Source organism: Metopolophium dirhodum, chromosome 7, assembly GCF_019925205.1.
Source record: "Metopolophium dirhodum isolate CAU chromosome 7, ASM1992520v1, whole genome shotgun sequence".
Classification (NCBI taxonomy): Eukaryota; Metazoa; Arthropoda; class Insecta; order Hemiptera; family Aphididae; genus Metopolophium; species Metopolophium dirhodum.
In genome coordinates, this window is record NC_083566.1 from 14,971,219 (window position 1) to 15,043,307 (window position 72,089).

Below are 72,089 nucleotides of genomic sequence, written 5' to 3' on the forward strand. Positions count from 1 at the left end.
AAAAATAACTCGTTTTTTATTAAGTTTATATCAATTAAATTAAGTTTAGTAAAAAATTAAGTTAATGAAAATTAAATTTAAAAAATTTAAAATGAACTTAACTTTAACTTTTCAACTTGTTTATGCCCAGGCTTGAGTTTTTTTTTATTAAATTATTCAATATCATATATCTATGGTCAAGTAAAACTTCGGTTATCTATAAAAAAATAAAAATAATCGGAAAAACTAAAAAGTAAATACAATATAAGAAACAATCAGTTATCATTAAAGTCTACAATAATTTCTATATTAAAATAATAATATTATGTTTCGGATTTCTAATACCGGAAAGTTTCCGGTTGGCCGATCCTCATATTAAAACTCTGGCCCGATGTACTTTTGCCCTTTTGGATTACAAATTTTTTGATAATATTTAACTGTGTGTCTACGTTGTTTGTTGTCGTATACTCGTATCATGATTTCGAATGCCATTTTGGCTGTAGTTATAGATGAATTAATTTATATTTTATTTTAAACCGTCAACATCCCAATCGGAAATTTATAACTTACGCCGACACTCACAAAGGGCGTAGTAATGCACCTGTACTGGCTACCCAACAGTTGGCTAGCCCTTATGGCAGTGGTTCTCAAATCCCAACTGGTGGTTCTCATTTTTATTATGTACTTATAAAAAAAAAATATGGTATAGACTATAGACTATAAAAGTATAGTGGGAGGGGGCAAAATTTAAGTCGTGGTCCGTGACGATGTAAAATTTACAAAAGTGGTCTGTGCCTAGTATTGATTTGGGTACCACTGCCTTACGGACACAGTACTGGCCAAAATTGTATCTAGTACTATAGTTACAGGAAAACTATTTCGTAAGTCTTGCATACTACGAGTGCCGAATGAAAAGTGAACAATTCAGCCAGTAAATATGTGCTAAGCGTTGCAGGCTGACTGCTAAGTACATAGACTTATATAAAGTATAAACTAATAGACGGCGCATTGAGAGAGAAATCACCAGAAGGGATTGTTGAAAGAGAAAAGAATGGTTTTGGCCTTTGGGCCGTTACAGTGTGTTAAAACATATAGCCCAAAACATGTTTTTTCTCTCTCATATGCTCATATGTTATGTTTTCTCTCTCAGTTATGTCGTGTTTTCTCTCTCAGTTATGTCGTCTGGAATAATCAACGGCAGGGCGGTATGGGAAGTGCTGTCCATTAGTTAATAGGTCTGAGTACTGGCATATTACGGGCTCGATAACATAATTATTAATTAATCTGTGCACCAATCAGACCTAGGTATTGTATAATTATAATATAATACTACTGTGGATCTATGTTATTAATAAAAAATAATATTCATAGCAGGACGTTACAGCCGCATATTATATTGTTATTCGTTCTACAAACGTAGAAAATACCTAATATTAGAAAATAATTTGATAAAATTTGTTTCAATATTTTATATTCTGAGCGGAGTGATCAGCGATAAATGTATTGATTTTGTCATCACTTATTGAGGCAGTAAAAATGAATTTATTTTCTATTTCTACATATTTTCTGGTAGGAAAGTGAATCTATAGTTGACAATTTGGGTGATCATAAAAAAAAGTTATGTACGCACATGTTTAACGTTCCTTTATTATATTTAATTTAATTTTAAATAAGAAAATTCCAAAAAAAAAAAAAATGTTTATGGAAAATTATTATTAATACTTTCGGTGAGCCAGTCACATGGTAATTTCTCGAGCCAAAATGTTTAACCAATCCACCACTGTAGTGTACTTAAATTATAATGTAATAATTTATATAATAATATTTTATACTACAATAGACATATAATTATATTCAACGTACTATCCAGTCAACAGGGACTCAAGATCGAGAAACGTGGCACTAAGGTTTGCTGTTATTATGGTGTTATAAATGTTAAAGAAAATCTCATGATCAGTTATAATTTTTAATTTTTTATTCTGTTTTAAGGTGAAATAGTATACATATTATATTGATTGTTTAGGTTTATTTTTTGTACCTATGTTTGGGATAGAAATTTAAGAACGTGGCGGCGATTCGATAATCAGATTGTCGACGACGGTAGAAAAAAGATTGTACACGCGCCGATACTGTCGGCCGGCAGGAAAATTAAATAAGTAATAACGTCCGTTCTCCGCCGACGTGGTACACCGCCTTCCCCCCACCACAACCCTTCAAGGCATCACCACTTTCGAACCAACGACACCAACCCGGCGGACACCGGTGGGAACGCGCAATGTTGGCACTCTTGACACGTGTCAAACCAACACTGATATACGTGTATCGGAAATCCAGTGTGTTTACAATTTGATTTTTTTTCTCTCCACTTTACGGCTCACCGCTGCGTCCGACGAACCCGTGACCCACACGCGCTGCGGCTTCACGACGGTTTTGTGCTTGTTCAACGTTACACGACTGCAATAACGGTAACCGTGCGTTTTGCACCGGCCACAGTCATAGTCAAATAATACTACAGCTCAGGCACGTAAACAGACGTATCTACACGTATCGCACGCGAGTCTACAACCACCTACCCACAACGAAAAAAAATGACCGTGGTCAACATTAAGGACAGGGTGAAAAACAACAAGCTGAACTTGAGCGGTCTCAACCTGACGGAGATACCCGCCAAGGAAATCGTAAGTGTTGGCTTTGCAAACGGGTTCGTCCGGCTAGATGTGTATTGAGCATCTCGACAATATGCCAACACCGCCGTCTCACATTAACCTACAAACGAACTTTTGGCCAACAAGGCAAACCCATGTACGTCCTAATCGTTGTGTAATCTTTTTCTAGGCTCCGCTGAAAGTCTCTCATCTGGACCTGTCCAACAACAAAATCACTTCGACAGATGTAAGTGCTCGTTGCCATTGATAATACTTTGTCAGTAATGGTTTTATTTATATGTCATAATTCACATATCTATAATATTATATACCTTTGGAATTGAATGTTTGCAGAATGTTTTTTCATTATTGCCCAGTCTGGTAAAGCTTGATCTATCCGGCAATCAGATTAAGAGTGTGGCTGGTGATATTGGTTCATTGCAAAAACTTGCTTTCCTGTCGTTAGCCAACAACAAAATCAAAGATCTACCCAAGGGTTTAAGTAAACTCAAACAGTTGAAACACTTGAACTTGAGCAACAATCCGTTGAAACCAGAACTGGTCGAAGCAGTTGGACCATCACAAAACAATGCACAATGTCAGTCAGCAGCTGCCAACGCTATACAGTATTTGAAGGGCGATTCCAAAAAGCAAGGTAATGGTTTTCAATATTATACTCTGGTAGTCTAGTAAGTTTTACACACGTGCAGGTTTGAAAACTTTCCTTTTATTTAGATGACAAACAAAATAAAAAGAAGGATAAGAAAAATAGCAAAGCTTCGCCGAATGGTGTACAAAATGATAAGTCAAAAAATAAAACCAAACCCAAAAAGAAACCAGCTGGTTTTGTATCTAAAGGTATTTTTTTATTACATAATTTAATATATCTTCATGTACTAAGTATAATTTTATTTATTTAGTGTTTGGATTTTTCGGCATGCTCATTTCGTACACACTTTTGTTTGCGGTTTTGATTGGTTTATCTTTGTATGCCTTGTCATACTATGACAAGAAAGCATATGGTAATGTCAAAGCTAAACTTTTGCCTGTTTGGGGATCAGCTACATCAAATCTAGACCCAAAAGTAGCTTCTAAAGTCAACTATTATCTGCTACAAGCTGGGAATTCTTTTGATCAGGCAGTCCATACCAGTATTGAAGCATCTATTAAATCATACAAATGGGTTAAAGCAAATCCAACTGTACAGCAATATGCTAAAAATGTGCAAGACACATGGAAATCGTTTTGGGATAGTGTATTCAAGAAAGTAAAATCTACGTGATCCGTGAGATAGATTTTAAAAAAAACACAATAATATACTAATGTGTTTTTTTTTTTTATATTCCATGTATCAATTATTTGATAAATTTTCTCGAAAACCCCATCTTTCGTCTCCTAAACATCATCTGCTGTATACAACTAACAATTTATTTGTATGTATGTATTAATTTTTTTTCATAGAAAATCATTTTTGTCCAACTGAATTACATGTATAATTTTTTCTTATTTTTTATAGGTACCTAAATTTATTATGTATTTTTTTTAAATTATACTTAAATTTCATTTTTAATTAAAACTATATTTAAAAAAAAAAATGTTGTATTATTTTTTGTTTTTAACTGTTGAATTTAAGTCCAACAACAGTTGTTAAATTTTAAATTGGTACTAAAAACTGTGCACTTTTATTAAAAAAAAATAATAATAATATTTTAATTTACCAAATTATTTGTTATAAAAAAACATTTAAACTAATATTTGTGAAAAATACTTAATTTATATGATTTCCAGTGAAAATTATTTATGAATGTTGGAGGGCAATAATAGTTTTTTACATAAGCATTTAACAATATTCATAAATCACAAATTAATATGTCTAAATCAAGAAAATTTGTTGTAAATCTAATATAAAAATATTTCCTACTATAATGAATATAACGTTGATACATGGTATGTAGGTTTACTATACAATGTGATAAGACGTGTTCATAATGGTTGAACTCTTCTATTATTATTTACTTTATTGTATCTTACAAAATGGTTCTTATCATGCAAAAGGTACTTAATATGTGTAGTATACAAATTATTTAATATTTATTACTGTATTACTAATTGTAACTACATTATAGTTAATCGTTGAGTGTTAGTGTACATTTTTTTTGATGTCTTAAAATATTCATACACAATAGTGCTTAAATCATTTATGTTTTCACAACTATTTTTGTTTTTGTTGTGCTTTGTCTGATATAGTGAACAATTTTGTTTTGTCAGTTAGTATTGTTTATTATACATTACTAAGTTTATCATGTTTAAGTCTCATATTAAATCTATAAGATATTCACAAAGCAAACATGAATATACAATTGATTGTGTTATTTACATAAAACATTTATTTATTGCAATATTTTATGTTAATTTCACACCTTAGATGTAAATAATTGTGTTGTACTTATTTTATTATACACAAAATAATTTATAATTCAAACTATTACAATAAAAATAAATGATACAACTTATTTTTAGATTTTGAGCGTAGTGAATGGATATATTGTATTCGCAATAATGTGTGTTTTTTTTCTGAAATCAACATTTGTGGTAGTAAAAAATCTCCAATTTCCAACATCAGCATCTTTTCTGATGGAAACATGAAGATGGTTGTGCATTCGGGAGGTCAAAGTTAAAAATTCCCAGTAATCTTAAAAAGAATCGGGTAAAAAAAATTATTGTGCGTACAACTTATAAGGAAATACATTATTTCAGTTGAATGACCATATATTTTTTTCGGGATTTTTTCATTATTCTTACTGTTAAATACATATTATAGTATAATCTGTATTCAATATATATATCTACATATATGGACAGTAAAAAAATAATTTATTAAATATGAGCCTGGATTTGGATTGCACTATTTTTTTCAGAAATTTTGATTTACAGCTGTACAGTAGGTTACAAGTGGGTCACTGTAATGGATGGTGTTAAATTTGAATTCAATGATATAATATCAGATTGTATACGAAAAACGATTCTAAGCGAAAACGGTCAGTCAGCCTATGCTATTACTAAGTATAGTTGATGATATTATTGTGAATAAAGTAATTTATATATAACCTATTTACGTGGATTCTTGTTTTAAATGTTCAATCCTTAGCTATAAAAATTAAACATTTTATACATTTTTACTACAAAATAATTTTTAAATTTTAAATTTGATAAATATTGTCAAAGTTTGAACATAAATGCTTATAAAAAAATGTGTGCTTATGTATTTTTAATATTTTTCAACTGATATTGTAACAATATATCAGGAGCCTTGTTCACGCTTTTTTATATATAAAATTGAATTGACATTTATAGAAAAAACAACTAATAAAATCGGAAACTGAAAATGTTCGTATAGGAAATGCAAATATAAACAACCATATATATATACGATATATTCACTTGTTTTAGAGTTACCTACACCAAAAACCAAAATCGATTTTGTGGAAAACCGATTTTACGTAAAAATTTCCGTTTTCCATAATTGTATGCTGTTTTTCCCGGCGCTTTTGAAAACTATTGAGAATTTTAAAATTGACCTCCTGACATAGGCGCAACTAGAAGCCAAACACTGGGGGTGCTAAAATTATGCAGATGAAACAGACCCGTGGGGGCTACGCCCCCACACCCCCAAGTACCATACTTAAATTTTATTATTACTATAACCAATCTTAAATGCACTGTAAACACATAACCACACTAATATTTAAGTATCTACAGTAGTACAGTCTACACAGTAATATACATTAGGTATATGTTACCTATATTATTAGGTAATTCAAATAATAACCAAGTACAAACAGGTAAAAAAATATTAGTAACTGATGTCAAAATAACTATACAATGGGGCATATTTTATAATTAAATCTATAATTCAACATAATAATATGTTTACATAAAATATTATTTCATACTAATATTATTTTTCTATTACTAGTGGAATACTTTTCCAATATTTCTGAAGAAGTAATTTTATTAACAATATCTCTTTCAATATTTAATATTGCTAAATCTGTAAAACGCTGTTGCTCCATACTTGCCCTTAGCCAGTTTTTTAGACGACGCATTGACGAAAAGCTTCTCTCACACGTAGCAGAACTCACCGGAATTGTAAGAGCCACTTGTAACATTTTATACACGTTTGGAAATGTGGGCTCCTTGCAAATATCTTTAAGAATATCATGATTATAATTGGAAGGTAAGCAGTTCTTTAAAATAAGCATTTCTGATTTCAACAAATTCAAATTGATATTCATAACAACCTTAAATTAAATAATATATTATTAAAATGAATTTTAACATTTTTTTCAATAAAAATAAAAATGTATTCCCTCTAATGTTTTTATGAAATAGGCCTTTATTGTGCAGAGCGCCTCAATTATTTTACTATATTATAGGTACCTGGAAGCGCTGCTGTAATAATTAATTCACAAGATGAACTTTGACAAGAGGTTCCCGGGTCATCAATATTTTCATCTTCTGTAGAGTGATTATTTTTTTGGGGTTTCTTTTTATTCATATTAAAAATATTAAACATTTTAAAATTTATAATACTTAACACACTTCACAGTTCACATTAACATAAGGGAACGAAATATTTATTAAAATCATAGAAATGCGTATACACTATAATATGAGTTTGATAAACAAAATATGGCGTTTGTGTGTATCAATCGAACAATAACATTTGGCGGCTGATTGAATAAACTACTAAGTGACAATATTCTATAAATAAACTACTGGGTTTATCGTCTTATCACTTATCTGTTATCTAAAACCTTTATATTTTTAAATGATATCAAAATTACAGACGGCTGACTGAATAATTTGTTATCTAATCTATGACTGAAACGATTTTCGATTCACGGCTATAGATACTGTCTAGTATATAATATCTATTGCCGTGTCCGTGTGTCGATTACATACCTACCTAATATTTATTTTCATATAACCAATTATAATTATAATCATCATAAACAATTTGTGTTTCCGTTAAAAACGTCAAATAAAAAAAACGTTATGTTGTTTTACAACATATCCAACTTTTTTTCATACGATTTTTCCAATTTTGGTGTTTTTGATCTGGGGGTGCTAAATTAAAGGCTGGGGGTGCTGAAGCACCCCCAAGCACCCCCCTAGTTGCGCCTATGCGGCTCCTGAACGCACCAACTAGATTTATTTTCCCAGGAAGTAATTTTGTCGCGTAGGTATCTAACATTATATTCGATAATAACGTAAAATTGAATAAATTTTGTTTGTTTCACAGGAATGGTTTTTATTGGTACCTATGATAATTTATTCATTATAATAAAGTTAGGTACTATGGATATTAGGTAAATCGTAAACATATAATATAATTTAATGTATATAAGGATAATGGATACACTATTATACACTCGTGATATAGGTACGTGCCTATGCATTAATATAATATCAATAACTCGTTCAAATCGTGACACGAAATCAGTATAGTGGTTCTATAATTTTATTAGAATTTAACTTTTGAAGAGGCAAAAACTTTGTCTTGCTTAGATATAGATGCGAATCCCTCAAATACTCATCCATGTTATTTAAAATATATCATTTTTTCTTTCAAAATCTGTCTATGAGGACTAGATAATTGTTTTGAATTTTAAACTGAAACTATAAACCAATTACACTCCGTAATTAAAATAATATTAACTACGTATTTTTTTTTTACTTTAAAAAGAGTGAGGTGCCACATTTTTGCTTCTCCAGGAATTACACCACTGCACGATATGAGATTAGTCATATACATGGTTGATTAATGATCATAATATAATTAATGTTGATTATATTAAATTGTATGTGTTGGTACCTACTTGGTTGTTACGTAAACAAAACAGAAAACTGTGATAACCAAACGTCCCGCATGTCCCACCACGGTCGATCCCCGCGGACCAGTTCGTTGACAACAGCTCGCCACACGACGCGCTTTTTGTTTTGGACAGTTTTTATCCGCCGTGTTTTGTTGTGAGTTTTTTTTCCTACCGTAAATCCGTCACCGTCTCCAGTCACCATCGAAGCCACAACGTATACGTCTTATTTGTCTTGAATCATTATTCTAAGTTATATTTTGTGTTGTTTATTAAATTCGACAATCCCGACGAATCCCCTAGACTGGACAGTCCCCGTGTATCCTTTTTTTACCCTTAATTGTATTTATTTGAATTATTTGAAACAGTAGTCCACCGTTTACGTCAAAATTAAAATACCGTTGTCAAAATCTATTAAAGTTACCAATACAGCCCACTATAACCATAACTAAAGCAAAAACAGTATATATAAAAACAAAATACGTTATACGAAATAACAATTAATATTATATCACAATGACGGTTTTGAACAAATACAATAAAACAATTTTATTTCAGATGAAAAATACAATAAAATCACGAGCGGACGTTCGTGGTTTGCGCAGATATCCCCTCAAGCCTTAATCTTGTCAACATGGGCCTGTAAATATCCGGGGTGAATGGCAACACCATGCCCTTTGCTTGTATTTCTCCTGTAATGACAATTTTGAAAGATTAGTGTATATCATCTAAAACATTTATAATCAGTGTCCAGCGAATACCCAATGTATAGGGCATTTGCGAATTCGAACTATCTAAATAATTATTGTGATATAGGCTGCGGTGCTAAAGTAGTATAGTGGAATAAAATAATAAATTACTATAGGTATAATATTAATATACACTATATAGGCATTCGTATTCCAATGAATCTATTTATATTATATACTGCAGTGTCCTTGCGCCATCTCATCGTCTACGTCTCAATTCATATTTTTAATTTGATTTCTAAAATATATGTACGTGTTATTGGCTGTAGCCTGTATGGCCTGTATTATAGCCTGTAATGGATGGCCACATTTGTTTTCATTTTTTTTTCATGCCAAAAAAAAATACCTAACTCGTCTTATTGAGATATATTTTATATTATGGATCTATATTCTATATATTCATTTAGTATAAAAAAATATACTTAAGTCTTAAATTACTGTTTGCTAGCAGTCACTGAATAAAGAAGTTTATTGTAATACATTAGTTTGTAGATCATAACTAAATTTAAATTCTGAACACATAACGGACATTAAACAGCTTATTATATTTAAAATTTTAAACTTGTTTATAGAAACTTAGTCAACAGATTTCGACGGTCCCATAAAACAAATACAGTACAATTTTTTTTTGAGATCAATTACCTAATTTTCAAAAACCATGAATAAAAAAAATAAAAATCTAAGTAAAACAAGTTATTGTCGAAGGACTTGGACAAACTAGGTAGGTCACTCGTCTTGTCTCGTTTAAGCCTTAAGGACTAAGGTTAGTACCAGCCACCAACTATAATATGATTGATCTAAGATCATCACTGCCACTGAGTAGGTATAGGTACAAGTGTACAACTGATAACTTTGATTATTATTTACCTTGGAGGACCATAGTAGCTGCTATTGCTGTCGGTACCCCGACTGTCTTCGCCATTGCTGTGTATCCGTTGGTTTCACCGTAAGACACAAGCGTTACTAATTTCTTTTCATACCGATTGCCAGGCCACAATACTCCGATGTCGTGGTACAACACCACCAGGTCCCTTTCGTTCTTATCTGCGTGAAAAAAAAATTATTGCACGTTTCCGGTGCGCTATATAATATAACAATAACTACACCCGTCCATTATGCAATGTAGCAATACTTGAGTTAGAAAAATTGTTACGAAGGGACGCAAAAGTGTATTAATAATTTGCATTTCTATTGAAGAACAATATGAATAAATATATTAAGCTAACACTTTTTTAAATTGAAATTATGTTCTGCAGTTCACATATTGACTACCTATATAATGATAATATTATAGGTATGTGCAATATAAATATATACCTAATACTATAGCTATATAGGCTAAAACAATATTAACATATACGCACTTAAAGACAATTTTGAAGCGATAAATTGTGAAAACGTGTCCAATGGCGAGCCGAGTTTTAATACTGGTTCCTCAGTTAACAGTCCTAGATCCATGACTTTATCCAGGACTGATGGTCCGATCTTATCTGCTACTTTCGACAACATATTCTCGTAGAACATATCGATGTCATTGATCTCCAGTAGCGTACAAATCAACTGACACTGTTCCAAAACGAACGTATTTATAATATCAAATAAACTTACTATACAAATACAATACAGTAAGCCGATAATCGAGGCGTATAATTATAATATTATGTAACTGCAGGAGCTGGGTTGACATTACTTTTTTCCAATATCCGATAAACCAATGTATATAATATAGGTATTTCGTCGATACAAAACAGATAAAACTATAATATAGACTATTATATTTTCTTAATAAGTAGAAAAAATGCAAAATAAATAGTATAACTATATTGTTTTTTATTCACAAAAAATATTAAAACCAAATTAATTTATATACACGGCGTAGTTTTTGTTTGGATTTTAATACCATTATAATTCATAAAATTGTCCGGTATCAGAAAAACTGATAGTGCCAACATATTATGTCGATACTATAGGTATCTAGCTAATACCGGTTATTGGTTTCAGTATAATTTTAATTTTAAGTTATAAGTTTACAACCACGCTATCATAATATTATTATTAGCTATATCCGCTTACCCACGTGATGTCAGGTCCATTTGGGTGGAGAGCAGCGTGGTCTTTAGACTCGATAAGGCGTAGTTTTTGTAGTATCATCATCATCTCAGAAAAACCTATTTGTGATATTTATATAATTTACGTCAGAAAATATTGGTCGTATACAATTGTTGGATAATATAAATATATTATATATTTCAGAAGTAGATCATACCTTTATATCGTATCGTACCCCTGAGCATGGTCTGTACTTCAGCTGCTATGCCGTAAAGTTTGGCGTATCGGGTGCTGTCCCGGTTCGGGAAGCCTTCAAACGAAAACCCTGGTAAGAAATCCAGGTCCGTCGTGCTATTCATTAGAGCACCGCCGGCAGGGATATCGACTATCTAAAACATTCGGTTTAATTATGGAAAAAAAAGTGTAAAATAATGAAGCGATACGCTAAAAATATTTTGTATACTTGCCTCGTGATCTCGTAGGTATTTGGCTTCGGCTACGGTGTTCACAAGCGCCCCACGAGGAAACCATGAGAACTTATATCTCAGTGGATTGTTGGAGTATTCGGGAGCTGGCAATCCCCCACAATACGATACGAACGAGTCGATTTTACCACCCTCTTCATGTATCTGATCGATGCATTCCATGGCCAATAGATGGTCGATGCCCGGGTCCAAGCCAACTTCGTTGACAATGGTTATACCGGCTTCGACGGCTCTATATATGCGGATAGAAATTTAAAATAAATAGTTCGGCCCCACGTTATCTGGTGGTACCTGTCGTGCAGCTGCGACATTTTATCCGAACAGTATGAAGCCGTCACCATGTTCTTTTTCAATTCTATGCACTGTTCAGCCACCAAGTGGTGGAATTGACTAGGAAGGAGTGACACAACCAAATCTGATTGTCCCACAAGCTCTTTTAAGTAACTCAAATCCTCCAAAATATTTAATTGAGTTGGCTGAACTCTGTTGAACTTGTTTGCCAAGCTGTTGGATCCACTCATGTCCATTGAACCTGTACAAATAAACACATTAAATACGAGTGTAGAACGACGTCCTATTATAGTAATGACTAATCATTAATAAAAACTGATGATTATCATTAATAAAGTGTTACCGAGTACAATTATTAACGATTCATCTTTTAAGAGATATTCGATTAACGGTCCACACACATGGCCTGAGCCAAGCACCAATACTCTTTTGCCGGTGTGATCAATGTTGGAGGAAGCGAATTTATTGGCTAGCCGCAACTCTTTGATGTATTCAAACCGTTCGGTTAGCGATCCATTGCTGGCAATGATAGCCTACGGACGACGAATATTTATCAATATAATATAATAAATAATATACTGTTATGAGTGTGACGGACGCACTCCTAGAACTGCTGGCGAAAAATCATGATCTTCCAGTGGCTTAGTGGCGTCCGATTGAAGTATATTCATGGCGTACGGAAGTACTAAGTTTCCAAATAAGTCTGTGGATTCCATTGGCAGCTGTGTCGGCATATTATCTATCGAGCACACCAATACTCCAGATCCTCTGAAACTGTTAGATATACCGGACGTGCGTACAATTAATTACAATTTATCGCATTCCTGACTTGTCAGTTTTCTACATGCACGTCACATACCTTTTGGTGTCTTTGTGTAAATGTGCGTCGTATAGGCAAAACGGATTGTCAATAGTCGTGCACTCGTTCATGAACTCGATAGAACCGCCTGGGTCTGCAGATATATCACAGATGCCCAGTAGCCTGTGTGGAAGTCCAGGTGCGCCTTCGGATATCGGTATCCACGGGAGCTGAGAAGGAGTCAGCAGCGACTTTGCATCCGGCACCGTCAACAGCTTGGAGCAATCTGGAGCCCAGTATATGCCGTTGATGATGACTGAAGCATACGGAGCGATCTGCGTTGAATGGATAGTGTAGGTGTAATGTATATAATATTATCATGTCTTATTATTGTTATTTTTATAACTATTGTTGTTATTATATTATCATTACAATTATTGTTATAAATTGTTATTATTAATATTTTTGAACTTAAAAACTTGTGTAAAATGTTTAATTAATTTTTGCAATATACTGCCTACCTCCACCAAAAGCTACTGCTTATTATACGGAGTAAGTAAAACGTAAATATTACCTAAATGTTATAGAGTTAAAAATAATAAATCATTTCAAAAATAAATAAATATTAATCATATTATACATTCAAGCCTGGATTAAGGATCAATTGGGCCCCGGGACACCATACACTTAGTGGGCCCCCTTTCAACTTTAACTTCAAAATTATTGTATCATTACATATTAACGACTTTATATTATTATTTATTGCATAATTTTTACTTTCTTGATTTTTAATCAAGTAAATATGGTAATTGAAATGAAAAAGTCTGAATTTTGAAAACTTCAAGAATTTGTGTTAAATAGGAAAATAATAAAAATGTAACTCAGTAATGATGAGTAGGTGGGTAATTTAGTTAGCTTTAATATAAAATATTAATGAGAGAGATTTAATATCACACTCAAGTGGTTATACCACTTGAATCCATAAAAACGTCGGCGTGAACAGTCCCAAAATTTCTATTTTTTTTAACTTTTTTCTTAAACTATAATAGCTAAAAAGTTGGTTGATAACTCATTAAAAAGGGATTATCAAGTAGATACTAAATTTGGAATTAAAATTTTTTTTTTAAAATTATTTAATTTTTCACAGATAAAAAAAGACTTATTTTTTAATAGAGTTTCATTTAGCGAGGTAGATTTCCGTAACTGGAGAACGAATTTCGTTGTTTAGGGTCTTGTTAGATTCACATTGGCTTGGATAAGTGCAGTGAAGATTTTTAGAACTTTATCTCCAATCGTTAATTCACTACAAAGTTGTAAAGCTGAAAAACATCAAAAATGCCCAATAAAATTTGTTTTAATTTTTTTTATTGATCTGTTGTGAATTAACTATTAAAGATAAAGTGCTGAAAACCTTTACTGCACTTTTCCTAACCAATGTGAATCTAACAAGATCCCAAACAACGAAATCTGCTCTCCGGTTCAGAGATCTATCTCATAAAATGAAAATGATTTTTTGTGGGGCTGTTCACACCGACATTTTTCTGGATTCAAATTGTTATACTGCTTGGGTGTAATATCAGTTAATAAATTTCTAAAAATTAAAAATCTAGAAAGTTTACATGCCAATCCCTGACTTAACAAGCGTTTTACTATACAAAAAATATACAGGAAGTATCTTATGTTATTGTACGCGGCTTTTTCTTAACAATTATATATGACTCGATAATATGGAATTTCGTTAAATCAAAAAAAGACTTGTTTCTCTATTTTTAACAGGCAATTTTTTTATAATATTCTCAAAATTTTTAAACACGCAGTTGTACCAATAATAAAATCGACTTTATTTTTTCAAATGGTAACCACCATATTTTTTGCTTGATTCGGGTAAAGCTTTTTATCTGAACATTTTGACAGTAAAATGATCAATTTTGGTTCACTAACTTTTTAGGTTATTAACTATGGTCCTCTAGATTTTAGTATAATATGCATTAATACTTTTAACTGAAATACCAAATTTACAAGAGCTAAATATTATTTTCTTATAACTACCTTTTTATATACTTAATAATTAAATAGGTAATCTAATATGCTCAAAAAAAAAAAAAAAACGAAATTGTTGGCAAACATAGTTCATTATTTATTGTAAATTTTCGTGAAATAAAATTGAGAACAATTTTATTTTATAATTATTAATAATAATTTACCTACATATCTACCTACTTACATAGATTTTTTTTTTTAAATATTGGACTGGTTAAAAAAATATATATTGGGGATAATTATGGGCCCTCAAAATCAATGGACCCCGGGACCGTCCCCCCTTGCCCCCCCTTAATCCGGGCTTGTATACATCATACGCAACCAGTAAATAAATATGTTTTTAGATTTTAAGCTTAGAGCATTGCGACAAATCAAACCTTTTTGTTGAACGTCGATCTGTATTTGGAGGGATATTGTTCATATTCTTCTTGGTCATACCCTCCGCCATCAATTCTTTCCAAATAATCTTTACGCGTGACCACGCACGCGTAAAACTTTGTGCTGCCTAAGATATTAACAACAATTATTCATTATTCGTATATAATTTTAATTGTATGATAATACATGTATAATATAATATGTTTAATTTTTTTTGTGTATATTTCTTCTTATTTTGTACTGTACTATACCTCCATGCTCTGCAACTTTTTGGAGCATAGACGGCGGAACGTACTCGTGTGGTAGCTCTTGGAATATTTCTTGTGCTCCTTGCGACACGTTTCCCGACCTACGAAGTTAGGTGTGTTAAAAATAATAACAGTTTTTCTAATATTAATTTTTTTTAGTAATAAAAACCCTTATAGTGTACCCCGTAAAGACAAACGTAACCGGGCCAATCGATTTAGGCATCATGCCCAACGCTATCTCGTACCCGGCGTCCCTTAGTGCTTGTCTGGCCATCATTGAATTCCTGTAATTGTGGGCAGGGCCGATGTGCTATGAATTCAATACAGATTTATGATCCATGAATACTTTTTGAACGGCCACCAGATTGCACAACTTACCATTAGTGGTGTATGGTGTCCAAGAGCCAGCAATCGCAATCCCAAACCGTGTAAAATATTTATGATACCTGCAATCCCGGCATATTTCCCAAAAGCCACTACTCTATTCCCGGAAGAATCCATCAGCTTTTCATAATCTATTAGCCGTATGTTCTTTGAAGCGCACAAACACAAAACACGTGTGTCGTTATACAAAGTTTGTTATGGACGTTATAGAAGTAGGTATACAAGTATACGAGTTTTAAAATATTAAGGATGTACTTTTTCTAAAATGGCGTCCAGCAGGGCCATATTGGCGTCTTGTGCTTTGATTGTGTGCGAGAACATGCAGTAGGTTTTGTTCGGTAGCAACAAATCAATAGGGACTTGTTTCACGCCGAATACCACCGACGCCTCGGATATGTCTTCTTGTATCACTGCTCCGGCGTTTACATATGCCTATTTGTGTATGGGGCAATCTTTTATTAGTAAATTAGAACCAGGTTCTGTGTTTTTAGTATAATAATATTGAGGTCAAGGCCGGTCGTCGCCTTTAACGTGTATTAAGATACGCTTGTACATAAAAAGCAAAAGTCGACAACTTTCAGACCGTACACAATAACATTCTGGTTATACACAGTTACCGAAGTCACGTTATTATTATTAGGAAAGTACAGTGTATCTATATTATTATATATGACGAGTTATCATATTATCATTTGTAAGGTTAATGAAGGGTTTAAATTGTGAAATTTAAACAATCGATTATGTACATAAGTAATCCAAACCTCGAATATTATGCGTTTTCGTAAATTTCATTAACACAAGCTGATGTAAATGTTTTTTTTCTCGGACGGTTAAATGTACAATATCACGGATCGTTCGCATAATCACATAATTCATAACATAATTATATAAACAACATGCGTCGTGAAATAGCAAATTTTCCGTTTCATTTATATTTTATATTAAAACATTATATAATTTATACTTGAACGGGATAAGCTCTTCTATTTGCCGGTTGGACGATTACTTTGACGCCGTTCTTGGTTAATTCGGCCACATTGGCTGGCGCGAACGGGGCTCTTCTTTCCCATACGGATTGATCTTCTCTTCGTATGGCTATCACTTTCCCGGTCTAGTAAAACGTTTTAAACACAATGTTTTAGAAAAATATTGAATATAATATGTAATATTTCAATATGATGCATTCAATAGACATATTCAGAGGATATATTTTTCCTTACGTGTTTTTTTCGGGCTACCGTAAACCCGCTATAATACTTGAAACTCCGTAACATAATTTAATAAAATAAAAAAATTAATAAATTTTACGTAAGAATACACTTTTACACAACACTACAATGTTCGTATTTGCAGTAATGTAAAACATTATGTTCTTAATTGCATCATTATCAAATTATAATTAAAAAATGGTTGTTTATTTTCTGATAATATTCTCCTACAAATTAGAAGATAATTAATGAAATCATAACGTAAAAATACGATAACAAAAAAAAAATAAACTATAATCTACAGGTTTTATAGAACGCTAACAGTTGTATAATAAAACTGGTCAGTCGAGGAGCAAAGTCCTCTAATTAAATATGTTATTCTATAATCTATTAGATGCTGGGTAGAGCAATAAATGTATCGTTTTTATAATAATGTGCTGTTTTTATTTGTACATACCTGATTTACAGTATAAAAAATGCTTTGATTTTAAACTTCGATGTCTTTTCTGGCAGGAAAGTGAATCTATATGGTACTTTTGGAAGGTCAAAATTAAAAATTCTTAATAACTATTAAAATAATGGGGAAAAACATAAAAATAACTAGCAAACAACAGGATTTTTATGCAAAACTGATTTTCGACAAAATCGATTTTCTTATAATTCATTTTCTATACAACATTTTCATTCTTTTTAAGTTGCTTAGAGTTATTTGAAAATGTCGATATTTTTATAATAAATGTTAAAAATGAATTATTGACTCGGTCGAAAAATCTGAACATGTACAATAATACAAGGTTCCTCATAAATTGTCATTAGAAGTATTAAGAAAAAAGTTGAGCGTAAATCCACAATCATTTTTTATGAAGTTCGAAATTTTAATTTTAATTAAAATAATAAATGTAATGTTTTGGCAAAAATTAAATCAATCTACCGTATTATAAATTGGAAAATAAATTACTGTAATAGAAATTTAAATATAATAAATAGGTATAATATATATCATACCTATTACTTATAAGTTATAACTTATAACATACATAGTGATATAGACTGACAGACCGTTTTTGCTATGAATCGTTTTTCGTATGCAATGATTTATCATTGAATTCAAATTTAACATTACATTACAGTGATTTACTGAATGACGATGACACGATGTACAGTCATCGCTTATGTCCTACTATATAGCAGAGTAATTATTACCTACTTCCCCATTTTATTATTGGAATAAAGTGATTAAATTAACGATAAGACTACTAACGTACGTAACTACCAAAGTACTTTTGAAATATTGTTATACTATATTATATAACCAAAACAGTATTGTTTGACAAATTTAGATTAAAATAGTGTTAACAGAGGTGCGTTCTACAAAACTATACCTTAGAAATTAGTATTATTTTATAACACTTAATAACTTTTTAGTTTTTAACTACAAAATAATTTAAACATTTGGGACATTTTGTCAACATTTGAACTTTAAATACTTTTTAAAAAAAATAGTGCATACGGATATTTAATATTTATCGACTGCTGTTATAACAACTTATAAGAACCTTGTATTACATTTTCAAGATTTTTGACCCAACGAATAACATTTTATTGACATTTATAGAATAAACAATTTAAATACTGAAAATATTAAAATGTTATCATGTATAGATAATGATAATAAATATTTGATGAAAATTTAAAGTACCTACGCCCACTGTGCATTTTAGGTTACAGAACATAGTTGCGATGTATGATATAAAATTCAATGCTAACATCGCACTTTGACGTTACCAAAACATCGCGTTAACGGTTTAGTTTTACAAATATTTTAAGTTTACATAAAAACATCCCAGAAATGTTGACGTTTCAACATCTCTGAAACAAGTTGCTGTAACAGTACAACAACAACGTAGGTAGTGATGTGATGGAAAACGATTTATATTTTTAATAATAATAAATATTATATTATAATAACAAATTAATTCAATTATTATTTATAAATAGACAAATATAGTGGTATTTTTATATATTTTTTATCTATAACCCACGTTTGCCGCTAAAGAGCGGCTAGCTAACCCACCCACCGGCCATCAGTAACCACACATAATATTTTTAACACTGCGTTATTGCCAAGGCTTGGCATTAACGAGTTAAAAAGTTAAAGTTAAGTTAAAAAGTTAATTTTATTTTAAGTTTTTAACTTAACTAGTCACCTTTGGCTTTTCATTAACTTAACTGTTAACTAACTAAATTTCTTTCTTAATTAACGTGAAATTAACGAGTTAATTTTTCATTTTAAGAAGTAAGTTAAGTTAATTTATTCTGTTTTTAATTTTATAATATTTCACTATTTCAGTCTATATTGTTTTCATGTCAAAAAATATGTATCGTTTAAAATATTTATTGTTTAAAGTTAAAAATGTATATCATTCGAATCTAACTTATATGGAATTACTGTATGAAGTATTAACACTATATCCTATAATTTAGTTTTGGGTTGGAAAAAAATTAAGTACGCTAGCGTTGTATAAACAAATTAACTTTTTTTTAACTTAATAAAACGTTAACAAAATGTGTGTATTAACTTTTAACTTAACTGAGTTAACCTATAGTTAAATTAACTTTTAACTTTTTGTTATTGCTACATATTAACTTAACTTAACTGAGTTAAAAAAAATCATGAACTTGCCCAGCCTTGCTAATTTGAATTCAAATAGTTAATATAAATTCAATTCACTGACTTCCCCATTAATCTTCTTTAATTTAAATAAATTATAAAATGTACACCTCCAAAAATGATACGTAAAAACGATGTGATAACTGATAATAATATACCTACTTACAATGAATATGTTATTGTTATTAAATTGATTTATATAATTTATTAACAAAAAAATATTAATATGTGATACAAATTATACATACGTATGAATGTACCTAAATATAATTTAAAAATATTATAAAACTAATAAACTAACAACATTATCAAACTAGATGTGCAACGTGAAACTTGACGATTTCCATATGACTTATTCGGTAATTCCACGTTACTAATAATAGTCATAATAAACCAGAATTCTTTTTTATTATTATTCTTCTTTTATACCACTATTTCATAACCATAAGTTCTGGTTTCACTTTTATTTCGTCTATTTAATGTATTTCAGTGATTTTATATTTTTACTCATTATTCATATATACTAATATATGTATTGTGAATGATAAATGAAATGAGTTTTTTTTTAATTAAAAGGGTAATTAATATAAGGTATGATTTTAATTATTTATTATTAAAAACAAACATGTACCTACCTGCCTATAAAGAATAAATTATCACTTACCTTATTAATGTGACATATGTGCGTTCTGTTGCTGATATAGGTTCTTTAAATTGGTCTTTTTCGTAATCCTACTCTTAATTTTACTTACCAAGCAGAAGTCAACAATTTCAATTGACATTCTTAAAAGTTTTAAAAAACGGTCTGGAAACCTATAAAGTATAAACCAACTTATATTTGGTTTGATAAAATACTTAACATCGCTATAGCGAATCGCCAGTGTATGTGAATACCTTTGTCCCTCATCGCTCATTGTCGCTCATCGTCCGTCGCTGCAGGCACGCCGCCGCATTAGCAGATCTCCTGAGGTTGATGTCGTCGTCAAACAAGTTTCGCGATGGTTCGTTCGCCCTGCATTTGCAGTTACTGGCAGTTCTGCGTCCTGCAACCGTTCTCTCGTCCTGACGCCAGGAGGTCGAAAAAATACAATTAATAGTATCATTGATCACTGTTTTTGTCTTCGTTGGCTATTAATATGGATAAATTAAAACACTGAATTTATAGATATTGTAGATTCTCAATATTATCATCCATTATTCAGTATTTCAGTTATTATAATTTTATATTACGCATCCAAGAATAGCAAAGCCAGGACACCTACGCACCTTTACTCTTAAGGTATTTCACGCATCACGACTTTATATAGTATGTGGCGTGTGCCTGGCCTAACACAATACGGCTACCTATATACCTACATAAACACCGTGGCCATATTAACACGACGGGCATATACGATATACAACAAAAAGTGGTCAGGTCGTCAGGCCATGGGCTTCGTCGATCATAGAACCCGGAACCACTGTATGCAATTGCCGTTTGTCATAGGCGGAAATCCATTAAAACTTTTGTGAGGGGAGGGGGGCAGCTAACATTTTAACATCAATGTGCAGAGCGGAATGGCTGCTTCGATCCCACACAAACAGTGTCGGACTGGCTCGAAAAGGCCCAGTCCACGATTTGGAAAAAATGGCCCCAAACAGGCAAATGGAAAATATTTTGATTAGCCCAGAAAACTCATTTATAAACCGTGGTATACCTACTTATCTGTGACACAGGAGTGTACCTCGTCATTATAAGGGCGTCGGAACAGGTGCATTTTAATTACGAAAAGTCGAAAATATGTCTTACAGGAAAAATCAGGGGCGCCATTTGGGGTATCGCAGGGTATACATTGGCGGCCCTATTTTTCGCCGTACCATATTTGACTGCCTTAATTTCATGCTGTCGTCGATGCCCGATGTATCAGTTAAATTGAATTGAAATAATTAATATAAGTAAAAATATTTTATAAATAAAGGGATATACATTATAGATATACTTAGATATTAAAGAAAGAATATAAATATTTTAGAAATAAAATGTAAATAAATGAATCCATTATTCATATTACCCAATTTTAAAACTGAAATGGCGCCCCTGGGAAAAACTCTTACCCTCTGTAAAGTAGATAGTCGGATTTCGTTAATTTTTTTTTTTTTAATAAAAGTACATTTTTGATGGTCGGATTAAAGCCTGATTTTAAAAATTATAATTCAGGGCTTATTCTAAGGATTTTTATCAACTGCGCATTTTTTTTTAAATAAACCTACAATAATAGAACTACAATAATCTCGAAATATAATATCAAATTATAGTTAAAAATGATAACATTTTTAGCTTTATGGTGGAATAATTTAAAATTTAACATATTACGGAGAAATAAAATAAACATTCACATTTAAAATATTTTATTTTAATTAAAGTCCACTTTGCTTTTTCATAATATTTATATACATAACACATACCACAATATTAAAACATTCTTTTAGATTCTGAGCGAAGCGATGAATGTATTGATTCTACAATGATGTGTGTTTTTTTTTTTATTTTTTTTTTTATTTTATTTTTTATTTTTTTTTTTATTTTTAATTTTTTTTTTTTATTTTTGTGTCTGACATCACCTTTTAGGACAGTAAAAGTGCTTGGATTTTCTTCAATAGTAACTTTTCTGATAGGAAAGTGAATCTAGTTGGTACTTTGGGGGGTCAAAAGAAATAATTTCCCAGTAGTTTTCACAAGCGACGTGAAAAACAAAAGAAAAATTAAGGAAAAACGGGAATTTTTACGCAAAATCTGTTTTCGAGAAAATCGATTTTGGTTTTTGGTGTAACTCTAAAACAAATGACTGTAGGGACATGAAATTTTGACTGAATGTTTATATTAGCATTTTCTATACACCATACAATTTACAAAATATTTTGACTCTTTTTGAGCTGTTTACGGCCATTGTCAGTTTTCAATTTTTTTTTCTATAAATATCAATAAAATTTTATCTGTTGATTAAAAAAGCTTGAAAATTTAATAGAAGGCTCCTAGGTTATTGTTTCAAAGGCAGATGAAAAAAATTAAAAATCCTTAGTCACAGTTTTTAATTATAAGCATTTAAAGTTCAAATTTTGACAAAATACGGAAAAATCACGAAAAATAGCAAATTATTTTGATGAGAATTCATAAAAATTTTTCTTTTTAAATCTAAGATTTGAAAATTTAATATAAGATTACGCATAAGTTTGTCTACCTTTATCAAAAAAAAAAATGTCTAGAAGAAACTTAAATTAAATTTTTATGAGCGTCTGAAATTTATATTTTTACAACATTTGATATTTACTCGATTTCTCATGTAACAATTTTCTTATTTTATTGTAATTAAAAAACGAATGACTGTAGATACTTGAAAATTTCACTGAATGTTTATATTAGCATTTTCTATACACCATACAATTTTGAAAATATTTTGACTCTTTTTGAGCTGTTTACGGACATTGTCAGTTTTCAATTTTTTTAGTTTTTTTTTCTATAAATATCAATAAATTTTTATTTGTTGGGTAAAAAAGCGTGAAAATTTAATATAAGGCTCCTGATATATCGTTCTAATAGAAGTTGAAAAATATTAAAAATACATAGGCACAATTTTTTTTTATAAGCATTTAAAGTTCAAATGTTGACAACATTTATCAAATTTATAATTTATTAATTATTTTGTGGTTAAAAATGTATATATTTTTAACTTTTATGGCTAAGGATTGAAAATTTAAAACAAGGCTCCACGTAAATAGGTTATATATAAATTACTTTATTCACAATAATATCATCAAATATACTTGGTAAAATCATAGGCTGACTGACCGTTTTCGCTCAGAATCGTTTTTCTTATACAATGATATTATATCATTGAATTCAAATTTAACACCATCCATTACAGTGACCCACTTGTAACCTACTGTACAGCAGAGCGACATCCACTTATCCACCTTTTTTAAATTTTTTGTTTCTTTTTTGCTCTTCAGATTTTCTTTTTGTTGCTTCCATAAATATCCCACTAAACCATTCTTGTTCTTTGGTTTTGTATGTGTCTTTCATGCGGCATTCATTTTGGTTTAAGGGGTATGCATACTTACCGTTTTTAAGGAGTTGAATATAGGCAATTTTCTATTTGTTTGTATGGGGGTCGTGTAAATGTCCGTAGTAAGTGATCATTAGTGTGAGTGACTGTGTAAATAAATAGCGAAGCGCACCCGCACATGTCAGTAACACAGCATTTTACACACTATATTACAAATGTGAATTTTAGTGAAACACTGAAACTTAGTTTCGCATTTCCAATAATATAGCTTACTGAGTGACATTACAGTATGAACACCTATTATACAAATTGAAGAGAAGAAGTTTATATAGGCTTGAATAGGAGTCGATTTTCGATATTTTATTTTCAAAGTTCAATATGAAATTTGTGATATTTTACTTTTTCAATTTGAATTATTGAGTTTAGTAATTAAAATATTTAAAATTGACTTTTAAACAGACATAAATTAACTTCTCTTCTACAATATTGATAATATACTCTCGGTGTATTTACTCTCAAACCGCTCAATAAACCATATTATTGGAAATACAAAAGTATATTTTCATAGAATTGTTCAATGCTATTCATACCCTTTAATAAATTTTTTTACAATTAGGTATGTATGAATAAAATAATTTATATTGCTCTATATCGGTCAAAAAGACCAGGACATGACAAACGACAAATAAAAACTTTTTTTAATTTAATTCATTCCAATTTTGATTTCAACAGTTGAACAGTGTACGCTGAACAAGTATGAAACAACTCATTTCCATCTCCATATCAAAAGTTGATATTTTATTTATTGAATGTTTAGTTTAATACATTTTGTATAAAAATTGTAAAACATAGCTATACAGAAAACACTATATTTTGTAGTACATCAACTTAAATAACAAAAAAAAAAAAAAAATATTTATATAATTTTATATTGACCAATAATGTACAACTATTATTAAAAAACAATAAATTGTACAACTATAGTCTATGCATTTGTTAACATAATTTTTCATAAAAGTTTACGTAATTTACCTAAATTTTATACAAACAATTATTATAGTTTAATCCAGTATTCATTAAATGTACACTGTATGCTTTCGTGAGTATTTTGTGACAATAACAACACTTAATGTAACATCATTATTTTAAAATATATATTGATTTTTTTTATAAATAAAATAAGACATAGTAAATAATAATATTCACAAAGTAGTAGATAATTTCTGAATGTTGTTCTTTATGGTGTTTTTCCGTTTGTATGCTAAAATGTTATTACTAAAAAATATAAATGTATTCACAATACAACGCGTTTTAGCCACACCTCTATAGACATAGAGGCGTTCTACCAAATAACATTTACCATATAACAAATAAAATAAACTGGACATTGTTCACCTGAAACAATAGACTGGCATGAGATGATTAAGACTAATCTCAAACAGAGGTAGAAAAAAATATTTTAAAGTAGGCAAGCACAATTAAGTTCGAGATTTCAGTCAGAGAGTCATGACTCCAAACATGAATTGTATCATGGTTTGTATAATCAATGATTGTACTAATAAAGATGATTACAATACTAACTTGTAGTATTTTAGTGGACTCAAGGTTAACCTAAATAGATTTATAGGTATTTATACCTAAATTGATTTCAAATATATTATAGTTTATATCACATAATTATACGTATGTATCCCATAGATCATTTTTAATTATAAGTTATAAAACACCAGTGAACAACTAATAAAAAAAACAATTGTATGACAATTTTTTTATATAAATAAATAATTAAGAAAACCTTTATGATATATGGTATATCGGCTTTTTATATTTATTAAAACCACCATCTAAAAATGTAATTTTATTCTGTTCAAATTGAAATGGATGATTCATTAAAAACACAAAGCCAAAGATAATATTAATTAGTATGCTATACAATGTATACACGTAAACAGGTTTGTACTATTTTTATTTTTTAAAACAACTAATAAAAAAAAAACTAAGTATTCATATTGTCCATTTTTTTAAAATTATTGTTTTTCAATCAAATTATGAAACATTTCCAAACACCCTGTAAACATACTACCATTGGTAACCATCTATAATCAATGATATTACATACAATTTTGTATCAAATTGATAAACTCTATACCTACGCATTGCCTTCCATTCGTTCTTCTGCCCTTGTACGCATCCTATGTATGAACGCCTTGCCTTTGTTCTTTCTGAAGTTCTCGTACGGATCATTCAAACTGATTCCCACACCCTTATATTGATCAGTCCTATCTCGGACCTAATTTATAGTGACGACCAACACAAAGCCATAGGTCAATATAATTTTATACAATATAAAGTAGTGATTTGTTAATAACAATAAAAAAATATAATAAAATATTTACTACAAGACATTTTTCAATCATCGTTTTACTTACGTCACCACTGCTAATTGGTGTGTCGATACCTTGCTCCTTTGAACCCAATCCAGCACCACCCCAACCCATTTTTTTCAGAAGCTGATGACCTTTATTTGACTCGTCCAATCGTTCTTGGGCAGTTTTACCAAAACTAGTTCTAAAATAATTTAAATAAATATTTTACAAATTTGATTTAATAATAAAACAATTCATGCAATATTACTTACCCCCCAAATGAAGGCGGTGTAGGACTTCTTTGAGAAGACGGTGGAGAAGGTGATGGTGATCTAGATGGAGAACGTCTTCGACGACCACGGTTAGGTGTTGGTGGAGGACTGTTTTTTTTATTTATAATTCGTCTGGTTGGACTACGTGGTTTTGGGCTTCGACTACGACTAAAGTAATAAAAACAAACGACAAAATAATTTATGGTTTTTTGTTTAAATTAATTCATCCAACCTTCTGTAACGCTTTTTTCGAACTGGTGATTTATCTTTCAGTGAAGGTAACATAATTGGAGATGGAGACTTTGATCTTTCTCTTATATTATCAGCAATATCATCTTCTTTTTGTTTTTTTGCAGAATGTTTGGCTTTGTAGTATTCATATAAACCAAGTTTTTCCCAACCATCACTAATACAAAAATCATTAGTCAAATAATTATATTAAACTTTTATACACAAATATTTACCTATCACGTGGAGCAAAATGCCCAGGGGGCATGTAAAAGGCTTTGACTGCATCTAACAGACGATCTGTAGGTGGAGCAGGTGGTGGTAATCTGATTGTATCTGGATCTAAAGGTTTATAATTGCTATCTTCCAACTGAATGAAATACCATCATTGTATAAGTACAATAAAATTTAATACATACACAAAAATATATAACATATAAATATACTATATTTATTAATTTTTAACAAACTTTAACTAATGGCACCATAAGGCCAGCTGGAAGTTCATAGTATGGCAGTGAAGGAAGCAAATCATCCGGTGTAATATCTGGCTGAATTGGTGGTAAAGGAAAGTTGTTTTGTATAAAATTTGGAGGTGGCCGGCTCAGATCAGGTAATTCCATTGAAGCTTGAGTCATAATATTTTTACGTCAGTATACAGTGATGAAAATTATTTTGCTTATATACTTACGTGGAGGTTGTAAGTGTATATTGGGTGGTGGTTGGTTAAATGGTGGTGGAGGTCTATTATACATAGAGGGAGGTTGTTGCATACAATTTTGTAAAGGCTGTCCATAATGATCATCTTGCTGATATCCATTATCTGTTTGGTGCGGATAATTTTGTTGGTCTGCTTGCATGTACCCAGCCATGTTACTCTGGTATGAAGGAGGAGAAGGTAAACGGCCTTCATTAAAATGCTGTCGATTTGTGTCGTCTAAACAAAAAAACAAAAGAGAAATGGTTCTAAAGGGGAAATATTACAAAATTAAGAGAATATGTACACAAGGTTTCCATTAAAATAATGTTTATATAATATATATATTATATATAAATACATTTACTACTTTCATAAGGAGTTATGAAACAAATCTCAACAAGAACATAGCCTATAGCACTTTTGAGTAAACGGTAAAAAGAAAACATATTACAGGTTCAATCACATGTTACAATGATGTTGAATTAGTTCATTAAAATTATAAAGTCATGTGTCACAATAAATAAATAAATACCATTTTCTGAAGAATAATCTAAATGATAGTTTCTAGTTCCTACAATACATTAAACTTTATTAAACGACAAAAACATATCAATAATTATAACCTGATAAATATAAAACAATAATATTTTTACTAGAATGAAATGAAAGAATTAAAAATGAATAATCAATAAATGTTCAATTCAAATATTTTATATATAACCTTAACAGAAAAATCAATTCAATAATATACCTACATTTACAAAAAATATTGAGATAATTTTTAAATATGAGAATTTAACTATTCATACAATATAATTCTTTAAAAATTAATATTTAATAAAATTGAGTTATCTTAAATACAACAAACGATGAACAAAATTAGCTATCATTAAAAATAAAATTATGGAAAAAAATATCAAGCTTAACACAAAAATACAAAATTGTATTTATACTATAAAATAAAAATTACCAAACACATACAAAAACATGTGTCACAAAAATATATAAAAATAATTAATGAGAAATTAACTTAGAAGCAAAGAACTAATAACTCAAACATATATATACATTATATATAGATAAAATAATATATATTATGTATATTTGTTTATCATTAAATAACAATGCAATCAATATACAAACATGTCCAATATAATTAAAATGTTTAACAATAGGCACTATAGGTAAGTATTGTGAGAAAAAACTAAAAAGTGAATATTATTTACAATAATCCTGATAATACTAATCAATTAATTTGCATTATTATTTTAATTGAGATAATTTCTGAAAATAGTATAAAATTAAATTAAAGTTCCTCAGAGGTATTTAAAGTTTGTTGTATTATATAAAAAAATGAAGCTAAAAAAATATATATATTTTTTATTGTTAGATTTATAATTACTAAAACAAATTAATGAGTTATTAAGAAAGTTAATCATTTTTAACTACTACACACTTTAAATTTAAAACTATTCATAATCTACAGTTACGTATATATTTTTAAAAAAATGATCTTAATTAACTTGTAAAGGATAAATGAAAGATTAAATATTGAGTTTTTAAATATATATATAGTTTTGAAACCTTGTGTTTAAACATAAACTTTTATGATAAATAATATTTGAACTTTTATTTTGCATAAAATGTGTAAAATGTCCATTTTTAAATCAGATGTGCGCTTACCTTGAGCTGGAGGAATTGAAAGAGGAGTTACCCTTTGTTTTTGTTGTTCTAGCGAACGTTTTTGGTTTTCTATACTCTAAAATAATCGAATTCCCAATAAAAAATGACTTATGAAAGAAAGGTTGAATATAATATTATACAAATAATTAATATAAATATACATGTAAATATAAATATATACATACAAAAAGTATTCATGTATAGGCATTAAAAAATTTAATTTAATATGGTCATGTTGAACTAATTTAGGATAAAAAAAAATAAAATTCTCATACATCCAACGAATAGTTTTGCAAATACTTTTAACAAAAGCTAAAACGCATTTTTTAAATGTTTCGATGGTTTAATGTCAACTAAGAATTGGATTGTTAATTTATTATCCCTACATCAGTGACTTTTTAAGCACTTAATGTTTAAAGTGAACCAGGTATAAGTCTTTATAAGATATTGTCTTTTTAATAATTATTGTATTACCTGAATCTGATTGTTACAATGTGCTAGAAATGATTGATGTTGGCTACGGTAATTTTGTAATGTATTGTTCATAATCATATTGAGTTGATTGACAGCATCCCTATACTTTTCTAATAGGTTGCTTTTATATTCTGCCATTGATCTATCAGGATTTTTCAATCGCTCCATTATAGTTTCAGGGAAATAATGATTTTTTGTTTCCCACAAAGATAGCAGCTATTAATTTCAAAACCAAATTTAAATAATATTTAAAATTATCAAATTATGTGATAATAGGTATTAATCTTACTTTGCTTAGTTTAGATTTTTGATCTTCATTTGCCCTCATCATTGCTGAACAAAACATTGGTACAATGATCGATTCAAGCGAAGTTTTCAGTATCTTTTCTGACTTACGAATACTAAAGAGAACAGTTAAAAAAAGAAATTGTAAGTATTTATTATTAATCATAATAACTACTAAGAATTAATCATCTTACCAATGATGAACGGTGTCGTTTACTAAATATATTAAATGCAACTGTTTTGAAAATTCTGCATTCAGGTCCATCACTCTGTACCAAAGAACAGTATTTATAGTATATAAATATATTATTGATAACAGGTTAATAATAATGGTATATTAATATGTCACTCACTCCATAAGTAAATATTGGGTGATTACATCAACTTTTCGTTCACTAGCTGTTTGTTTCATAATCCATGATTTACCATTAGCTATTGCATCTTTAGTACATCCTTTAATAATTGGTTCAAGCACAGATGACAACTCAACTAGTGATAAATCATTAGCTGCGGCTTCAGAATTAATATATTCTCGCTGTTCAGATAGTATTTTATCTTCAGTAGCCACTTGTTGCTGCTGGGCCAATATCTATTAACATCGATTAATACTGAAATATTACTCAAGAATCTTTTATTTTATTTCTTACCATTAGTTGTGAGTTAAAATTTTTCTCTGCCTGAGCAATTTGTTGTTGCAGATTGGCTTGTTGAGCATTCAGGGATTCTGTGGTAACTACTGATGACTGACAATCATTTGTTTGGTTTAAATTTAACCATTGCGTTGCTGCGGCTGCCATGTTCAATTGCTGTGTACTAACTGAATTATTTGCAACTGCGGCTTGAGCTATTTCTCTGACACTGTTCTGATTTAATACTAAATAATTTCATAAAACAATTAGTTTAAAACTTTAGAGTACAAAATAATGACAGTTCTAAATTGATGAATAGGGTTAACAAAACACTATAACTTTAATTATAGTAATAAAATCCACAAAGATGACACCTTAATAATGAATTACTAGCTATAACACAATAACAAATGAAATGTAAACAAACGTCATTTAAAAACAGTGTCTCTTTTTGTGTTTGGGTATTGACTTTTAAAATTCAAAAAGAAAAAAAATAGATTGGACAAACTGCTTGTGTCAATAGTGCCTACAACTAGTAATAGCTTGTCGGGGAGTCTTCAAACACCACTCACTCGATTGTTCCGTGGAGACTTTACGCAAGTAGTAGTCAAAATGACGACCACCGAACAGAAATTCAAACTTTGGGTTATCCTTCTGTTTGGTTTTGGTCATCTGTTCAAAGTCGGGTCCGTTGCGTGCGACAAACACTGCCAACTTGTCGATGATCGTGCGCAATTCGTGATCTACGGAAATAATAAAACGACAAAAAATGAAACAGCGTCGCCCTGATTTCAAATATCGCCATCTGACGAGATTTTACCTTCCGGAGGTTGAGGTACGTCCATTATTGGCGAGCTGACCGAAAATCGTCACGCAAGTGGTGGCGCGTTAAGAAGAATCAACAAAAAACGAAGCGGCGATTTCGCATCGTCGATTGCGTGGTTCTAATGCGAGTACCTCCTTCGTCGTAGTCGACAGTGAGAAATTCTCGTCTATAGTTCGATTACTCGATTCACCCACTTCGCCGCTCGGAAGTCGGAACTCCAGACCAGTGTATATTTTCTATGCTCCAGACCGGCAGACTCTATAGTCTATACTCTATACTCTTTAGTCGGGGACGCTGTTTGTTTACAAAATTAATTTTCATGGGATTGGGGAAGCGTTTCCCCCTACCACCTATACGGCTTTAACATCCAAGAACATAAATGACGGGAATCGCTGTCGGGAATCGCGATAAATATTGCGGATCACAGCGTAGCCAACCGCCGGTTATCGGTAAGTGGTATGGTTTCAGTGTTAGTAACCAAGGCGCGTCCCATCCACGACCACGACTCACGAGGCGCGTTCTGGTGATAACAGATCGACGCGATGTTTACATTACTTTTTCTGTTTCTTTTGACTTTCGTCTTTCGTCGAACTACTTCAAGTTTCGACTTCCCTTCAGAATTTCGTCACCGGGAGGACTTCGCACTACGCAGCCACAAAGTCTGCGATAGGTATCAATTCTCCGATCCCCTTTTCAACGTCCAAGAAAGGTAAGTATCTCAAAAACTGTCCACCGCCGTACCCTGATTGCCGCGTTTTGTTTTAGATGAAAGACTTGATTAAAGTAAGTTGGGCCGACGAGGTCGAGGACCACTTGGAGAAAACGACGCTGCCGCAGTCAAAGACCGAGCAGGTAGGTAATAACCGGATAATAACAGAATACCGGTGGAACAAAGACGACAAGAAGGAAAAGGTGGTCCGCACCTACAAGATCGAAAAACGGCTGGTGTCCAAATCGATAGCAGAACGGAAGACGTGGCCCAAATTCGGTGACTCGCGCAACGATAAGGCTGGACCAAATATCGCGACGACCATACCCGCTGAAGAGATACAGATGCAGTTCTTGTCTGGCAAGGACGGAGACAAAGCAGAAGAGAACCCATTGGACAAGCTCAAGAATGTAAACATGAACATCAAGTGTCGTACCTGCGGCGGCGAACATTGGTCTTTCTCGTGTCATCTTAAGGGCACCGGGTTAGTTGTTGAGGACAAAAAATTAGTGCAAGAAAAGGTGTCCGAACCGGAAAAGAATACCGGAACCAACAGGTTAGATGATTTGGATTTGTCCATTGTAATTTTGTTATCTATTGTCTTAACATTCTACTGTTGTTTAGGCCTTACATCCCACCTTCGGCCCGAGAAGGAGCTACAAATACCGCTGGAAAACGAGATCCATACGCCCGTGGTTACGACGAGGTACCAGCTATTCGTATTGAGAATCTTTCAGAGAGCACGTCAGAAGCAGATTTGAGTGAACTGGTCAATAAGTTTGGGCAGATTGCTCGAATTTTCTTGGCTTCTAACAAGGTTACAGGCGCATGTAAAGGCTATGCATTTGTGAATTTCAAATCTAGAATAGATGCTGAACGAGCCATCAAGGGCTTACATGGTTATGGATATGATCATTTAATATTGAATGTTGGTTGGTCAACTAATAACTATAAAGCTGCGTAAAATTTAAATAAATGTAATCAATGGATTTTCAAAATATTTAATTGTTGTATAATATTATAATAATAATTTAAGAAATCCTGTCAGTTATTTTGTTGTTGTTTGACCACAAATTATATACTTTTCACAATAAATTATTATTTGTCTACAATTTACAACAAAATATATACTGGCAATTACAATTTTATGTTTGATATTTTACCATATATTTTTTTCGGCATCAATAAAATAATAAAACATTAGCAAATCTCTTCGCTCATATTCTAATTCTAAATATTTGAATATTTAATTTTATTCATGCCTACTATGTTGTGCCAAACTTATAATTTTCCTGACTGTATCATACATTTTACCTACGTGGCTACAATAATAATTGTTTAAAATTATTTTAATAAACAGTGGTTATTTTTTATCAGTAGGGATTTAATAACCATCTTTAAAGCACTTCAAAACTTATAAATAGACTGTCAAGTATAGTAACTGAAGTAAAAAATAAATCAGGGAACCAACTCTGCTGTATGGGTAGTAAGTGAAATTTACCCTATAATGGATATATTAAATCATTGTAAACAATAAAATAATCAATTTTTTAGAGGGGATGTTCTATCAAATGATATTGGTAAGTTTATTTTATTATTTTATATTTGTATTGAATTTATAGTAATTAATTGTACTATATTTTGTAGTAAGGCGGGATGAGTTAATTTTTATGTTCAATGAAAACATTGGGCTTATCATATTAGTTCTAAGGATATTTTATTATTATATATTTATATTACTATTTAGCATTGAAATATACTGTAATACGGTAGCCGGTAGGTTAACTAATTGTATTCAAAAACTAATGGCATAATATAATATATAAAAATTACTAAAATATTACTGGCTGTATTAGCTAGAACCGTGTGAAGTATAAATAGCTTAAAATTAATCTTAATATTTTGAATATTTTAGTGTGAATAGCAAATAATAATATAAGCAATAACCAAGTATCAAATCCCTAAAAACAATGGTTTTTCAAATTAAAACAAACTAACAAAAATAGTTATTTTTTGATTAAATATCCAATTGCATCAAAATTTAATATAAAACATGCATTTGTACTTATGAGATTTTAGATAACTAAGAAAAAATTTTAAGGAACCTAGTATTAAATAGTGAATAGAAAAATAGAAAACACTATACATTTTAACTTCAATATAATTTGAAAATTTTCATGATATTGACAAATGTTAAAATTAAAATTTCAAACATTTATAAAAGAAAATTGTGTCTGCATTTTTAAATTGTTATGAGAACAACTTAAGAGAGATCTTGTATCAAATTTTTAAGCATTTCGACCATCTAAAAAACTTTTATCAACACTTTAAAACAAATATTTAGAAAATGATCAATAAATCTAGTTCGCTTTATAGACGTCATTGAAACGACTACTAATTTACTCTAAATTCCTAGTACCATAGTTGTGCTCTTGCTGCCCCAGAATAGTTCAATTCAATTTGTAGGGGCTGATCAGGTTCAACTTTTCAAGATGGGACACGTATAATACTGTAACACATCGCTAAAATAAATTACTAACAGCCCTAAATTATTGTTAGTAATAATTAATATTGTTTTTAGTAAGGAACATTTATAGAAATTAAGATGACGTGTTGAATTATTTTAAACGTCTTATGCAACAATTGCTAATATATATAATGTTGATTATTATTTTGAATTCAGTTATAGTTTGTTGTTAATAAATAATTTTGTTTACAAATTCTATTGCAATAGGACTTCATAATGTCTGTATGAACCAAATAAATAACTTAAAAACACATAAAGATTTAAATGTTTTTCCATTCTTTTATTTACATTAATGGAATCGTAAAAATATATTTTAACAATAAAATAAAAACAAATCAATGAAAATACATTCTTAAATTTTGAATTTGCATAAATGAATATAGTACATTTAGTGAACACATAGTACAATAATCATTTTAACATAGTATATTAAATTTGTTTTATTTTTTATAACATTGTCATAAATTAAATGCGTTTATAATAAAATATTTTTTTTATCAACTAAAATATTTTTAAAAAAAAACTTAATCAGTCAAAATGTATAATATTTTATGTTTTAAATATTAAATTTAAAAATTAGAAGACAAACATTTTTACCAAAATTATTCAATAAAAGTAATAGTTTAATACAATTAAAAATAAATAAATAATAGTTAATTTTTCAAGATTATTGAAATTAAAAAAAAATAGAATTTTAAAAGTTCATAAAACTATTCTAATGGTCTATAACTTAAATCACAGTATATTGGCAATGGAACATTAGTCAAACCTTATAGAGTAAGTATTAGCAGTCTATGAAAGCAGGAATTTCCCAAATGGTATGTTTATTCTGAGCCAGTTTTGGACGGCCAATACCAGAAAACTTGCTACTATTTATTTTCAAAACCAAATCTGTGTTATTAGCTATATCCTCTAATATTCGCCTGGCTGCTATGCCAATAAAATTCACCTCCCTCAAACTCATAATAGAATTTCTTCTTCTTCTTGAAAGCTCAGTTAGACTGAAACATAATTTTAATTAATGTAAGAAATAACATATTTTTTAATAATATCAAGCTATTCAAATTTCTCACTTTAACAGTCTAGGAGTATCAATATTGTAACATCGATTAATGGACAACACTTTTAATTCATGGTTTTTCTCTAATATTTTGTCCACACTACTTGCAGTAATAGCAAGGCTATCACTAATATCCAATTCAATTAGTTTCGTACAACGGCTACTCAACCTTGACAAATCTGAAATGTTTTCAATATAAATCAAAAATTGCTTATAAAACCAATAAAATTTACAAAAAAAAACAATTTAATTTATTCATTTTAACAGTTTGGAAACATTAAAACTTTCCACTAATAACATACCAAAATCTGCTAACTGTTTCAAAAATCCACTAATATTAAGGCATTTTATATTTGGGATCATATTTGCCATCAGATAATGTAAATTGTCATCTTCCAATTTAGCCCAAGACACATTCAATTCTTCCAAACTGAAATATTAGCAAACAAAAATTATACTGGAAAAAAATTGGAGGGGATAGGTTCAATTCATTTGTAATATTTTAAGAAAATATAAAATTATTCTTGAGATGGCCATAATTGAAACTTTACTGAAGTGAACTGAATACAAGAAAATTTTACCCAACAGCACACACTAGAACTTTCTATATTAACTACTAACCATTACTACAAAACAATTGTTTTTAGGCATAAATATATTGCACAAGTCTTGTTTATGGCAATTTGCAACTATATCTACCACAACCACCATGGTTGGTATTTAAGGTGGGTTGGTCTGGTATTGTATAATAATAAATAGTATGGTTTTTATCAATACTAATTACAATCAGATCTATAGAATATTTTATTATATTGAGTTTCATCCACTTTAAACATCATAGACAATAAAGGAATGGATAGGACATTCCTACAGTAAATGCATGTGTTCTGTGATGAGAATAGCAGCCAACCGACATAAATGTCTAATACAACTACTGAGGTTAGGTTAGGTACCATTATAATTATTATGTAAAAATGTAACTGCTGTCTTATCTACTTCTTTATTACCTGCGAGTTGTGACAAACACCTACAATAGTAGTCTATAAATTAAGTGCATTTTCTGGCTTTACTGTAGCAGTTTTCAGGTGGAAGTCTTCTATAATTATAAGTAGGGACCGGATTTATATGCAAGTGCATATACATAATGGAATAAGCTTTTTTGAAATCTGATGAAAATTGTCTCCAATTTAGATCATTCTAATTAAAATAACATGAATTGTATTTTGTATATTTCGAAGTTTTTACCTATTAAATGCTGATTTGTGGTTTTATAGTGCATATTATTATTTATAGCACATATATTTGTTTTTCATCGTATTTTCACATTCATACCCACATAATATCTATAATATTTTACAACCCGACTTTATTCTTAAAAATAAGATGACATACTCAAATGCAACATATATATGTATATATTATTATTATATTAATATAGATAAATTTGTTGTTCATATAATAGAGTTCAAGTGTTCAACGGAAGTCGATCAGGGCTAATATTTTATAGATTGAAGATTAAGAATGTTAAATGGCGAAGCACTTAATGAAGATGGCGATATACTTTTAAAACCTTTTTTATTACTTCATTAAAAAATACTTATTTTTTACATAATTTTAAATAAAATATTTTCGATTCAATTTTAAGTGCATATTGCAGCATTTTTAGAAGCATATTTTGAGGACTATCTGTGCATATAAATCCGGTCCCTTATAAGCTTACAAGTCTTTAAACAACTAAACAGCATATTAAATATGAGAACAGACATAAAATTTAAAATAATATTTTGTATCACTAATTATTTTACCCAAAAACATCAAACAGATAATATATTTACTTTTGGAGAGACATTATACATTCCAAGCTATTGCGGTCAAGACCAACTGTTGAAGCTAAGTTAAGTACTTTTAAATTGGTATTGTGTCCAATGTACTGGCAACATAAAAAATCTACTGTACAGTTTTCCAAACTCAGTTTTATCAAATTAGAACATTGCCTTAATAATGAACGTAGCACTTAAAAAAAAAAAATATATATATATATATATTGAATTTTATAAATTGTTTGTTAATATTTATTACTTACTAGTATAATGCATAAATACAAAACTCAAATCTAAGTATTGCAACTTGGGGAATGGTGTTTTACATAAACCCTGGTTTCCAAAAATATAAAACTGAAATACAGTTGAAATTACATTAGTAATCATAGTAAAAGTACAAAATGGATAATTTACTTACATTTGAATGAGAAGCAGAAAAGTATTTGATATTACGGGCAAGAATATTATCTAAAGTCTCGACACTCATACGGCGAGACGGTATGTTTAAATATTGCCATAAAGTTTCATCATATGCAATACGTCGCCATTGATGGCATACAAGTGCACATTTTAGTAAAGTACGCTTGTCCATCATTTTAAATATCTTTAATACTATTTCTTCTGGTAATGTATCAAAATTGTCTGTAAGCAAATATTAGATAATTTAATAATTAACATATAAAACAACATTTTTAAATTAAACTTTGACTTACCATTATTCATTAGACACTTTTTTTGCTTACGTTTATACACATAAGTATTCAAGCCATAACCCATAGGCCATATCTAAATAAACAAAATACATAATTAATTAACATATTATGTAATAATTTTATCATAATATATGTATAGTAATTTGTAAGCTTTTTAAAATATTAAACAAAAACTTTAAAATACAAATTTCAGTTTTAAGATATATAAAACTGAAATATCAACAATACATTTAAAGCTAGAGCCTTTTGTTCTGCACATTATGTATCCCAATCAAAACCTATTGTTTTGTTTTCAAATATAAATTTAAAAAGGTAAAATGTTATTACTTACTATTATAAAAGAAAAGAAAATAAGTCGCTTGAATACTAATTCCCTCATAAAAGAAATATTGAGTTAAAAAAAAACTAAGAAAAAATTCTGATGGCTAATTTTAGAAAATTAAATTTAAACGAACCAATGAAAATTTCAGTACAGTACCTAGGTAATACTTCATAAATGAACAATTCACACAACATAATCAAAATTTGCTTTCATTTCAATTTTGATTTTTACCTCAATAATCATGAGAAAGATTGACTAATTTAAAAAAATTATAACTGTCTAGACGTACTGTAGTACAGACTAGTGGATTTCAACAAGTGGATTTAAGTTATTATTAAAGTTAATAAAATTATTTTTCAGAAAGAAACCTATCAAACCTTTACTACCATATGCTATCCACCATATTAACCTGAAACTTTATCTCATTTTAAAAAAATTATAATTGTATATTTTTTTTTTTTTTGGATTAAAATTAAACTTAAGTACCTACCTATTACTTTAAGGGACGTTCTTACAATGTCCGGTAAACTGTCAGTATTAGACATTGTAGGAACGGCCGTTAGACATATAAAGTTGAACACATTTAAAAAATATATAACTTGATTATAATACCTTAAATTGATTCAAAACTTCAAAAATCTCCTGAACACCAAACCCATCATTATTATATTTTCATTTGTGCCAACCATAATATAATGCAGCCGGTCAAGACAGCAATATAATTCTTAAAGACTGACTAAAAAAAATAATATTTATTACCTACCTTGGTATCAGGATACAAGTAACGACTGCGTTTGGAGCCTCTGAAGTTTTCCAAACTATTAACACCTAAGTCTTTACAGCTCTCCAAGTAACTTGATGAACTTGTACCATCAATCCTATAACAATTAATACGATTATTAAATGGCATTACTCACTCACAAATATCCATCAGATACTTACACGTCCTTTTTGTTTAAGGTCGATTCTCGTGAGTCCTCCATCCCTGAACAGGATATTAAAGTCGTCAAGTTAACAGTTTGCTTACCCGGCACGAATCGATCTTTGAATTTCTGTTTCGTCGTGATGAAATCGTATTCAGAAACTTAACGACGTGTGTATTTATGCCAACGCGGCAACGCAACAAACTGATCCCAGAATTCAGAATTCAGTACTCAGCCATCGACCATTTCCACCATTTAACTTATTAGTTATTACTATTCAACCCGCTAATAAGTAAATAAGTAATCACTAATGACCACCTAACAATAAAAAGGCGGTTCATTACAATACTTATTATTTACCTAAGTACATAACCTATAAGAATGTAGTCATGGAAAAGAAACGATATATTGAAAACATAGACCCACGATGTAGAGTTTGTAGAGAAGAGAAGGTGATAACACTCCATGAAAAAAGTGGCACAATTTTTGACGGCACAAATTTAGTTAACATGAATACCGCTAGGCACCGCCACACTACTTGAAGGCCGGTTATATTATAATTATTTGCTATTATTATATACACCATATTAATGTAAAGTATAAATATAGTCACGAATTCAATAAAATAAACATAAAGAGGAATACTTCCAGTCATAACAAATAGTATTTAAAATATAAATCCCTTCCCAATATTGTTCCAAATTTAAAATTTAATAATTATTTTGTAGTTAAAAATGTATAAAATGTTCAACTTTATTACTAAGGATTGAAAATTTAAAACAAGGCTCCACGTAAATAGGTTATATACAAATTACTTTATTCACAACAATATCATCAAATATACTTGGTAATATCATAGGCTGACTGACCGTTTTCGTTCAGAATCGTTTTTCTTATACAATGATATTATATCATTGAATTCAAATTTAACACCATCCATAACATCGACCTACTAGTAACCTACTGTAAAGCAGAGCGACATCCACTTACCCACCTTTTTTATTATGATTGTTTCATACTTTATACAATATTATATTTATTATAATCATTTTAGATTCTGAGCAGAGCGATGAATGTACTGGTTATACAATGATGTGTGTTTTTTTTTATTTATTAAATTTTTATTTTTGTGTCTGTAATCATATTTTAGGACAGTAAAAATGCTTAGATTTTTTTCAACAGTATCTTTTCTGATAGGAAAGTTAATATAGTTTGTATTTTGGGGAAGTCAAAATTAAAAATAGTAGGAAAAACGAGAATTTTTACACAAAGTCTGTTTTTGAGAAAATCGATTTTGGTTTTTGCTGCAACTCTAAAATAAATGACTGTAGGTACATGCAATTTTGACTGAATATTTATATTAGCATTTTCTATACAGCATACAATTTTGAAAATAATTTGACTCTTTTTGAGCTATTTACGGACATAGTCAGTTTTTAATTTTTTTAGTATTTTTTTCTATAAACATCAATAAAATTTTATTTGTTGGGTAAAAAAGTGTAAAAATTTAATGCAAGGCTCCTGATATATTTTTACAATAGCAGTTGAAAAATATTAAAAATACAGAGGCACAATTTTTTGTTATAAGTATTTAAATTTTGAATTTTGACAAAATGTATCAAATTTAAATTAAATAATTATTTTGTGGTATAAAATTTATAAAATGTTCAACTTTTATAGCTAAGGATTGAAAATTTAAAACAAGGTTCCACGTAAATAGGTTATAGTATCTATAAGCATTTAAAGTTCAAATCTTCACAAAATACGGAAAAAACACGAAAATAAGCAAATTATTTTGAGTTAAGAATTCATAAAAATTTTTCCGTTTAAATCTAAGGTTTGAAAATCTAATACAAAATTCCTTACATAAGTTTGTGGACCTTTATCAAAAAAAATGTCTATAAGAAACTCACATTAAATTTTTATGAACGTTTGAAGTTCATATTTTTACAACATTGGATATTCCCTCGATTTCTCATGTAGCGATTTTGTTATTTTGTAGTAATTCAAAAGCGAATAACTGTAGATACATGAAAATTTAATTGAATTTTTAGATTCTCATTTTCTATACACCATACAATTTTGAAAATATTTTAACTTGTTTTAATAAGCTGTTTACGGACAATTTCAAATTTCAAATTTCAATTTTTTTTTTTATTTTTTTTATGAATATTATAAAAGTTTTATTTGTTGGGTAAAAAAGCGTGAAAATTGAATGCAAGGCTCCTGATATAGTGTTACAATAGTATTTGAAAAATATTAAAAATATAAAGTCTCAAAGGGAAAACGAGGATTTTCAAGGAAAACCAGTTTTTGACAAAATCGATATAGTTTTTTTTTTATTTAAGTCAAAAAATAATAACCATGGATACCTTAAATTTAAACTAAATATTTGTATGACAATTTAACATAGGTACATAATATTCATAATATTTTGCATCTTTTTGTGTGGTTTTAGCTAGCCATGACAAATATTCGATTTTTTAAAGTTTTTTTAAATTATTGTCGTTAAATAATTTTTAAATACCTAAAATATAATAAACGGATACTCATACTCATAATAGTTGTTAGTGGAAATTAAAAAAAAAGTTGAGCGTAATTCCAAAATAATATTTTATGTGCTTAGGAAGTTAGAATTTTGATAATTTCGCTGAAAAATTTGAAAATTATTTTGTATTTAGAAATTCATATTTTTTTATAATTTAAAAAAAAGGTGGACAATGGGGTACCTCCGCTTTGCTGTACAGTAGTTGTAATGGATGTGTTATATTTGAATACAATGATAAACCATTGTATACGAAAAATGTTTCTGAGTGGTTAGCGTTGTCATTTATAATATTATTATTTTTTTATTCGTTGCTATGGTGATAAGCAAAGCGTTAGAAATTAAAATCCCATTTTTAGTGATTTTTCGTAACTTCTCGGAAATTTTTCTCGACGCTTTCTAAAACTACTTGGAATTTTCAATTTTGACCTCCCAAAAGTACCAACTACATTCACTTTTTTTTCAGTAAAGATGCTAATCTCAAAAATCGAAGCATGCTTACTATCCAAAATGTGGCTGACAGAAAAAAAAACACACATCTTTGAAAAACCATTACATTCTTTCGCTCCGCTCTGAATTTAATATTATTCGTGGGTAATTGAAAGTTTTAAGTACCTATATTATTATATTTTATACAAACAATGATATCTTTAAATGCAACTTTTTCTGGAAAAAAATATATTAATAATTACTATTTCTCGGATGTCGCAACTCGCAAATACTAATACACTAATAAGTAATTATTTTATGAGATAAGTTTTAATTTTTATAAATTCTTATATTTTTAACACAATAAATAACATAATATATTATACAGAAATTATGTTTAAATGTTTTTGATGGGATTGTTATAGGTATCTTATATAAATTTAGAGGACTCGATTTTCGATATTTCATTTTCAAAATCCATAAAATCGTTCTGCATTTTTTGTTTTTTGTTTTCACTTTTTTATTTGTGAATAATTGGTATAATAAATTAAAATATCAAGAATCTAGTCCTATACGTTAGCAGATTCGACTCTCCTCTTCAACTTTTATAAGAGGTTTTTTACTCTAAAACCAGTCAGTCATCATTGTTTTTGGAACTAGAAAAATAAGTACAGCCGCAGCTGTACGGACATTCGGTAATGCAAGGATGGTCGTGGGCATCGTAATAAATCGAGCATAATTTTTTTTGTTTCATTTCACGTAAATAATAATATGAACATAATAGGTATATTTAAATATAATGCAATGACGTGCGAAGCGCGGACCGCCGATAACAGACCGGTTTTGACCTGTCGGCGGCCGGCGCGCCTGGATGTCCGAACTACGAGGGGACAAACGCTGCCACTAGAACGAGAGCAGCACATGACGGCCGTAATTAATTTTTTTTTACTGTAAAACATGCCAATTTTGTTCCTATAACACGGCTTACAGAATGGTTTTAGAGCAAAATACCTCAATTAATAGTTGTAGAGAAGAGTTATATCGGGTGAAGTTTAAGACTCGATTTTCGATATTTCATTCTCAAAATCGATAAAATCGTTTTGCGTTTTCACTTTTTTACTTGTGAATAATTGGTATAACAAATTAAAATATCAAAAATCGAGTCTTATACGTCGCACGATATAACTCTCCTCTATAACATTTAATTAAGGTATTTTGTTCTAAAACCATGTAATAAGCCGTATTATTGGAACAAAATTGGCATGTTTTGTACGGTATCACGGGCGTCCTCTTAAGCACTAATTATAGGTAGATTATTGTCTCACAAATGTTTGAGAATTAGGCCTCGGGGTAGTGCGGGTGACGGGCAGGGCCGGATTAAGGGGGGGGGGGCCTGGACCCCGGGCCTCCACAAAATGAGGGCCCCACTTAATGGGACTTTTTTGCGCCCAAGTGTAACACACACACAATATAATGTTTGCAAAATAAATTTAAATCACAAATCGAATAATATTGTTCAATCATATTTTATATAGTAAAATTATTAAAGTAATTTAAAATAGATTATTATGACTCGTAGAGTAGGATAAGCGATAAGGACAACTAAATAATATTGCTAATTTGGTATGGTTTTAAATTTTGAGACTCTCAGTTATAAATAAACACATATTACTTGTATAGCAAGCCGCCCGACCGCTGTTGTTGATAAATACGTGCCGAATACGTTTTATATAAAAACATGCAATAACGTAGATAAAGATTATATTTAACATTGATGTGATATAGACGAGTACGGTGAGTAGTGAGTACCCTCTTTATTCGTCTTCAACCATACGTCCACACGAGTACCCGAGTATCCAGGTTAGTTTAATGTATTATTTCTCACTATTAAATGTATTATTCCGACGATATTATTTATTACAATTTGTCAACGTTTTGGTTTTTTAAATACATTTGAAAAATTAGAAACTTCTGAGCTACAATCTGCTGCAAATTATCTTGTTAGCATTTACCCCAATGATTTAGAATCTTCACTTGGTAATGAATTCATACAGTTCAGTTCATTTGTCAAAATATATGTAGAAACGCGTAAAGATAATGAGCAATGGGAAATATTTTTATACAGGATTATTGTGGAAAATAATTTACAATGTACATTTCCTAATATAGAAGTAGTGCTGCGTATATATATGGTTTTGATGGTGTCCAACTGCAGTGGGGAACGATCGTTTTCAAAAATGAAGTTGATAAAAAACCGACTACGAACTTCGATGACACAAAGTCGACTATCAACCCTTGCACTGTTAATTATAGAAAGTGACATACTTAGAGCATTGGATTTTTCTCAAGTAGTTGAAAAATTTGCAGCGATGAAATCTCGCAAAGTTGCAACATAATAAAAATTATTATTAATTATATACTATTTAGTATTATATTAATATAAATTATTATAGACTATGTAATATGTAGGTATATATACGATATAAATATTTAATGAACATAATTTACTACCAACTTTTATTGTATTACATTTTTTTTTGTTATTATTATTTTGGCATTATAATATAAATATTTTTAAACTATAATTTTATTTCTAATTAAATATTGTTTTTCGGTAAATGTTAATATACCTATTATTAAATTAAATTCACTTATTAAGTTATAATAATATATTAAAATATTAAATATATGTTATCAAAAAATAATATATACTTCTAAGGTGGGCCCAGGGCCCCCCACATTCCTAAATCCAGCCCTGGTGACGGGTGTATATAATGTAGATTTTAAAATTTAAATATATTTTATTTTAACATTTTAGGCTATGAGTTGCAATTCATTTTTTCTGAGGGGGCATACTATGTGTAGGTAGGATAATTTTCCTTTGGAAGGGATTTGTTTTTACATCCTATTAATACAATCTTTTTATGGACAAATAGGTGTGTGAAAGAAAATAAAATGGAGATTTAGACCTTGTGGGCTTCTTAAAACAATTTTGTTGGTAGGAAATGTTGGTAAGAAATCGGAAACGCTCCTAAAGTTTTGGTGACTATAGTCCCCCCCAACAATCTTCCCACTATAACCACTGACTCACGCTAATCATTATTTACGACACAAATGCCATAGAAGGAGTCAAGGAAATTGCATAATACTTAAAAATTGCCCCTTATTAAAGACACTCGAGCAGACCCCTTTAGAAGAATGCGTACCCGCTGGCTGCTGTGTTGTCTCCGTTATACTAACGCATAATATAATATCAAAATGAACGTAGAACATCCACTGTCCAGAAGTTCCAATTTTGTATTGTTAGCCTAATACCTTATAGTATTATACATAATATTGGAGTGAATAAGCTATTATTAAACTTAAATCTTAATAAAAGGCAATTTTCTATATGTTCTCTCATTGTTTTTTTACGATATTTTGATTTTTAAGTGAGTTATGAGTACAAGTAAAATATTAATATTTTAAAATGCTCATAATACACTTAAACATTAAACGAAAAAGTATCGTAAAAAATCAACGAGAAATGTAATGTTCTTATATTTAAGTTTAGTAATGAGTCAATTCCTTCTAATTTTTAAGCCAACTAGTTAGATACAAATTAATTGTCAGCACTCAGCAGATGTACATTTTGATATAGGTATATAATATTAACTACTATACGTTGGTAAGACGGAGACAACACATTCGGGTAGACGTCCTCCTAATACTTACATCTACTCACTGTAATAAAAAAAGTATAAATTCGGTGAATGGAGAGGTGCACGGTCCCATTGTGCCCCTCCCCTTAAATACACGTCCCTGAATGAGTATGAAAGAACGTATTATTAATTATATACACTATACACGTCATAATATAAGTATTAAGTACCATGGTATAGCCGGTATAAGTAACTCAGTGGTCGGGAGTAGCGCGCTTCTTTATTTGTACAAAAGTACTAATAATACGGACATGGTTATTTTTTGTAAGCATTTAAACAATGGTCGGGAAAAGCGCGCTAATTGTAGTGCGATTGGCGTAGCGTCGCTACATTAGGCCTTAGATAGCGAAATACTATAGCGCGCTAAACATTTCCGGTTAGTGTAGCGAAAATTATCATTTTGTCGCTACCTACAATCTAATTGGTGATTATTAAAATATATCAATCATGATTATTTATCATGATTATATTTGTTTATTTATACTATGATGATGACGAGTGTATTAGTGAAGTTTTTGTCCTGGGTCCTGTCCAATGACCAAATGTCAAATCAGTATAAACTACAAACACTAGTTTTCAATAACAACATTTTTATAAATGTAGCGAAAAAGTAGCTGTAGCAGTGTAGCGTTAGCGCACTACAAAAACTAGTAGCGTCCCGACTCCCGACCACTGAGGTAACTACACATAATATTATCTCACAAGTAAGGAATTTACTTGATATTAGTTCGCAATTCGGATTTAGGTCTCGGGGTAGTACCTTATGTAGGTAGGTATGGAATATGGAATATATAGATGCGAACGATTTAAAAATTATAATAGATTACATTTACATATTACCTATATAAGCGAATACTATAATATTATTATTTATGTACATAAAAAAATAATCAATTTAAAAAAAGACACGAACTCAAATTAAATTCTTAGATAATTATTAAGTATGATAATTTGTGAATAGAAAACACGTACTGTAGCAACTAGCAATATACTTTTTTATGGTTATAGCATGATTATTAATTATTATTTATGATGTATATAGACGATTCATGCATGGGCAATGTATTCACATTTGATGGGGTTATACTTATATAAATTTTTTAAATAAGGCCTACAATTAACAAATAATGTATTTAATAAAAATAAAAAAACAGGCAAGTAGATCTTACTCTGCTGTACTGCAGTAGGTTACAAGTGGGTCACTGTAATGGATGTTGTTAAATTTTAATTAAATTATGTATCATTGTATACGAAAAACGATTCTGAGCGGAGACGGTTTGTCAGCCTAGCCTAGGGTATTTTATGTTATATTTATATTGTTTTTATTAATACGATAGACGTAAAGTTGAATTATTATTATTTTATTGTTTATTATCATATTTGTATAATATAATAATATACTTTAGAAGTTTCAAGTACCTACCAATAATGTTATCAAATAAAACTAAAATCGTTCTTCTTCGTTTAAATATCTAATTTTGTCTAAATTTGAATATAAAATAACTATAACAAAAAAAAAACCGTGTTTTTATATTCATTGGTTACAGATTAACCTACTTACGTAGTGGAACCTTGTTTTAAATGTTCAATCATTAACTATAAAAGTTTAACATTTTATAAATTTTAAATTTGATACATTTTATCAAAATTCAAATTTCAAACTGGAAATGTTAGTAAAAAAAAATTGCGCCCATGTATTTTTAATATTTTTAACTTCTATTGTAACAATATATCAGGCACCTTGTATTAAAAATTGACACTGCTTGGGTGCTTGGGTCACGCTTTTTGACCCAACAAATACAATTTTATTGACATTTATAAAAAAAAACTTAAAAATTGAAAATTGAATAATTTCATCTTATATAATTTTTAAAATCTAATCAATTATAGGAATTTATGGTGTAAACTGTAAAACATATAGTGTACATTTCAAGTATCGTTTAGTAACAGTCATTCATTTTTTAATTTTATTATAAGAAAATAAGAAAATCGTTCAATGAGAAATCGTTAGTTTACGCGCGTAAATATTCAATGAAGAAAAAATTCGAACTTCAAACTTTAAAAAAATTTTAAAAATTAAAGTGCCTATAAAAAACTTAAAAAGAGTCAAAATGTCAAGTATTTACGGTTATTGGTTTTGAAGTTACACAATTCCCGTTTATTCTTAATTTTTTTTTGTTTTTTCTCAACGCTATTGAAAAATAACGCGAGTTTTTAATTTTGACCTCTCGAGCTTACCAGAAAAGTTAGAAGTTGATAATTAAAGCTTTTTAAGCTTTTTTAGCTTTTTGTACACAGGCAAAAATAAAAAAGCATATCAAGGTAAAATCAATACATTCATCGCTCTGCTCAGAATTAACATAAATTTCAAGCTATATGTATTTTTTTTTAATTTATAATGAAAAAAACAAAACAACCGATTCACTATGATACACAAATTTATTTAATCTGTAATAAACATAATTAAAAATCATAATGAAAAGATGACATTTTCATTTTAAACATTTAACAAATAAATTGTTATGTTGTATTAATGTAATTTTAAAACCCACAAATCACAATCAAGAAAAAGATACAATAGGAACAAATTGTCACAGAAAATATTTTTATAATTCAATACTTACTTAATTTTTTTTAGTTGATACAAACAAAACATAAACTAACCTATAGTAATAAATAAACTTTCATGACATATAATTAATAATAAGCTTTCAAAAATTACTTTAGTATATAGGTATACCATTCAATAGTCATTTAACCAATATAATTTTAATATTTTATAATAGGATAATATATAATATAATAATCAATTTACTCTAGCTAACTTATGGTTCATTGTATAAACAGCCTTTTTTTTTTTAACCCATAGTTACTAACAAAAAATTCTCCAAATATTGATGTACCTATGACATTTGTGATTTGTCATAAGCAAATCCAACTTTTGGTGCCTCTTTCATTTTGAATTACAATAACTCTCAATATAGGCCAACTTAATCTAACCTAACTTATACCTACAGTGTTCGAAACACATACATATTGATATTATTTTACTTGTAATAATATAATGTCTTATAAAATACAGATTATGTTTATCATACAAATTATATTAATACTAATAAAGTTAATAATAAACATGATGCATCATATAACATCCAGATTATTACATTAAAACCACAATTATCTGATGAGATAGTTCTGATTAAAACTAACTAAATCAGCTAATTCTATAATAATTTATTTTATTACTTATATTATTTTGTAAATTCATAAATAATTATTTTTTTTTAATAAAAAAAAAATTAAAACTCACCTATTCAAAAATACAAATCAAATAAAGTTATAAATAATAATCATGATATAATAACTTATAACAGTTAACATTTTAAGTGCTAAAATTGCATTATCCTAACATAAAAAAATTATAAAAATGTATCACAGTTGTTTTTTTTCAACATCAGTAAATTAAAATGTTCTGATTATCTGTAAAAACATATAATTAATATTAACATTGGTTTTCATAAACGATTAATAGGCAACTAAATTAAAACAACTTGGGTGTACCAACAAGTTAGAAAAAATAAAAAGAGTAATGATTTTCAGTTACATAAAAATAAAAGTGATTACATTTTGATTTTTTTCTTTCGTCAAAGTACATTCACTTCTAACAGTTGCAGCTTACTACTTCTATTTCTTTTCTTAGCACAATCAGTCTGTTCTACTAGGACATGATATGAACCTAAGACAATAAAATACATTAATTAAAACATAATTGATTAATAAATAAATAAATAATTTGTTCAGAATACCTTTGTAACTTAGTAAAACTGGCAGGAACACTAAACTATGCAATGCAGCAATAATAACAATACCCATGTACATTCTGTAGTAAAATATTTTAAATACTGGTGTGTTAGCAAAACCAAGTACGGCAAGGCCAGCAAATTTTGTCAAAGTAATGCCAGAAAACACCTATTAATCAAAAATATGCATCTATATTCTATACACACCTAACGCATTCAATTTCCTTATGTTCATAGAAACAAATTTTACTCATTCAATCTTTATAATATTGGCATACCTACTCATGTGCATTTTACATAAAGTAGATACATTAGATATATATAATTTGTGTATTTACCGAACTCCCAACTTCTACACAAGAATGAGTAGCACGTTGAATTGGACAAGAGATAATTGATTTTGCATTGTGAAAAATTATATGGCCACAAAATTCAACCATTATTCCTATTGCCTAAAAATAAAAATACAGTTCCAAAATATATTAAACAGATTATGTTTAAGTTTTTGTACAACTCACCATTACAATGTTTACTAGCGATATTGCGTTAAGAGAAATATCAAAATAATACATAAATGCTAACAAATCAACAGTTATCATTGTATTAACAATTAGAAGAGTAAAAGCTGAAGATTTTTTGAAATTAGTAAACGTCCACACTACAAAAGTTACCATTACAAACGACAACACTAAATGCTGAACGCATACTTGCCATATGGTTAAATATTGTTCATAAAACACATAAAAAACACTGCAAATACAATCAAAAATTAATAAGTATTATAAATTATAATAATAAATGTGGATGATTGGTGAAAACTCACCTATATGGGAACACAACAGTGGTCGTATTTGGAATTTTTCTTCTAATTGCTTCAGTCATATTATTTGCTATTGATCTAGCAGAACGCATTGATTCATAATAATCTTTGGATGTTTTTAATACAGTGTGAAAAGTCATAAAATAATTAGGTCCGGTTGAATTATTTTTGAAAGAAATTGCCTAACATGTGTGTTAAATAAATGTATTAGCATAAAAAATGAATTAAAATTGAAATTACCAAAATTTAAATAATAAGATATTGGCATTTAATTTATAATTACATCACTATAAGCTGCATGTCCAGCTTTCGAACACTTTTGATCTGGGCTATCTTGGAGGAAATATGGTAAAAACTTTGCAAAATGTTGCACATCTGGTCGACCCCAATCATTTTTAATGATATTACAGCTTGTACAATTATTTATATATTCACTGCTGTGCGGACAAAAACTATTGTTCTGAGTCACTTTGCAGCAACTTGAAAGAGAAGACCAATCGAAATAATCATCAATCCACGACGTTGAAGGCCTGTTTATGTATGTTCTAAAAATTAATAAAATGTAGATTAGATAATAACCAATGAAAAAGTCACATTAAGAATTTACACATTTGCCATTTTTGAAGCTCTGTAAATTTGATTAGCGATTGAAGATTGATCGCAATGAATACCACCGCAGAGAAGATTTTGATCATTAACATCGGTCAAATTCAACCCGTCAGTGACCACAAAATAAACAGGAGGTCCAGTCGAAAAATAACGTTTCATAAACTATTAAAAACAATAAATATTTAGTTAAATTAGTTTATAGTAATTAATATCTAATATTGATGGGTACTTTACTTTAAAATATTTAAGCACATATGAATCATGGGTCATAGTTAGTTCAACATCCAGACCCACATCAATTTTTGGAATAACTACAATACTCATACAAAGCCATGCACTAAATAATAATACAATTAATGGTCTAACATATTTGTTCATTATAGCTGGAACGTATAATTTTTGAAAAGTGGTGTACACTAAACTTTGTTTTTTAATTTCTTGTTTAACTGTTTTCTGAATTGACAAAATAATAAACAATGTCAGTAGATAGATACACAAACTTGGAAATATATATGATGAATAATCAATTATAAAGGTATAATATATTATTTTGACGAGGTACGTATACTTACTCGTTTAGCATCCAATGCTAATAAACCTATGAAACAAGACATCTGTAACAAGAAATTGAACACTAAAGCCATCGCGGCATATAATGCAAACGATCTAACTACAGGCATATCAGATAAACTGCCGATAAAGAAACATGTGATTTCTGCGAGAGTGGTGATGAAAATCGAAGGTCCGATTTTGCTTAAAACACGACCGATGTAATCGGGCACCAATTCGTCTTCTTTCTTGTCCATTTGTTGATACGTTCGAATGATTAAGAATATATTGTCAACTCCAACAGCAAGAACAATAAAAGGTATGACCTGATAAAACAAACATAATAAGATTATTTTATGAAAAGTAAATACTATTTAAAACAAAAAGAAATAAAATCATAAATAACAGCAATATTCTTATTATGTAGAGTATATTACCTCCAGTACGATCAAGGACAGCGGTATACCGATTAGACCGTAAAAACCGACTGAACAAACAACAGATGATATAACGATTACGATTCCGAAAAAACTTAGTAAGATTTTACTCCATCCAAGAGTAAAAACTATGTATAAGAACATGACTAAATAACTTATAGCTATTGTAGATACATCTGAATGAGATTCTCTATCCAACTCATCTTCCACCGAACGTTCTGAATAATAAGCTACGTCCATGAAAGACGGTTTTGACACCATAGTCCAGTTCTTCATAAAATCTAAAAACCTGATATATATATGCCCACATTAGAACACAAATCAATGAAAATGTACAACATAATACAAATTACTTTACTTGTTTTCCCATTCTAGTGCATCTTTTAACAACGGTTTGCTGTTGTGATTGTTGAGTACAAATGTTAATAACAACGATGTTGCTTTTTCATAAGGAGACATTTTAGTTATTGGTTCACTCGAGTTGGAAAAGCCTCCCAGAGCCACAGACGGATCTACTGGACCCCCATAAGGTGCTAAACACAGTGGATTATACGGATTACTGTAAAAAAAAAAATGATTATTATGTTTTATTTTTATAAAATAGAATAATTTACTCTGTAATTTTTTATTTATTATTAATGACTGAAATTTTTTTTTTTTCATCAAAAATTATTATATTTTACAATATGCGTATAAGACTGATCTTTACATTTTGTAATAAAAAGTATGTATTTAGAGGTATTTGTGTCTTTGGTGAAGCTGTAGAAATATTACATGTGATGAATTTGGCGGTGTTAATTTTTAGTTTCCACTTAGACTACCAAATGGACAAAAAAACAATAACATAAATTATATTTATTTCATTTTGTAATAGATGTATAAGCGATATTATAACTTGTTAATAAAACACAGTATTTAAAAACAGTATTTAAATTATAAATATTACACTTACTGAAAGCACATTTTTAATTTATCAAAGTAACTGTCAAGCCGGTTCAGTTTGTAAGGTTTGTTTCCAAAATAGCCCCAAACACTTTGAACTACACAATCCGAAACGTTTGGTGGACCTTTGAATTTAGATACAAGTGGTGCGAAACACACTTTGTCTAGTCCGTTAAATGGGCTGCCCAACTGTTTATGAAAAATATAATATCAATTAAAAAATTTGTATATTTTTTTTTCGGGGGTTGAGGCTTCTGAGGTCATTTGCCTGTGGAACTGTGGTGTAGGCTGGTAGGGTACTGTAGGTTTTGAACATGTGTGTTTGTTTTGGCAGAATTTTTAAGTGGGCACCTGTAGGTATCTGTCATGCCCGGGTGGGGGATGGCGGCCTCTCTCCGGACACCGTGACTGCCCGAAGAAAAATTCCGCTCGAACCAGAGAGGATGCGCGTCGCAACCGACGACTTATCAGCTCGGCCACTCCGTCCCCCAATAGTTTGTATATTATATTATATTAATATTAACATCATTCAAAAGTTTATAAAAACTTACGGCTTCAATTTTCTGTTGTAATTTTAGAACTTCCAGCAAGAAAGTACGGTTAAACACTGGTCCAAATGTATATGAACCTTCAGAAGTGTTATAAAGCACCTAAAATATTAAATACATTCATTAGTATTAATATTGTTTTGTCGATTATAAACTTACATCTCGAACTCCGTTTGGCACGATAATGACTTGTGTGGTTCGAAAAAATGGCTTAAAGTTTGTGTTGAAATATTCACGCTCTTGCCGACATTGGCTGTTTGGAGATGACCATAAATCTACTGGATCGATTGTGATCTTTATGTAGTGAATACCATGACTTAATGTGGTAATTAGACACACTGACACCATAAGTGAAATATGTGATCTACTCGCGAAATCTATGATAATTTTTTATAATAAATAATTAATAAACAAACAAATTTAAACAATAAAAAAAAGACTCTAAATAGAACTTATAATTTTACTAAATTACTATAAATACGCAGTCTTCTATTGTACTTACATTTTCCAATTTTATAAAAAACTTTTTCCAACATATTATTTTTATGTTTTGTTTTAGTACGCTCTGCAACAATATACTTATGTTTATCATTTTTTTTCTTGTTTCTGTTCATTAGTACATCTGAAATAACGTCTTATAAAGTTAGTAAATTAATATACAATTTGAGTGCACTACAGCAGTGCGCAGACCAAGTTCCAGCAATACCAATGTATCTTTACACGAACGGTTTCAGACGGTTTTCTAACTTTCTCTGCTTCCTCTTAAGGTGGACTTTGAAATTTGAAACATAGATTAAGCATACGGAGCTTAGATTATACAAATTTGAGCCCTTAATATTAAGGTTTTTTGAAAGGGAGCTCTTCAAAGTTTGAATTTTTGTTAATGACTGACCGATCCTCAAAATTATAAGGTACTTTCCTTAAAAGTAGAAACGTGAAATTTGACGCAAAGGTAGGTTCTATAGTGTATGTAAAAGGTAAAATCTAAAATTTTTAATTATCTCAAACTTAATGCCATTTTAGTGAGGCTAGTTCTGATTGCATTGAATCAATAACCACCAAGTATACTGTATAGTAAAAAACCGGCCAAGTACGAGTCGGACTCACGCACGAAGGGTTCCGTACCATCATCTATAAACATGTTGGCAACACTGCTTGTGTTATATATTTTAGGATTTTTAGCGACAACAGAAATACAAAATCTGTGAAAAATTCAACTTTCTAACTTTCATGGTTCATGAGGTACACATGATGACAAACGGACGGACAGCGGAGCCTTAGTAATAGGGTCCCGCTTTATCGTACGGAATCCTAAAAATTGGTTGTCGGATACTGCATATAATTACGATTAAATCCTAGAAGACCTCGTCTACTATGCAGAAGCAACCCAAAAGGAATGATATCCAACAAAACTTTAACTGTGAAAAAAAGGCAAAGTCCCTGCAGATCCCAAAAAGTCTGCATATCAAAGATGTAAGACCTACATTGCGGGCAAATATGCTTTTTCTTTAGTCAATAACCATAATACACAAATACATTCATATGCAACAATTCCCTTTTAATTTTACTGTCATTACTTGGCCAGTTTCAAAGAAAAATAACCAGTTGATGTTGATGATTGAAATCTATTTTAGTTGTTGACAACCCCAAAGAGACAAAATTAGATAATAGCCAAGTGATAGAAATAGGTACAGTTAAAAGAGATTTGTTGCGCATGAGTGTATTTGTGTAATGTGTTTTAAAGTTATTGACTAAAGAAAGAGTATTACACTTGGCCGCAATGTAGTAGGTATCACTATTTTGATACCTAGGCAGATTTTTTCGGGAGAACTTTTTTAGGTCTGGCCGACTGGGACTTGGCCATTTTTTCTCGGTTAGATTTTTGTTGGATTATATTAACAATAATTGTTTCCTTTTATTTTATTAACAACTATATAATATAGCTTTGTGTTTATTTCGGCACAATAGTAATAGTATATATATTAAATGGAATCGCTCGGTACCAACTTATTTTTCCGTTATAGGAAGCCTAAAATGTACGGGATATACATAATTCGGGAATGTTGTTATTTTCTGTTATAAGAGGATTTCCGTTTTATAGGGGGTTAAATTATAAGGAGGTTCTACACTTCTACTGAATATAGGTAATATATGGTTAAATCATACAATTACCTTTAAAACACACGAATCCTGCAAATATCGACATAATGAAACCAAACAAAATTGCCGATGACAAAGTTACAATTTCAATACCCGCTACGTTGAGCGATTTTTGAGGTTCTTGTATTTTATCCGGCAACGGACAACTTTCATCGCAGTCCATGCAGCTACAAGCAGTAGTTTTATTCTGAAAGTCGAAATGTTTAATGGCATGTTATTATGAACAATAATTATACATTACTCACATCTACCGGTTGATTACACGGTATTACTGGGCCTACAAACCGCTGGGGATTATCAGTTTTTACAACTGGTATGAAATTTATGACGAAACCTAGATATGGATTATTTCCTAAGAATCGAAACCATCTAAAAGAAAAAAAATATTTTATAACTTAGTCACACCGTTAAACAAGAACATATAAGTTACAGTTATATTATAATTATATATTTAGGTACCTATACACTACAATCGACAGGACAAACGTGTTAATATTAGAAAGCAATAATAAATTCATAAATTCATACTCGTTGCATTCAAAAACATTTCTGAAAATGTATTAGGATGTACAGCTGGTCAGCCCCGGATTAAGATAATTTTGGGGCAGGGGCCAAAAAATAATAATAATATCCATCTATATACATAATATAGGAAACGTTCTACCCGCCAGTGGCCCACTATATTATTCGATATCCGGGTCCATGGCCCCCTGCCCGCCTTAGGTAATCCAGGCTTGTAGTATCCAAAATCAGTACAACTAAATACTATATTCACACTTACTTTTGTGCTGTACATCCTATTGCTCCTGAGCATATAACATCCATGGCTAATTCACCAGTAGCCGGGTTTGACACGGATTTACACGAATCGTAAACCCCTTGCATATACGAATCGGAAATATAAAAATCCAACTCTTGTATCGAAGTACCTAGATAGCAGATACAATATTAAAAAAAAGTGTATGGTTGTAAAACAGTAATGGCGCAGTTGTTGTTCTTAAAACAATGACGAAATTCTATCTTAGAGATTCAATAGAAATTGTATTTAACAACTATACGAGTAACTCATGAATTGATTTTAAATATTTCGTAATAAGTAATAACTAATAAGCAAATTTTATAGTAATCATGGTGAAATTGTATACTGACCTATTTTCGTCAATTTGGTGACATTCATAAATCGGCTCTGCGTCGGTGAACAAGCCAACTCGCAGATAAATCTTCCAAATGTTCTCATACATGATGGACATCTGTGTAAGAAGTTTGCAGCCTGTACAATACTTGTGCCTAATGTTGAAAGCTGATCGACTCCGCAACACGTGTTAAGAGTTTGTCCATCTAATAAAACAAAATAATAAAATATGTGTAATGAGTTTAAACAATTAAAGCTTTAATAGTTAATTTGTAACTTTTTATTAGAATCAGGCAATCAGCTCAAGATAAATTAAATATAAATTATAAAAAATTTTTTTTTGAATTTATTCTAGGAAAATTGTAAATTTTTTAAATTTTAAAATACTCATAGGTAACTTGCTTCAAAATTAAAATATTAAAAGATTCTATGGGGGCCTTAAATATATTTATTCACTCAAATTTGATGATAGGTAAATTTATTATTATATTAAAAGTAAAATGGAATATTCTGAACATAATGTTTGCCTAGGAAATAATTTCTAATGAAGTAAATTATTTTTAAATTAGGGAAAATATAAATATAACATCTGAACAGCATTCTCCTAAGATATCCATACGAATAATATTTTACTCCACGATATTGACTATCAAAGTATATATGGATAAATTCGATAAACAATTGATCATAGTATAATATGATTTATGGAAGCACAAATAGCTGGTAGCTATAGATACTCAAATTAAATCAGTGTTCGTATTTGTTGATAATCATTAAACATATTTAACTATATCTATTAATTATTTTTAGGTTAGTTTGTAGAATAAACCTAATTTTTATTATCAAAACATTGTTGAATCAAATTGTAGGTACTTATAAGTTCAAATCCAAACATAACGAAAACAATAAAATTATCTATTTAATAAAATACCAATTTAGAATATTTAACAAATAACAATGTACTGTAATTTAAAGTTCTCGAATAATAATATTTTACTTTAAGAGGACGCTACACGGATATTTGTTGTCTCCGTCTTACAAGTGCATAACATACCAAATTTACGATCAGCCGATCACATTTAACTCAGTTAGTTTAAAAATTAGAATGAATCGACCTATTATGAAACTTGATGGTAATAACATTATCTGTGTTTGTAAGTCGGTTTTTTACAATAATTCAGTTTTTAAGTGAGTAATGTTCATTTTTAATTTACGCAATTTTATATACGCATAACTTACTAAAAAATTGAACTATCGTAAAAAACCCACACACAAACACAGATAATGTACTTGCCATCAAGTTTCATTATAGATCGAATCACTCTAATATTTAAAATGTATTCTCATAAATCGTTCTATTTTTTATTAAAATTAAATATAATTTCAATATTAATTAAAACATGAAGTGCCGACATTTATCCATTTGGGTATTTAAAAAAATACTCGACCATAAATTATAAATAATTAAAAGTCGCAGAAGATGCATTTTAACATGCCATAATCAACAAATACGAGTGCTCGAGAGTGCATGCATTATGCGTAACTTATGGACTCAAGCCTATAATCTTTACGGGCATACATCTCGATGATGGACAAGGAAAATGGTAAATTTACTATACGAACCGCTGTGCCGAAACAACTACTTATGAGTGCTTTGTACTTAAAACCTATATTATAATGTAAATAAGATTATTAGAATGTCAACTGTTAAGACATGCATTTATGTTGGATACAACGTTTAAAGATACTAATAAACAAGTATGATCATTGATCGGTTGTAGTCAAAATAATTCTATCGACATTTTGTAACATAAATATTATTATAATACAATATTACAATTCCATTTAAGGAAGTATTATTTTAGTTAATACTTATTAATTATTAAATATTTTTCGATGCGAACTCTTCACAAGACAGCAAAACAATATCTATTAGTATGCGAATTTTAAATTTTTATAACAAATTTACAAACTCAACATTTTTTATATATTATATTTCCAAGAAATTATAAAATAGTGACATCTAATTCGTCTGAAATTGCAATATCTATCCCTACTTAAGCCAGAACATATTATTGAGTAAACATTTTAAAGTAATTTTTAAAAATAGAGGTATGGGTAAAATTGTATACAAAATCAAATACATCCAAATTCTTAAATAGTTGAATATATATTTTAATCTTAACATTTCTAATTTTATTTTATTTTTAAATAAATTATTATTGTAGTTAATGGGGTATTAGGGTTATATACTTATTTATATCTAAACAACATATTAGTGATCTGGCGTAACCGGGATTATTTACCCCCGGAATATTTCACAAAAAGAGGTAAAATTTCACACGGTAAATAATCTCGGGTACACCGGTAGGTACTTATTATTTTTACGAATGCATTTTCATTACCAAGTGATTCTATAATAAATGTTTCAGAACGTATTACTTGCATTTCTCTTCTTTTATGATATTGAACGATTGTAAACTATATTAGATAGGTAAAATTTGTTTTCAATTGGTACGCATATATAATATTTGCTTTTATAATAATAAGTTTATTTATTATAAATTATTAAAATGTATTAAATATTAGCTTTGAATTATTGATAGAACTTATATTGTAGACACCGTGTTTATAAAAATATTAAATTCAATATAGGAAGGTATAATCGTATAGGCTATTAGGTAACTAATATAAATTTCATACATTATACATTTATATTCTTACAATTACATCTGTGCAGTGTACTAGATAAATATAATAAATGTCCATTGTCAATAATGAGAAGAATAATAATCTGGACGGTTTTTAAACTATACAAAACAATTTTATTGTAATATGATTTGACTGTTTAGACTATGAGCGAAGCGATGAATGTATTGGTTTTACAATGATGCATTAGAGTTTTAAAAAGCGTTAGAAAAACAAAAAAACGGGAATTGTGTAACTCAAAAACCAATAACCGTAGATACTTGAAATGTTGACTATTTTCAAGTTAATTATATAACTTATAATTAAAGGCATTTAGATTTTTATTAATTTTTTGAAAATATGAAGTTGTATTTTTTCGTCATTAAATACTCACGCGCGTAAACTAACGATTTCTCATTGAACGATTTCCTTATAGTTAAAAATCGAATGACCGTTACTCAACGATACTTGATATTTTCACCGAATGTTTATATTTTTCTATATACAGTATGATTTTAAAAATATTTTGGTCTATTTATAAACATTTAAAATTTGATTTTTTTTTTTTAGTTTTTTTTATAAATATCGATAAAATATTTTCACTAAATAAGCTTGAAAATGTAATACAAAATTCCTTATAAATTGGTTCAATGGCAGTTTAATTTACCTTCAACTTTCAATGTATTACGAAATAATTAAATTATAGGTACTTTACTACTTCTGTATACATCTGTATACATCTATTCGTTATTATAAAAGAGTAACTGGTTTTATTAAAAAATGTTTAAAACTAACCTGAATATTTCATAGGATCATTACTCATTAGGTAATACGCTGTATTACTTAATTGCATAATTCACTAATTCCACTGAAATATATAGGTTTATACGTACCTACATGGATAATTTTGGATATACATTAAAAAATACCACGAGTTAAATTTTTTTTTTATTTAAATTTAGCTACAGCTGACATCTTCAAACGAATCAATACCTATTATAATAGGTATACGTATAAATACATTTTTAAATGAGTATTAATTTCTTTTAGCCATGCGTCAAGTTGGTATCTAATGAATTCAACATATATATAAAATACATAATACAAATAAAGATAGTTTCATGGTGTATGCTTTTATATAGTTTGTACCTACAAACTAAAGTTACAAGGTTTTTCATTATTCGCATATGATATATATATTATATATATAATATGATATAAAATGATATATTGCTAATCATTTTTGTTTTTTGATTATAAGAACAATTTTTCCGTAGGTGCAATTTTAACTTTTGTCAGTATATATATAACATTCATAATAAATGTTTTCTACGTAGAAAAGTATTATTATCTATGACACCTATATAGCTATTATCTTTTAGGTAGGACATAGGTATATATACTATTTGACACATATATTAAAATAGCAATATTATTTAAATCATATTTTACGACATACATTATATCACAATTTTAGTAACTACTAACTCATAATTCATATAATAAATTATATTTTAAACATTTAAAAACAAGTGGTTAAAGCAAACATCAACTTACCTTTTGAATGATCTTGTATGAAATCAGGACACCACGTTTTAAGAACATCTATAGATTTTGGGTCGGTCATTGGTTTGGGGGGTCCATCATAACGGCAATTAAGTACACGAAGTTCATCTACTTTTTCACATTCTCCATACCATATACAAGTATCATTAGCCTTGAATCAAAAAAAAAATTTTCTTTAGGTAAATTAACAGATAAAACGCAGTACCCTATATCTATATTGCGTGCATATCTTAACGAAAGATATAATTATAGTGTGTATTGTAAAGTTTAAAATTATCCGCACATCTATAAATTTGAGTACTTACGAGTTACGACTTACCTATACATACTACATATACTATACATGTTTTCGTAAAAACTTACTATAAAAAAATTTTTTTACTTATATCTATATGCAATTGCAATACGTTAAAAACAAAATGCCACACGGTTAAAATATTAGCTAATTAAAAAACGATTTATTATGACATAACAAAACAAATATAATTTATGTAATTAATACTTTGGACATAGACCATATACTTCCATAGTAAATAATACAAAATTACCATCGTAATTTAATTTTCAGATTAGGTATACCTATAAACATTTCAATATGGCAATTTCTACTTCAGAATCGTGTAGTATAGGTAACTGATTATTGTATTGAAAACAAAATTTACTAAACATGGTATGGCAATTATGACGGTTAATACTTATTCTGGTCTGCAATTATTATTTTAGGTACCTACCTATTAAACAATTTTACATATTTCTAATTTGTCTAACTTTGTTTCATACCTACATTTAATTTTCATAAACTTTAATTTTGAATTTTAATGACCATGGGTATAGCCGTATAGGTACCATTTAATATGCATTGAATTATTGAATTCGGTGTACATAAAATGTTTAGTTAACATTTAAAAAAGGCGGGCAAGTGGGTTTCGTTTTGCTGTACAGTAGGTTGTAAGTAGATCACTGTGATGGATGGTGTTAAATTTGAATTCAATGATATAAAATCATACTATACGAAAAACGATTCTGAGCGGAGACGGTTTGTCAGCATAGGATATTATATTATATTATATTTATATAGTTATTAAACTTATTATTAATACGGTACTACGGTAGCCGATTAAGTTGAATTATTATTATTTGTTTATCATCGTATTTGTATATAATATATTATAATTTATAATATACTTAAGAAGTTTCAAGTACCCAAGAATAATATTTAAAAAATACAACCCCCTACGCCACTGGACTAGAAGCAAATAAGCGATACGCCTATACCTACAACCAGTACAAAATAAACCCTAGAGGAACTATTAAATAAAACAAATTTTGTTAAATTTACACGTGCCATTTGTTAAAATTATGAAATTCTATAACACCGTTACAGTTGATGTCATGTTACTAATTACCACAATATCTAGTACCACACTCTCACAGCGTTAAAAAAGTAGACTCAATTAAAACTATCAAATTAATTACATTTAGATGTAACAAACACAAATTACAAAATATTTAAACGATACATAGCCATTAGTCATTAGCCACATAGGTAATTAAAATGTTCTTAGATTCACAGATACATATTATGTATTATTATAGGTAAGTTTAGTAAGTAAACTATACCTACGAAGTGATTATACATTTAACCAAGACACTCATTATTTCAGAAAACACTAACGTTTTGGAAAATATTTCGTTTAGGTACCTAATTTTAAGTCGGTATATCTACTAATCAATATTTTTGGGAAAAATTATCGTTATCGTTATTTTTTTTTTTTTTGAACGACAACGTGCATTTTTAATCTTATATTCCGAAGCAAAATATTATTCGGAGTACCTTATATATCGATCAATAAAAATGTTGTACAATTAGTTATAGTTTAGTATGTATGTCTACATATAAATATAATTAGTTTTTTATACTCATCCATTACTCATCCAAAATTCAATTTTTATACAATATCGAACTAATCTAAAAATATACTAAATTAGAAAATGGAATAAGAAACCAAAAATACATGTTATCACTATCAAAAATAAAATATTACAAAATTTATAGAGATAAAAAATAATAATAAATATATATATTTCCAGAAACGTTAGTTTCAAAAACATAGTTTTTTTTTGAAATAATGAGTGTCTATTAAGTTAAATATTTAATGTATCACCCGGTATACTTTTAAGATTAGGTATTATTGTATTAATGTATCACGTTGTATACTTCACATTTTCGAAGAAAACAAAAAATAAAATAAGTATGAAATTATGAATTTTATCAAAAACGTAGGAACAAAACACATACATGATACATAATATATTTATATATACGAGGTCTCGTGTATGAATAATGAATGTATGTTATGTGTAAACTTATATTTATAATTCACTGCATATTATAACCATTCCGCAGAGTTAACAACACTGATTTCTTAAACATTATTATTTGTTTACAAAAAGTAATCTATATAGAACGTATATATAGTATTGTTGACGATTCGCTATTCTCGGAATATTCCATATTTTGATCAAGGTATAAAAAATTATAATTATTCAAGAATCAACAATTTTATTCAAAATTATTAAAATAGGAAGTTTTTTTTTAAATCAAGCTATTATAATATATGTCTTATTTATTAGAATATTTAAAATACTATAAATGGTACTCGTACTTTGCAATAACACAGCATTTTATAAAACAGGTAGTAGGAAGATACTAAAATAACTATGAAGAAATGCAAATTGGATCAAATTTGTGATCGATATTAAACCAAGCATTTTTTAAATTTCAACATTACTTAACGCTTTACTAGCCCTAAGCACTCTTATAAAAGCATTATCTTTTTTTTAATTGAAAAGTTATTATTAAGTTTACAATGTTATTTTAAACATTATGTACCTAATTGTTAGAACCCTATGTATATAATGGCTAATTTTTTACAAAAATTAGATTTTTAACAATATTAACTTAAAATAGGTACGCATTTTTAACGATCATATCATTGCGGCTATAATAAGATTTTGTAACAGAATAATTAATATGTTAATCGGGAAAAAAATAAAAGCCACACTATACATCATTACAGTATCACTTGCAGTTATAATTAGTTTAGTAACGTTTTAAAGACAACTATATAATATATATACCTAATTCTATTTTATTGAAATAATAATAGTCAGAATAAAATGAATTGTTTACTTTTCGGTATTTTACATTTTTTTTTTTATAAAATATGGCAATACTGATTTTTTCACCAATACCTATAGGTAATTACAGGTATAATTAAGAGGACATCATATCCGCATGTGTTGTCTCCGACTTACAAAAGCGTAACATACCAAATTTGCGTTCAGAAATTCAATTTTATGCCGTTAGCTTAAAAATTAGAGTGAATCGACCTATTATGAAAATTGATGGTAAGAACATTATCTGTGTTTTTTTGGAAGTTTTTTACACGATAATTCAGTTTTTAAGTGAGTTGTGAGCATTTTTAATTTACATTTATTATACACACTATAAATCATTTAAAAACTAAATCATCGTAAAAAAACATCTAACAAAACACAAATAATGTTCTTACCATCAAGTTTCATAATAGGTCGATTCACTCTAATTTTTAAGCTAACGGCATAAAACTTGAATTTCTGAACGCAAATTTGGTATGTTACGCGTTTGTAAGACGGATACAACACATGTGGGTGTGGCGTCCTCTTAAGATTTAAAATCAAAATATAACTGACCAATTAATAAATCGCATGCCATATTATGTACAACATACCCAGTGGCGTAACTGGGTAAAAAACTAGGAGTGGGCAAAATAATTTACTGAACAAAACCAAAATTCTGAGCCCACCCCTCCCCAGCTTAAATGTAACTTTATTCTATTTATACCTAATTGATTGTTTTTACACACATTTTTATATACAAATTGTATTTATAGGTTGTAGCATTGATTAATAGTATTTATAATCAATGGTTGTGGGTACCCATATTGATTAATGTTATTAAGATATAAATATTAAAGTTAATTAATAAAAAGGTTGGTATATCTGGGTGGTGGGGAAAAATAATAACCCCCCAATTACGCCACTTAACAGTGAACATACCTGTTGTTTACTTCTTAGTTCTTTGTGTTATTTAAATTTGAACTCAATAATAAAATACAATATACATTATATAGAATAATATAGATGTATATTGTACATAATATATTATTATATAGGTACCTACTGACTACTGAAATATTCATTTTTTTTTGTGATAGGATATAGGTACTAACTTACATTATCATTTCAGTATAAAAATAATATAAAATTATTATAATATGCACGTTGAAAAATAAATCAAAAAACCTTAAATAACAAAGAGCACGATTAAATTTTAAAATTAATTATTTAAAATTTGTAAATATAATTAGACTGAAGATTATAACACGCGAGTAGTCTAACGAATACGGAATAATGAATACACAACAGTTAACAACTTAACAGGTAGGTACCTACTATTTATACTATAACAACTATTATAATATAGTTAATACAATAGTATAAGAGCATTTTAAGAGATGAAAAATAATCGCAAGATCTCCCCATTCGTCTAGGGCCGTTTAACAGCACACCGCACGCGAGGATTTAGAATTAATATGAACGAAACGATTTTCTTATTATAAAATTAATACATATTTTGAGCGCGAATCGACTTATCTAAATCCGTGTTGCGTTCTCGTAATGAAAAATATTTTGCATAACAGCTGCACGATCACAAACTCTTGAGATAAACAATCTATAGTATGTATATTGTGATATCACACAATTATACGAGTAAGTACGTAGTTAACGTATTCTCGCTTATTGTCTGTATTTGTATTTGTACTTTGCGATAGGTACTTATTATAATACATACGTCCTGCATGGCTACATAATATTATAGTAAAATAGTAAAACGAATAATTGTATTATTATTTACTACATATGCGGTGTGGGTGGGATATACCGCAGATCGAGAATCGGTATAATATCAGATATATATACCTACCTGCAGCGAATCGTGCGCGTAGTGAGGGAGGTACGATCAGAAAAACGTCGGAAGATACACTCGCATACCTATGGGTACCTAATATGAAAAAAATGTATAACACAGGTATACCTACTACCTACGCGCAGTGGGTGGACCAATTTTTCGAATAAAAACGTTCAAGATTTAAATAATAAATCTGTAAATCTTGTGTCTAAAATATTAACGACCGGCGATCGACGCACGTCGCAATACTCACCCGTGACGGCGGGAGGACGGACAAGAGAGTGATGAACAGGACCGTCGTGATTATTATTGGCGACATTATAACGCACGGACAACGTGCGTCCCGTGTAGTGTCAACAGGTAGCACGGAATGTAATGACGTGCAGGCACAACGAACTACGGACGCTGACTGCGGTCTGCGGGCTGCGGCCTGAGAGTGTTGCGAGTTATCGCCGATGATCAACCGGTCCCACGACTGGTCGAATGTTTTCGGGCGGCGGAGAGTGAGGTCGCGCGGTATCGCTTCTTGCGCGCTTTACCAAACGTCAAGTACCGCCATCTCGGGGCAACAACGACAGGTGTACACCGATAATACAATAATAATATTTCCACCGAACCCATCGGAAACGCACCACTATAGTACTATACCTGCACGGCCAAGAAGGTATACCTATACATATTATACTATTATACTATATAATGAAATTATATTATACGCAGCCGACGCCGACAACGACAAAAAAGTAATAATAATAAGGACCGTTCTCCCGCAGTGTGTGGCGGAGATCGTCGCAGTCGGTCGAAATAAAGACGCGTTTTTGCGTTTCACACCCATCGTAATATCGGAGAAGAATCGTAATGCACAGAAACTACCTACCTGCCTACCGCGTAAAATGTAAATTATAGTCTACGTCTACCTGCACTAATAAAAATGAAAATGAAAACCAATTGCTGAGCGATGATATCAATCGAGACAAAAAAGAACATACCTTTTAAAGGGATAGCATTGAATTAGCCCCAGACTACTTTATATTATAATGCTTTACAATCCTCCATGAATACACAATTATGAGCGTGAAATCAAGGAGTGCATAATATGGCAAGTGAAAAACAAAAAACGATGTTTATAAAAAAAGGGTTTAGTTTCGAATTCGTAAAATGGTTAAAAACAGAGTTCAATGGAAAATGGTGGACCTGTTGTAAAAACTCATGTAAATATTTTATAATTATCCCTTAACAGTGTAATTTTAAAAAATTGCAATGAACACAATATTATTAAAAGCGTGACGATAAAGTTCTTAGTAGACAAAAAATAAGTAAGTTGATATGGTTCTTTCCTCCAACGATTTTAATTATTTAGTGTATGTTAATAAATTTATACTTATATGTACTGTTATAGTAATTAAAAAAAAGGTGGGCAATCAATGATACATTATTCATTAGTAATATAATATCATTGTGTAAGAAAAATAATTCTGAGCGAAGATTACTAAGTATATTTGATGATATTATTGACATATGATATGACATTTTATAAATTTATAACTACAAAATAATTATTAAACTTTAAATTTAATAAATTTTATCAAAATATGAACTTTAAATGCTTATAAAAAAAATTGTGCCTATGTATTTTTAATATTTTTAAACTGATATTGTAGCAATATATCAGGAGCCTTTTTTACGCTTTTTTACCCAACAAATAAAGTTTTATTGACATTCATAGAAAAAAAAAAAAGGTGGATAAGTGGATGTCGCTCTGCTGTATAGTAGGTTACAAGTGAGTCACTGTAATGGATGGTGTTAAATTTGAATTAAATGATATAATATCATTGTATAAGAAAAACGATTCTGAGCGAAAACGGTCAGTCAGCCTATGATATTACCAAGTATATCTGATGATATTATTGTGAATAAAGTCATTTATATATAACCTATTTACATGGAGCCTTGTTTTAAATTTTCAATCCTTAGCCATAAAAGTTGAACATTTTATACATTTTTAACTACAAAATAATTATTACATTTTAAATTTGATAAATTTTGTCAAAATTTGAACTTTAAATGCTTATAAAAAAAAATTGTGACTATATATTTTTAATATTTTTCAACTGCTATTAGAACGATATATCAGGAGCTTTATATTAAATTTTCAAGCTTTTTTACCCAACAAATAAAATTTTATTGATATTTATAGAAAAAAAAACTAAAAAAATCGAAAACTGACAATGTCCGTAAACAGCTCAAAAAGAGTCAAAATATATTCAAAATTGTATGGTGTATAGAAAATGCTAATATAAACATTCAGTGAAATTTTCAAGTATCTACAGTCATTCGTTTTTTAATTACAATAAAATAAGAAAATTGTTACATGAGAAATCGAGTGAATATCAAATGTTGTAAAAATATAAATTTCAGACGCTCATAAAAATTTAATTTAAGTTTCTTGTAGACATTTTTTTTTGATAAAGGTAGACAAACTTATGAGTAATCTTATATTACATTTTCAAATCTTAGATTTAAAAAGAAAAATTTTTATGAATTCTCAACTTAAAATAATTTGCTAATTTTCGTGATTTTTCCGTATTTTGTCAAAATTTGAACTTTAAACGCTTATAAATAAAAACTGTGACTAAGGATTTTTAATTTTTTTCATCTGCCTTTGAAAAAATAACCTAGGAGCCTTCTATTAAATTTTAAAGCTTTTTTACTCAACAGATAAAATTTTATTGATATTTATAGAAAAAAAACTAAAATAAATAGAAATTGACAATGTCCGTAAACTGCAGCTCAAAATAAGTCAAAATATTTGGAAAATGTTATGGTGTATAGGAAATGCAATTATAAACATTCAGTCAAAATTTCAGTCCCTACGGTCATTTGTTTTAGAGTTACACCAAAAACCAAAATCGATTTTCTCGAAAACAGATTTTGCGTAAAAATTCCCGCTTTTCCTTAATTTTTCTTTTGTTTTTCACGTCGCTTTTGAAAACTACTGGGAAATTTTTACTTTTGACCCCCCAAAGTACCAACCATATCAGAAAAGTTACTGTTGAAGAAAATCCAAGCACTTTTACTGTCCTAAAAGGTGATGACAGACACAAAAATAAAAAAAAAATTTAAAAATTTAAAAAAAAACACACATCATTGTAAAATCAATAGATTCATCGCTTCGCTCAGAATCAAAAATTGAAAACTGACAATGTCCGTATAAACAGCTCAAAATGTACAGTTATAAAATATATATTATAAGTACTTATTATATACTTATTTTATTGTATTCATTTTATTTTTGAGTTCAAATTTTTAATGGCGGGGAAGCTATGTTTTTACTTTATGGACATGGTTAATTTACATCTTTTATTTTACAGAACCTTAGTATCTGTGGACTGTGACCAATAGAATCTAGTGACACTCATGCTGAGGGTACGGGAGGTTGCCCAATGTGTATTTTGAACTTTGGTTCTTAAACTATTAAATCTTAGCTGTACATTAACGTGTGAATAGGATGTACCGTATACTTAATATGGAATAATATGAATAGGTTCTTCGTAAAAATAGCAAAATTATAGTCCACTGCTGGGTAACATAATCACTAAACATGTAATAATAAGAATCAATAGTGAAATTTAGTCCCTTAAACATGATAGTGGCTAATGAATTATGATTAGTTCATAGTCCATTAAATTAATACATTTTTTATGCAACTTGCAAAAATATTTAAAAAAATAGTAATACATTATTTTAATAATGAAAATTCTCTAGATTTGTTAATAATATTGATATTAATAATTACAACAAAATTCCCAACTAAACTCGTTTGATGGAATTATCGTTATGGTTCGTAAATATATATTAATATTTATATATTATATAGTTTTAACTTTTGTAGGAACATCTTATGAAAACATTGTATTATATTTTCAAGTTTTCCTCATTGTTTACGGTTAGAGACCTAAAGTGAATTGTCTGCTCAAAATGTATTATGTAATGACAGACACCACATTTAAAATAGATAAACATAAAATAAATAAAACCGGGAAAGTCGCTCTGCTGTACCTATAGTTGTAGGTGTCATGTGTATCTCATCATATAGGTATAGTAAGTCAATGTAATAGATGTGTTGAATTTGAATTCAATAAAAAATCATTCAAATCTTCTACCATTGCATACAATAAAAAACGATTCTGAACAGAGACGGTCTTGTCAGCCTATTGTTTCAAGGGCATCTGCTTGGTGAGGGGAGGGTGGCTAAAGGAGTTATTGCTCCATGGAATTTTGTTAATTGTATGAAATTTAATACCATGCATTATGCATAATATGGTATATGATAAAGTTTATAAAATATTTCTGGATTAAATAAATTGTTAATGTGATGTAATATTATATATTAGAATATGGAGATACTTAATACCTAGGTACCAATGTCAACATAACTAAACCAAAATATAAACTAATTTGGCCATTGAATTTAATCTTGCACCAAGTGGAATTGTATTCCTCGGGCACGCATTTGCCTAAATTTCTAAAGATATTTTATTTCCTATATATAATAAAATATAAATAGGTGGGTAGGTAATATTGGCTGATGGACTCCGCTCCGCTCAGATTCGATTTTCGTATGCAATGATTCATAATTGAATTTAAATTTATCACATCCAATATCCATTAGGTACAGTAATACAGTGACTTCGTCAATGAGTATACGTCTATATATATTTACACTCGACATGACGATACCAATTACCTAGGTGAGTATACAACAGAGTGGTGGGTATACCTACTTGCCCACTTTGTATTACCTACCTATTATACTTAATATACCTTGAGAGTTTACATGTAAGAGTGAGGTGAATTCTGATTGCCGATGAATTTGAAGTTGGTCAACTGGGAAATCGCCATAATATCAATAGTATGTAATTTCTGGAAAATAACTATCAACATGTTACACGACCCAATTCGAAAAAAAATCCAGTGTGCGCTTCTGTAATAAATAATACCTATAATAATATACGTAGAACCCGTAGGGGCGAAAAGTTTCAAGTACCTACCTACCTAGATACCTACTTACGGCCGGCTACGTATAATATTATTTTGATTTACAACAAAATAACTCAATAAAATTCGTTATACAGGATAATTAGTAAATTAGGTACAAATAAAGAGAGCGTATATTATGTAATATACATTGATGTAGGATGTAGCTATGCTGTAAAAGTTTATATTATATATTAAGTGTAATAATGTAGGTATATCTATAACGTCCGAAATTAGCCATCAATACATTTTGCAAAACACAATTTGAATGACGAATGACCTGCGTGTCTGCATATTAATTAAATATTATGATACCTAATGTAGTTTATACATTTAATACGATGTTATGCAATAATTATAATCATTAAAAAAATAACTGGGAGCGCTAATTATTATACGTTTTAAGGCAAAGGAGTTGGAGTCAAGATTTGGTACTAATATAGCTAGGAGACTCAGAGAGCCAGAAAAGCTGAATAATCCCTAAAAATACTTAACAAAAACCTCCTAAAAAATACTTAAAAAACAAAAACCACCAAAAAATGTATGTCAAGTATGTACCTATACCTACACATTTCAGCGGTAAACTTCTAAAATTATAAAAAAAATCCAAATTGGTATAATATAATATAGTTAGGGCATTTTATATTGTAGATCAGTAGGTATAGACTATAAATGTCTTTGAAGTTGGCTAATAAGTACATACCTCAGGCTACAGGCTACATGCAATTAT

The 72,089-nt window shown here is 29.4% G+C and overlaps 6 protein-coding genes across 12 annotated transcripts; 2 read left to right on the top strand and 4 right to left on the bottom strand.

The window, feature by feature from the left end:
• Nucleotides 1-2,281: 2,281 nt before the first annotated feature.
• On the top strand, nt 2,282-5,145 carry LOC132949209 (leucine-rich repeat-containing protein 59-like). Its single transcript, XM_061019973.1, has 5 exons — nt 2,282-2,657; nt 2,815-2,871; nt 2,979-3,279; nt 3,360-3,482; nt 3,545-5,145. Exons 1-5 carry the CDS (start codon nt 2,568-2,570, stop codon nt 3,904-3,906), a joined length of 933 nt encoding a protein of 310 aa, XP_060875956.1. The 5' UTR covers nt 2,282-2,567; the 3' UTR covers nt 3,907-5,145.
• Nucleotides 5,146-9,034: 3,889 nt separating this feature from the next.
• Nucleotides 9,035-17,314, bottom strand: LOC132949360 (alpha-aminoadipic semialdehyde synthase, mitochondrial-like). The gene is made up of 17 exons (XM_061020220.1): nt 17,144-17,314; nt 16,888-17,034; nt 16,179-16,355; nt 15,918-16,070; nt 15,722-15,849; nt 15,543-15,640; nt 15,291-15,418; nt 12,934-13,208; nt 12,677-12,848; nt 12,418-12,607; nt 12,075-12,315; nt 11,766-12,015; nt 11,516-11,687; nt 11,323-11,417; nt 10,614-10,815; nt 10,117-10,293; nt 9,035-9,192 (listed from the first exon to the last, which is right to left on the bottom strand). Exons 1-17 carry the CDS (start codon nt 17,195-17,197, stop codon nt 9,077-9,079), a joined length of 2,775 nt encoding a protein of 924 aa, XP_060876203.1. The 5' UTR covers nt 17,198-17,314; the 3' UTR covers nt 9,035-9,076.
• A 7,379-nt stretch (nt 17,315-24,693) lies between these two features.
• LOC132948383 (calcium homeostasis endoplasmic reticulum protein) lies at nt 24,694-31,682 on the bottom strand. 4 transcript variants are annotated; one of them, XM_061018819.1, is made up of 16 exons: nt 31,303-31,682; nt 31,055-31,225; nt 30,501-30,727; nt 30,207-30,442; nt 30,048-30,122; nt 29,858-29,969; nt 29,569-29,784; nt 29,095-29,170; nt 27,403-27,648; nt 27,182-27,339; nt 26,948-27,081; nt 26,716-26,889; nt 26,484-26,651; nt 26,275-26,413; nt 25,999-26,135; nt 24,694-25,240 (listed from the first exon to the last, which is right to left on the bottom strand). In XM_061018819.1, the coding sequence occupies exons 1-16, from the start codon at nt 31,325-31,327 to the stop codon at nt 25,237-25,239; spliced, it is 2,298 nt and encodes a 765-aa protein (XP_060874802.1). In that variant the 5' UTR covers nt 31,328-31,682; the 3' UTR covers nt 24,694-25,236. The 4 variants fall into 4 exon arrangements, with proteins under 4 accessions (XP_060874802.1, XP_060874800.1, XP_060874801.1 ...); XM_061018817.1 differs by having other exon boundaries at nt 24,694-25,913; XM_061018818.1 differs by having other exon boundaries at nt 25,995-26,135.
• Nucleotides 31,683-31,840: 158 nt separating this feature from the next.
• LOC132948384 (eukaryotic translation initiation factor 3 subunit G-like) lies at nt 31,841-33,165 on the top strand. The gene is made up of 3 exons (XM_061018821.1): nt 31,841-32,017; nt 32,074-32,573; nt 32,642-33,165. Exons 2-3 carry the CDS (start codon nt 32,074-32,076, stop codon nt 32,979-32,981), a joined length of 840 nt encoding a protein of 279 aa, XP_060874804.1. The 5' UTR covers nt 31,841-32,017; the 3' UTR covers nt 32,982-33,165.
• Nucleotides 33,166-34,812: 1,647 nt separating this feature from the next.
• On the bottom strand, nt 34,813-39,719 carry LOC132949548 (S-phase kinase-associated protein 2-like). Of its 3 annotated transcripts, XM_061020493.1 has the most exons (10): nt 39,533-39,719; nt 39,402-39,494; nt 39,223-39,337; nt 38,138-38,210; nt 37,843-38,066; nt 37,688-37,778; nt 37,440-37,617; nt 35,907-36,034; nt 35,618-35,783; nt 34,813-35,545 (listed from the first exon to the last, which is right to left on the bottom strand). In XM_061020493.1, the coding sequence occupies exons 2-10, from the start codon at nt 39,440-39,442 to the stop codon at nt 35,329-35,331; spliced, it is 1,233 nt and encodes a 410-aa protein (XP_060876476.1). In that variant the 5' UTR covers nt 39,443-39,494; nt 39,533-39,719; the 3' UTR covers nt 34,813-35,328. The 3 variants fall into 3 exon arrangements, with proteins under 3 accessions (XP_060876476.1, XP_060876475.1, XP_060876477.1); XM_061020492.1 differs by having other exon boundaries at nt 39,402-39,718; XM_061020494.1 differs by lacking the exons at nt 39,402-39,494; nt 39,533-39,719 and having other exon boundaries at nt 39,219-39,309.
• An 8,776-nt stretch (nt 39,720-48,495) lies between these two features.
• LOC132949102 (NPC intracellular cholesterol transporter 1 homolog 1b-like) lies at nt 48,496-66,781 on the bottom strand. 2 transcript variants are annotated; one of them, XM_061019885.1, is made up of 22 exons: nt 66,576-66,781; nt 61,300-61,459; nt 57,072-57,260; nt 56,704-56,851; nt 56,168-56,291; nt 55,935-56,109; nt 54,265-54,384; nt 53,922-54,139; nt 53,766-53,864; nt 53,225-53,403; nt 52,631-52,831; nt 52,273-52,561; nt 51,859-52,161; nt 51,521-51,739; nt 51,285-51,448; nt 50,961-51,222; nt 50,681-50,859; nt 50,376-50,607; nt 50,196-50,309; nt 49,864-50,026; nt 49,682-49,793; nt 48,496-49,537 (listed from the first exon to the last, which is right to left on the bottom strand). In XM_061019885.1, exons 1-21 carry the CDS (start codon nt 66,639-66,641, stop codon nt 49,702-49,704), a joined length of 3,696 nt encoding a protein of 1,231 aa, XP_060875868.1. In that variant the 5' UTR covers nt 66,642-66,781; the 3' UTR covers nt 48,496-49,537; nt 49,682-49,701. The 2 variants fall into 2 exon arrangements, with proteins under 2 accessions (XP_060875868.1, XP_060875869.1); XM_061019886.1 differs by lacking the exon at nt 51,521-51,739.
• Nucleotides 66,782-72,089: the final 5,308 nt, after the last annotated feature.

Excerpts from the sequence above, each read along its gene's own strand:
- LOC132949209 (XM_061019973.1), top strand. The coding sequence starts at position 2,568 with ATGACCGTGGTCAACATTAAGGACAGGGTGAAAAACAACAAGCTGAAC. Across the intron at positions 3,280-3,359 it reads GGGCGATTCCAAAAAGCAAG|ATGACAAACAAAATAAAAAG; the intron begins GTAATGGTTTTC and ends CCTTTTATTTAG. Across the intron at positions 3,483-3,544 it reads AGCTGGTTTTGTATCTAAAG|TGTTTGGATTTTTCGGCATG; the intron begins GTATTTTTTTAT and ends TTATTTATTTAG.
- LOC132949360 (XM_061020220.1), bottom strand. The coding sequence starts at position 17,197 with ATGTTACGGAGTTTCAAGTATTATAGCGGGTTTACGGTAGCCCGAAAA. Across the intron at positions 12,849-12,933 it reads TTACACAAAGACACCAAAAG|TTTCAGAGGATCTGGAGTAT; the intron begins GTATGTGACGTG and ends TATATCTAACAG. Across the intron at positions 12,316-12,417 it reads ATCGTTAATAATTGTACTCG|GTTCAATGGACATGAGTGGA; the intron begins GTAACACTTTAT and ends TTATTTGTACAG.
- LOC132948383 (XM_061018817.1), bottom strand. The coding sequence starts at position 31,327 with ATGGACGTACCTCAACCTCCGGAAG. Across the intron at positions 31,226-31,302 it reads CGTACCTCAACCTCCGGAAG|ATCACGAATTGCGCACGATC; the intron begins GTAAAATCTCGT and ends TTATTTCCGTAG. Across the intron at positions 27,649-29,094 it reads TTCAATTCCTCCAGCTCAAG|ACGACACAAATCGACAGCAT; the intron begins GTAAGCGCACAT and ends TTTTTTGTTTAG.
- LOC132948384 (XM_061018821.1), top strand. The coding sequence starts at position 32,074 with ATGAAAGACTTGATTAAAGTAAGTTGGGCCGACGAGGTCGAGGACCAC. Across the intron at positions 32,574-32,641 it reads AAGAATACCGGAACCAACAG|GCCTTACATCCCACCTTCGG; the intron begins GTTAGATGATTT and ends ACTGTTGTTTAG.
- LOC132949548 (XM_061020493.1), bottom strand. The coding sequence starts at position 39,442 with ATGGAGGACTCACGAGAATCGACCTTAAACAAAAAGGACGT. Across the intron at positions 39,338-39,401 it reads ACCTTAAACAAAAAGGACGT|GATTGATGGTACAAGTTCAT; the intron begins GTAAGTATCTGA and ends TAATTGTTATAG. Across the intron at positions 36,035-37,439 it reads TGTATAATGTCTCTCCAAAA|TTTGGAAGAATTGAATGTGT; the intron begins GTAAATATATTA and ends CTAATATTTCAG.
- LOC132949102 (XM_061019885.1), bottom strand. The coding sequence starts at position 66,641 with ATGTCGCCAATAATAATCACGACGGTCCTGTTCATCACTCTCTTGTCC. Across the intron at positions 52,562-52,630 it reads GCACTAGAATGGGAAAACAA|GTTTTTAGATTTTATGAAGA; the intron begins GTAAAGTAATTT and ends TATATATATCAG. Across the intron at positions 51,223-51,284 it reads GCTTCAAAAATGGCAAATGT|AACATACATAAACAGGCCTT; the intron begins GTAAATTCTTAA and ends ATTAATTTTTAG.